This window comes from Amphiura filiformis, chromosome 20, assembly GCF_039555335.1.
Source record: "Amphiura filiformis chromosome 20, Afil_fr2py, whole genome shotgun sequence".
Taxonomy (NCBI): Eukaryota; Metazoa; Echinodermata; class Ophiuroidea; order Amphilepidida; family Amphiuridae; genus Amphiura; species Amphiura filiformis.
The window spans coordinates 17629410-17701498 of record NC_092647.1 but is presented as its reverse complement, the minus strand read 5'-3'; the positions used below and the strand labels follow the sequence as shown (position 1 = coordinate 17701498).

Here is a 72089-nt window from a genome sequence, read left to right as displayed (position 1 = left end):
AGCTAATTTATCGCGTGCACACTTCAAACAAATGAAATATACCATTTTAATAATTAAAATATTTAATGAATATAATTTCAGACCTTAACAATCGGGCGCACTGTTGCGGGTCATGCTTAAGCGTGTGTTCAATGGGAACCGCCGCTCTACTATTTTGTAGCATTAATTCCACCTATTGGCAGTATCCTTTAACTTAGACTCTTTGAAAAAAATAAAAACACCGTTCATTCATACCGTGAAATCAAACCTTGTCACCTGTTATTTGTAAAGTTTTATAAATTGCTTTTACCATGTTTACAAGACATGTAACTCATTTTAATTATTAAAAAAAAACCCACAATAAATCAATCAAAACTTAACATTAAGATGCTCCAAGGTACTAAGTTGAAAGTCCCTTGTAGGGCGGTACATTCAATACGATATATTACGTGTGCGCTGTAATTGTGTCACTGTTGTTACTGCAACATGTTAGTAAACCAGCGTAGTACGTTTATTGTGTCCACGAGTCCGTAACGAAATTTTCGCAAGGCATGGAAAACACGCAGGCTAGACATCGCACAGAAAGCCACATGCGACACATAAAAATAACATTACAATCTTGAGCGTCATTTGCCCCCAAAAAACAAGTTTCTTGATTTTTTTTTCACTAAATCCTTATTTTGATACTTTGTTGCTAAAACGCATATGGGAGATAAAAACAGTTTAGACAAAGTATTGCTAAAAAAGCTATGTATATTAATCTTATGAATCACAAGTCTCCACATAGATAAATGACAGGCAGCAAAAGAATTTACTCACCATCCGGGTCATCGGACAGATGCTCTACCAACTGAGCTAATGATGGAGGAGAGCAGTAATGTTATTATGTATAGGGCTTCAGTTCAATAGCTATATTAATCTTGCATTTGGCTAGAAACGTGAATGAAAGTTGGTCAATTCTCGCTATTCGCAATAAGGGCGCCGCCAGCGGTTTGCGATGTAATCGTGAAGTATCATGGGAAAAGGTCGACATCCAAGTCCGCGCAATACGAATATTACCATGCTATTACATAGGAACACGTGACAATATTTTTTAGTTTGTCAAAATAAAGGTGTTACACGCGAATCGATGCTCAATAATACTTAATAATGTGATTTGAAATGTGCACAATTAATTTTTCCTCTATCGATTTGCGTGTAATACCGTTATATTGACAAACTAAAAAATATTGTCACGTGTTCCTATGTAATAGCATGATAATTTTCGTATTGCGCGGACTTGGATGTCGACCTTTTCCCATGATACATCACGATTACATCGCAAACCGCTGGCGGCGCCCTTATTGCGAATAGCGAGAATTAAACAAAAAAGTCAAAAATTTGGATAATTTATTCAAAATAATGGGATTAAGTATAATCATAATGGCAATCTCATTATAATTTTTAGTAGATATATTGTTTTGGTACTGTGATGTGTCCTGAGTAATCTAATTTGATTATTTATCTTTGCTTACAATAATAGAGTTACTTCCATGTGAGATGGGAAACACCTTTTGCAGGAGTTGGTGCCTTTGTGATGTAATCACTGTAAACAAAGTCAGGACTAGTTATGGATTGGGTATTCCCCTAAAAAGTGAAGTGAATATGACATCATATTGGAATTCCCCCAGGAAGTGATGTAATGAGAAAGGTTAATGTTTATAAATTAATCTTGGAAATTCCCAGATTGCTCATCTAAGTGCATTACCTAATGCTAAAAAAATTGTTTAATAATAAGTAAATGTGACAGAATGGTCTATTATTAGATTGTGTTTTTGTGAGTATAAAAGTGGAAAGCAATTGAGTTTGCTCTTTACAGAATATGAAGAGAGTTTGTAGGCTCTCTATGTGTTGGTCGTCGTGCTTAAAAAAGAGGCACATTTGAACCAGTTTACACAGCCAATAATGTGCTATTTTAATACAGCAACATAGATTTTGAGTACATTAAGGTGCTCCTCCTCCCCAAGGGATTAAGATTCTCCTGTCGACTTGCTGGAGTCTGGTTTATTAAACAAATACAGTGGGGCAGTGCAGAAAGAAACCTGTTTCCTGGAGAAAGAGAGTGATTTGGCGAAAGAAGCATCGTTTTTGGAGATCGTCATCTGTGCAAGGAGTTAAAAGTGTTTGGAGAAAGCAGTACCGTTACTGTGCGAGGATTTTATACGCAAAGGATATATATAAATGCAAGTGTACAGTGGACTTTGCTGAACAATGATTTTTGCAGGACAATTGAACAAGGATATATACATCAGCTTTCCAGAACATTGCAACAGAACTATATGATCACCAAGAAGAAGACTGCCGGCTAAGTAAAGTAGAAGAAGACTGCCGGCTAAGTAAAGTAGTGATAATTGAAAAGTGTGATTATATTGTATGTGCATTTATTGTTCATGTAGCAAGCACATTTTACTTTACTTTTAATTAAAGACCAGATATTGTTAACTTAATAAAACAGTGTATTGTTGTTGTGCATTGGAGTGAATTTTGGTAAAAGGTGACTTTGGCCTTGAGTCATTACGGCTCGTAACAGTACAAATTACAACTAAAACTACACTTATGTGGGAATGTACATTAACGTTATGCGCTGTTGAATTAAAGTACAGACTTGACACTTAGTATTGAATATTTTTTTCACGAAGTGCCAAGTCTCGTCTAAAAGGGGTTCTGCATAAACCGCACGGCCTAAAAATTAGTTGGGGTGTATCGGGAGATGGGGTCAAAGATTTGTTTGATAGAAAATGTGCTTTCCATGAGTTTACATTATGGTGCTCATATGTTGTGAATTTGTCTAAGATGGCGGATTCAATGAGGCTGAATTTCAGATTTTTTGGGGGGAAAATGTCTGAATTTGGGCAATATTGTTTTGTTTTTTATCCAATTTATTGGAGTTTGGGTTGATATTTCCTTAACTCAAACACCAATAAGGTTCGTCAGAACTAAAATGCACTTGTAATGTACCAGTTTTGAAAATGAAAGAGGAGCCTTAAAACATGGCTCTTAAAAGTGGTACGCCCTCAGAATGTTTGATTGCTCCCCTGGGATCAAAATGTTATATTAACTTACTGTGCACAATCAAACAGCGTGAGTTCATTCACAAACGCTGACGATGTTAGGAAATAACACCTAAAGCCTCAATAAATTTAAGACTAACAGACCAATCTTGCATAAATTTTGACATTTTTGGGCCTACAAAGCTTTAATTCAGCCTCCTTAAATCCGCCATTTTAGGTAAATTCACTAAATTAGGAACGCCATAATGTAATCCCATAGAAAGCACAATTTTTTTCAAAAAACATCCCAATTAATACTTAGCCCGTGTGATTTATGTAGACCCCTTTCAGACTAGTATTGTCACTTCGTGAATAAATATTCCATACTTAAGGGAACTGGAATGAGCGTTTTGAGCGTTTCGACAGTATTTTTTGTGGGACATGAGAGCACATCAGACATATCGAGTTGCATTCTGAATACGAAGAATGTCTTTCTGATATCAAATAATTTTCATTTTATGAAATTTACGATATAATACAAATTTTATGACAAATTAATAAAATTTGATATTTTTCACATTTTGAGATATAACAGTCCTCGAAGTAAATTTTATAAATTTAATGATATATTCTTAAAGTGTATGTAGCTGGGAGGAAAAGCCGACGATCAATTGAAAATTTTGACCTTTCATATTGAAGATATGGATTTTTTTCCCAAAAAGACCTATTTTTTGTTGGTGTTTTGGGAAAAAATCCATATCTTCAATACAAACGGTCAAAATTTTCAATTGATCGTCTGCTTTTCATCCCACCTACATACACTTTAAATATAAATCATCAGATTTATAAAGTTTACTTCGAGTACTGATAAATATCAAAAATATAAATTTTTAATGATTTGCCATAAAATGTGTATTACATTGCGAATTTCAATAAGGACATTCTTCGTATTCAGAATGCGATTCGATATGTCTGATGTGCTCTAATGTCCCACAATAAATACTGCCCAAACGTTCATAACCCAGCCCTTAATGCCAAGTCTGTATATTATCAAGTACACAAATGTACACATTGTATGTCAATGATGTCATATCTCTTGCTCCATTCATGTAAAGACAATAATAATTTAAAATAGAACATCATATACAGACTTGATATATAATATGGAATATTTCGTCGCATTTACAGCATAGTGACCTATGAGCATTTTTTCACAAAATGAGTTACGTTGAAATTCATAATCTATGAATCATTCGCTTTTATTGTACACATGATGAGATCAACAAGCAATTGTTTAATTCATATTATTCCACAATTTAAATACTGTGAAAATAATAACCTACAAAATATTGGTCAATACCACACATTTCAGGACATAGTGACTTATGATATGCCATAGGACCTGAGATATGCCACTATCTCGTGGACGTTTTATTGCAAAACTCAACTTAGCACACAATGTAACAAATAGAAAATGCGGTCTATGTCAAAGGTGACCTATGTCATAACTGTCAAAATAAGTCTAGGACATACCGGCATATAACTTTAACCGTTAAATTTAAATAATTAATATGTTTGAATTAATTCAATTTTATAATTGATATAATCTTTAAACATCAGTCAACTATATGATTGATGTTATTAATCAAAAGCATTAACTGACTGAGTAGGAACAATTTTTACACATGGTTAATATTTAAACACTGAATTTCAAGAAACACTGTTTTTTGACATAGGTCACTATGCTGTAAATGCGACGATTTGTTTGCAAAATTCCAAGACTGGTCTGGAAGTGGTCTGCATAAACCGCACGGGCTAAATATTGTTTGGGGTGTGTCGGGAGTTGGTGTAAAATAATTGTTTGACAGAAAATGTGCTTTCCATTAGTTTACATTATGGCGCTCGTAATGTAGTGAATTAGCCTATAAAAATTCCCTTTAAAAGGGAAAGCCAGCCTCAATGTAGAAGAGGTCTTGTAATTAGTTTTGGTCAATGTGAAAGGCATTTTTAGGATCACGGCTTACTACATCAATATCCATGTTACATGACAGTCCACCAAACCATCAACGGTGAGAAGATGTACACTGAAACTGCAGAAAACATTAACTCCTAATCTCCTGTCAACTCTTTAATTCATTATTGTTCATTATTATTAATTCATTATTGTTCTCTAAATTGTTCTGTTCTGGTTTTATTTGTCTTTTCAGCTTTTTACCCACGATATTTCAATTTCCAAATTTTTTAATACCATAACTTACGAACTCAATATCTTCGCTTAGGAATGTCCGATTTTATTGGGGAAAACGGCGTTGTGGAGCAAAATAGCTCTTTATGTATAAGCTGTCCAAAAGATGTCTGTTTTTGACATGATACGCCACATTTCTTAAAGACCCATTCAGTGATCCCAGCGCAAGAGTAAAAAATTAAAATTGTTTATAAATTGCTTAAAAGAGAAGGATAGGCCTAAGTCATTCAAATTGTCATTTGGTATTTTTGAAATGCCAAATTTGGCAAAAAATTAAGAAAACAGCAGTACTGACGAAGTTCAAGCCCCGCCATTCAAATACTTGTAGCTAATTTTAGATACTGTCAGTATCTAAAAATACAGATTCGTGTAAAATGTCTTATTTTGTCTTAAATAGGCCTACACGGCTTTCGGCTTAGCACATCTATGTAATAACAACGGTACCAAAATTTTGATGATTTTTACGATCGTCCGGATGAGCAAATCACTGAATGGGCCTTTAATATTAATAATAGATAAGCTGCCTTTAAAAATATTATTGACAATGTTGAGAGTAGGAATTACCTTGTAAAATGTCTCAAAAATGCCAGATGCCAAAAGATGCCAGTTATATTCCTGTCTGAAACGATCAGACAATATTTTAAACATTAATAACATCATAAACCCAAATCGTGAAAAAATCACCCCGGGTAGATTTTTGGCTATTTCTCCATTTACGATCCTGCCCAAAAGTGTCTGCTTTCGATATACCACGTCACAAATACTACACTGCACTGACTGCAGGTTTTAGTTAAAAGGGCATTTCGTGATCCACAGCATCATCCCCAACTTTTCTCAAAAAAAGTTGAGATTTTTATATCACTGGAAACCTCTGGCTACATTATATTTCTTGCAGATTAATTCGTTTAGCAAAGTAATCGTGAAATTTGAATTTCGTTCTGGTATACCAAAACACATTGTCTACACATAACCATGCATAACTCGTAAAGGCAAAATCGGAATCAACTGAAATTTTTAGAATAAGCTTTTTTGTGGATATCTACTGAAAAATGTCATAAAAAGAGGATGCTAGGATCACGAAATACTCCTTTAATTCGCCATATAACATAATATAAACTCACCTTACATGTACATTTTTTATTTTAAAATAATTTGAAAGCTCAAAATCAGCCTCCCTAAATCCGCCACTTTAGGCAAATATGCTATATTATGAGCACCATCTCCCGACACACCCCAATTAATATTTAGCCCGTGGGAGGAAGAGAGTGGAGGGAAGATGAAGAGTAAGAGGGGAGCCTGGAGGGAGAGAGAAAGAGAAACAAATAAACAGAGAGAAATAAAGAGAAATAAATATCAGGACAGAAGTAAAGCAGTTTAAACCACATGGATTAAGTTTGATCAGAGATTTGTTTATTCTTTTGTTACAAGTAATAAGACACATATTATTTGCAAAATGTTCTAAGTGTTTTGCAGATCATCCGTTACGAAGATCGTGTTCCAAAGATTAAATAACGTAAAGTAAAGAATAAAATAAACAGGTCGCCCTGGAGGAAGTCTTTGGAATTGGAACGCTTTAGATGACCACTGCTCTGTGGTAACACGACCATTAAGCTCAGCAAACTTTTTGGGTCTAAATCTCAGACTGAAAGTGGTTTTAAAGTTGAAGCGCAAGATTGATCAGATCGTGAGAGACTGACCCATAGTCTGCTTATAATTCATGACTGGGTTTACCTTTTGCTGGCTCTATTCACGGCAACATGGTTGGCTCCATGGCTCTGATTTGTATGACCATCATGGCATCATGCATGAAGTGAAAGACATCCCTCAAGCATTTTTGACTATTTACAATCAAGATGAACCAAGAAAACCCCCCACAAAAAAGCCTTTAAAAGGGGATGCTTGGTTTCATGAGTAAGTCTACCTATGACCTTGCCTACTTTACAATTGATCTGGATATATTAACATTTTGTATCAACCTTTAAATGTCTCCTGTTTCATTCAGAAACATCTAAAAGATTGAAATACAAAGAATGAGGCCCTGCCAGATTATCATATATAAATGTTGCTATCTTCAGTAGATAGCATGTGGTTAGCAATGCACATGCTGCATTGATTTGAGTCAGCTGTAAATCAAGTACACAGATGTGCACATTGTTTATCAATGAAGTCATATCTCTTGATCCATTCATGTAAAGACTTTAAGAAACATATGGGATACCTCAGATACAATAATTTAAGATAAAAACAGCCTACATCTACCTCAATTTCGACTTTTTACGTATGATCTGTAGCCCTATCTGGATAGTGATAATCGCCACGTGTACCTTTAAATTTAAGACATATGAGAGATTTGTCTTCAATTTCACGAATTTCCATTTTATTTTAAGAAGGAGATTGGTATATTCATTTAAGCAAGCAAGCCATAAAGAAGCAAACAATCAAACAAGACAGAAACAAGGGAGGGCGGGAGAGGAGTCTGGAGGAAGAGAGTGGAGGGGAGTCTGGAGGGGAGTCTGGAGGGAGAGAGAAAGAGAAACAAATAAACAGAGAGAAATAAAGAAAAGGAAATAACAGATTTCACACCATACACCATCATATAGTAGGTCCAGAATGGAAGTCCTGTTCTCGGTTGAGTACAAGAAGTTTTGAAGGTGTTTTTTTTTAAAATAGATTTGAGGATGCTGAATACAATGAAAGAGGTCTGAACCATCGAAAAATGTGGGGAACTCTTGCTAGAGGGCGTTTTTCAAAATGACCTCCAAAATCCCTTAAAATCACCATAACTTGGTCAGAGAAATACCCAGCAGAACGATTCTGATGTCTATACCCATGTTGAACAAATGGGCAAGTCTATCACAACACCTTAGGACTTCTTTTGACCACTTGAACAATTCTCGTATAAAAATATATTCAGTGAGTAGACAGCATCTTATTCCAGGAAGATAATAGAGAGATTGCGATTTCCAAACGTAGGTATCAGACGTACGTTGATCTATTCAAAACCTCCTGTATCGAAGCGAGGTCACGTATTTTCCACGTGCGAAATAAACGTAGATACATAGTTGAAAATGCACAAAATGTGTCCATTTTACAATATGTTAAAGACAGTCAATGATGAACATACGAAGGAAAGTCTAATTACTATTATGATCCTTTTTGTTTGTACAAATCATTATAATAAAGGTACAGCGATGTGTTGAAAATCGACTAAATTTATACACGATGTCCATACGCAGAGATTACTCATTGAAATGTGTGTGATACTTTGCGTACAAATAATGACATTGCGATTTCCAATTTTGGATTCCAACGTAGTATAAAACGCAGATGCTACGTTGAAATATGCTGATTTTACCTCATGTCGAAGTTCATGCAACGCGCCCAAGTAAAGTCATGATATATGGATGTAGTGATCTTTAATCTGCCAAAATATATGTTTTTGGGCAACTATAATATTTGGGTAGCACAAAAATACAATTAAGTTTAAGCAGCATGTTAAGTCAAAATTTTAGTCAAAATCAAAAGCGGGCTGTTTGAATTAGGCAGAGACTCAGTAGCCTGCGCTTACTGTTAATTTTTCAATCACTATGCCCTCTATCGACCTAGATTAGATTAGATCAAACATTATAGTCTTTATTCCAGCCGACTTGTTCTCCTTCGTGACGAATGAGCACAATCCAGTTTGGAACCGATACTAGCAATATTTAACACCGTATTAAAGTACGTAAAAACGTATGTGATAACGTCCCAGCAAACACAAAAACGTTTTAAAAACGTTTTAAATAAGTTATATTTTGGCTTTTGGTTTAGGTAAAAACGTTTTAATAACATTAAAATGTCGGGTTATATAAAGGTCATGATAACGTTTTAAAACGTTTTGTATGAAAACACACTACAACAATATTTTTAAATGTTTTCAAAATATGTTATTGTAAACTATTTTTGAAAACATTTTTGCCAAATATTGTGTCAATACTTAAATAACATTATGTTAAAATATTTGAACCCACCAAACACAGAAATGTTCTTAAAATGTTTTTTTTTTCAAAACCTATTAATAACATTTAAATGTCGGGTTATATAAAGGTCATGAAAACGTTTTTAAAACGTTATTGAAAATATTTTGGGCAAAATATTTTTCAACCCCAAAATAACATTCTATTTAAATTGTTTTGTATCAAGTTTTCAAGAATGTTTTTGGAATGTTATTAAAACGTTTTTATACCCTTTATATAACCCGACATTTAAACGTTTTCTGTAAAACATTTTTGTTTGCTGAGCAGTAGATTATCAAAAATGTTTTTTAAGGTTATGAAAAGGTTTTAGAGGGTTTTATACTCTTAATATACCCTTTATATAACCCGACATTTAAACGTTTTCTAACAACCTTTTATAACCTTTTGCGAATGATGTCGAAAACGTTTTGTGTTTGCTGGGGTACGGTCCACGTGCTGCGTTTGGAACATAGCAATCTCTCTAATAAGTTCACATAGACGGGAGCAAGATAATGAGCAAGGAGAAATTATACGTGTGACAAAACCAATGCTAGAATAAGGGCAAACTATACCATATGCAGCTATATGCCATACCATCATTACGAGATCAACGAGACCCCTGATCATGCTGATGTTACCGATGACGGGTAACATAGAGCAGTTCTTTACTATGCTCGAGGGGGTACATCATAATATTTGGTGGGTGTGCTCCCCACGGAACTAAAAAATACTAGGGCTTTAGGACTGAACTGACGGTGTATCGGTAAAGGGGCCCTTGGGAGCAGCACATTGTTAAAAGCAAGAGCCTTTCTTGGATATCTGGTTCAAAATTGACTTAAAAACCAGAAATAAGACGAATGAGCAATTTGGGTTGTCTTTTAGAGCTAAAAAAATCAAAAAGAGCACTCTGTCTAGGTAAAAATTTAAGAGGTTTTTTGAAGTGGGTAGTACTTTTTTGGGGGGGCATACCGGTATGGTCATCTCTGTGTTTATTGCCACCCACCCCTCCCCCGACTATGCCGCTCGTCCAACCCTAAAACTCAGAAATGGCGACATAAGCCTGGCAGATACTCAACCAATTGAAAACCTTTTACAGACTTTACAAGACCATAGGTAATTCTCTGAAACGAGAGAATAATTAGTGAATAATTTTGATCAAAGGATATTATGCTGACTTATTGTGTTTCGTCAGTCTGAGTCTCGGAACGTATCATATTAGTAGAAAACTGTATTTTTTCTGATTTAATAAACGATGACAAATTTCACCAAATATTATTAATCAAATTCTGTGTGAGTCACACTTTGTTCGATGTATTGTGAATGGACCACATTCCGGACAACACACGGTGGTATTAATTAGGATACATTTTTAGGGTGTTGAATCACAACCTTGCTACATTACATTATTACATACTTCATGGAAGTCAACTTTTAGCATCATTTAAACTTCCTTCTGTAGTGTGCGCGTTAACTTTATGTGCGTCCCAATCAAATTGCTCGTCAGATGATATGCGCACATGCACGCGGAGGAGATTTGATATTCATCAATGACCTCCGCGAGCAACGTATCGAGCTGTATCGAGGGATTCATGCATATTAATGATTTCGCAATGCTGTAATTGGTTGTTAGTGGTAAATCTATGGGTTTTTTTGAAGGGCAAAATGCAAGTTATGTTTAAAAGTGCTCATTTATCAATTTTAGAGAATCAAATCATGCAGCTAGTTATAAGTTTAGGCAAGGCAAACCATTAAAGTAAGCTGAAGAGCGAACCAACTGTGGAAGCAGGGCCCAACCTCTCTTGACTTATCCTTTGATCCCTTGACTGATTCATGGAAGCATTGATCAAAATATGTAGTTTGAAGATGATTTCATACTCACTTGCATCATACAAGATAAGAATGGACAAGATTTAAAAATTAATGATAGTCACAACCTGCATAACAAACTTACCAATAAAACCTATAAGACATGAATTTGTCTATTTCACTATTATACCCATTCGTTCATGTTTTAAGACAGTTTACTCCATTGTAATCCACTTAATTGAACTAAAATAAACTGTAAATGTGTGTGTGGTTGGGGTGTAATTTGCCCCAAAATTTACATTTTTACACCAAATCTGTGTATATATACCATAGAAGTAAGTTCCCCCTCTAAGACATTTTGGTATAATCCAAAAACCAATCGATCATTTCCCTTGCTTTAAAGTTTGGAACACATTAGTTATGCATAAAGTGAGTGGGTTTTGTTGCTACCTTTATTTTTAGTCAGCCTCTCAGCCACGCGCAATTGGGAAATGGTGTTCACTTTGTGTTTGAAGTCGATTCTAGACCAAAATTTTCCGAGGAACACGATCCCGGTGGGCCGTTTTTGAACAAATGTGCCCAAAGTGCCCTTTTCCGGGGGTGCTCCCATTTTAGGGGTCCAAATTTGTTTTTAAGTATTCTCTGGCCAAATATGGTATATTTGGTGTCTATTAATATGTTTTCGAGCATGGAAAATCTATTCTGATAGTTTTTCAAATAAAAAATAGCTGCCTTCTGCTCAAAATCCAAAATGGCGCCCAAAATGCCTTTTTTCCGAGAATACACTGCGTGGAAAGTCAGGAGAGGGTCAGCTTCTCTTTGATAGGAGAACAGCTCTGGGATTTCTCGTATTACTGACTCTGGTTCTGACGGAAGGCAAAAATACGCATGACCCTTTGTGACAAAAAAACATCTCTTCCTAGAGTAGATTCATCGGATAAGATGAAATCAGCTAGAAGTTGCGTTAGCTGCAGTTTGTTGTATTCCTTTGTAAGGATGTCATTCCATTCACCAAGCTCTGGTAACTGTTGGTCAATGTGAGTTAATCTTCTTTCTCTTCCTTTGTCTGGACGACCCTTAGACAGATACAGTGTTGAATTATCGGGTCGACGATTGTCGTCGAACGCTATATGAAGAATTCTACCTGGAAGCAACTTGAGGTGGTCGATGACTCTTTTCACCCACGATCTAAAGGTAAATGGCTTGAGACCATTTATTGGCATCATACTGACGATACGCATGGCATCGACGACACAACACTCGATGTCAATTGGTGCTGAGCAATTCGGCGCTGAGGATGCAGGTGACAGGAGTTGTAAGCTATTTCTGAACAATGGCTTTGGATTTGATCTACTTTTCACCTGTCTTTACGGGCTCCTGGTAAGACTATAGTCTTATTTTTGCCCACCCACACTTATCACAAAAACCACACTGCATGGTCCTTAAAAATTTGCCGAGGCCCTATGGCCTTTTAAGATCACAAACACTCTTGGTGCCAAACTTCACTTCACTACAAAGTATCCCTGATTGATTGAATGAAAGATTGATGAAAGTATACTATTTTGTTGGTTGACTACCCACACTCACATCACCGCTATGCCTGTATGTCGTCGACCCGATGATTCAACATTGTACCTGTCTAAGGGTCGTCCAGAAAAAGGAAGAGAAAGAAGATTAACTCACCTTGCCCAACAGTTACCACAGCTTGGTGAATGGAATGACTTCAAATGAATCCAACAAACGCAACATCTAACGCAACTTCTAGCTGATTTCATCTTATCTGATGAATCTACTCTAGGAAGAGATGTTTTTGTCACAAAGGGTCATGTGTGTTTTTGCCTTCCGTCAGAACCAGACTCAGTAATACGAGAAATCCCAGAGCTGTTTTCCTATCAAAGAGAAGCTGACCCTCGCCTGGCTTTCCACGTAGCGTATTCTACTGCAACACATAATACTTGTGTGGAAGCTGATGACACAGATGTATTTATTCTGTTACTATTTGTAGCAGAAAATGCTGCTAAGAACCTGTATTTCAGACAAGAGACCAGGCTGCCAAGAGCAGGCATAACGTACCATGATATCAAGTCTCTTGCAAATCACATTGGAAGAGATATTTGCAAGAGCCTACCTGCTTTTTATGTAGTAACAGGCAGCGACTTCATGCAACCTTTCTATGGCCGGTCTAAAATGAGAGCCTTTACCAAGATACAACAGAATCCAGAAAGCCTAGAACTTCTATCTAACCTTGAAGGAACTGCAGCCAATGTTAATGAAGTTACAGTCTTCATACTTCACATAGTTTACAACAGGCCAAGGAGGGACGAGACGGCAGGGTATAGTCGCTATGCAATGAGAATGTGTGGAAATGGAAAGAAGCGGAAGGTAACCCCGTCTCAGAGGCTTCCCCCTGACGGTAAATAAATGAAATGCCACATCCAACCTGCAAACTTTGTAGTAAACTGTATGATTAATTGCCTGGTTGGTATGTTCAAACAACAGAATCCTCTATACTACGGCCGGGAACTTGATGATGATGATGTTCTTAAGCCCGTTTGGTACCGTGGCTCGGCACTTCCAAATGAAGATGAGGTGACGTGAGATAGATGGTGGAAGAGGAGGAAGGGATGAACCTCCAGAAGCAGTCATGCCGACTTCAGAAATCCCAACATAACTAAGGGGATATGATCTGATCAGCGACTCTGAAGATTAAGAGGACGAAGAAGTCTCGTTGAGTGAAGAGAGTTCAGAAGAGGACTCGTAAAAATGACAATTAATAACTATATGAAATAGGAAAATACGAAATAAACTTTATCGGCCATCTTGAATGTAACGGTAATTAAGGTAATTGGTGTTCAAAATGGCGATCAAAATGACCTGCGAACAGCAAGTCACTATTAGGTGGTGTTTTAGTTCTTGCAGCTATTTTGGATTTTGAAGGGAGCTGTAATATAAGTTTAAATCAAGAAAATGCAAATTGAACCAAAGATCATTATCATATACTAGTACAAACAGTCATTATGAGCTATGTGACGGACATTACTAGTATGATTTCAAACCAATAGCAACCATTTTGAGCTTTCATAAACTGCTACCAACACATTACTACATAATTATATTTAAACTAATACTTAATTTTCAACACTAAAGTTGTGGAACATTGTTTTCTTTTGGCCACATTACTATATACATCGTTTTGGAGGCCATTTTGAGTTTTGGGTATGCAGCAACCATTTTGAATTTTAAAAATAGATTGATTGTGATCTTTGTACCCCACACAATGCAAATAGGTACTAAAATCATTTTAAAAATGTTCATACATGGGGAAATATTTCGATTTGGACAAATATTGCATTTTAGGCGCCATTTTGGATTTTTGAGCATAAGGCAGCTATTTTTTATTTTAAAAACGATCAGAATAGATGTATCATGCTCGAAAACATATAAAGAGACACCAAATATACCATTTGTGGCCAGAGAATGCTTAAAACAAATTTTGACCCACAAAATGGGAGCACCCCGAAAAAAGGCATTTTGGGCGCCATTTTGGATTTTTGAGCATAAGGCAGCTATTTTTAAAACTACCAGAATAGATTTTCCATGCTTGAAAACATATAAATAGACACCAAATATACCATATTTGGCCAGAGTATGCTTAAAAACAAATTTTGACGGCCAAAATGGGAGCACTCCTGGAAAAAGGCAGTTTGGGCGCCATTTTGGATTTTTTTGAGCAGAAGGCAGCTATTTTTGATTTTAAAAACTATCAGAATAGATTTTCCATGCTCGAAAACATATAAAAAGACACCAAATATACCATATTTGGCCAGAAAATACTTAAAAAACAAATTTGGACCCCTAAAATGGGAGCACCCCCGGAAAAGGACACTTTGGGCACATTTTTTCAAAAAAGGCCCACCGGGATCGTGTTCCTCGGAAAATGTTGGTCTAGAATCGACTTCAAACACAAAGTGAACACCATTTCCCAATTGCGCGTGGCTGAGAGGCTGACTATATCATCTTCACTGAGAAATAGAGCCTTTTATGAAATGTTTGGCCAAAACATGTTACATTTTTCTTTTTATGCATCACTTTTTTAGACCTTTTTCAATTTAAATTAAAAACATTTTCAGCACAACAGCGAAATTACTTTATATTTCGTCATTAAAATAATCGGACTTCATCAGACAGAGAGTAGTAGACCCTATGTTTAGCGACAAAGTTGTTAGTCAGGGGACTCACGGGATGAAGGGGGTCAATAACACGTGATAAGCGGTGGCATGGTATCCGGTGGGGAGCACATCAACAAATTTTGATGGGTATGTTCCCCCGGAATTTTGAGATGGTGGGTCTTTGGGAGCTGACGGTGTACCGGTAAAAGGGGGTATTTTGGAACTGCGAACCGGGGTGCGAACAAGTAAAATGAGGACTTTTGGAGCTGCGAACAGTCAAAATCAAGGGTCTTTCTTGTTTTTTTGTTGTTGAAAATCGCCTGAAAAAAAATCAGAAATATGAGGAATGAGCAATTTTTGGGTCTTTAAGAGCTGAAATTATCAATATCAAGTGTCTTTCGGAGCTTTGGTCAAATATAGGGGGTCTTTCGGAGCTGCGAAATCCAAAAAGGGGGGCCTTTCCGGGAGAACATACCCGTATGGTCATTTGTGTTAAGTGCCCCCGGATGGTCTGATTTCTCTTCTGTACACACACTTGAAATTAAAGACATTTACAAACTACAACTTCATGTAACTTCATGTATCAATATCACAATAACCTGCTCCAACCAGATACATGACAACCTCTTTAATACCGGTAAGCCATCCGACATTCACATGATACATATAAGTTATTATTAGGCTCTAAAAATAGTTGACTGTCCCTTATAGGTGCCAACACCTGGGTAGGTCGGTCAATTAAAGTTTTTTTTCTTTTTTAATTTCTGCAAAAAACAACATGATACGTAATGCTGCAACTCTTTATAAAGTCGTGGTGTTATTTTTCATTCAATGCCTTAGATACTCAGATCATCATTTACAGAAATGTGTTGTGATTACTAATCTTTCAACAAATAAAATAGAGCATGTTTTCAACTTAGTCACAGGGTTTATATGAAACACAAACGCAGAAATCGAGGCAGAATGTGTTTATATACCCAGTTAAACATAAATAAAACAAATATTTTGAAAGTATAAACCAAAATCTGACATTAAAAAAAAGAAAAAAAATGGCGACCCTGTTTTTCTAGTTTTTTGGGTCGGTCGAAAGGGCAAGTCAACTTCTTTTTTTTTTTAAAAGCCTTACGCCCATCAGAACCACTTTTGCTAATAATACCACAAAATCCAAGGGGCCTAAATTGTGGCATGAACTTAATCCTTCTATAAAAAAAAATCGCCATCCTGCACATATCCTTCAAATTAAATCTCAACAAAACCATAATCAGTAGCTAAACTTCTACTTCTTCCTCTTTCTCTACCTCTTTTCTAAAATTGTAATAATTAAAGAGGTCTCTCCAGCCCACTCTCCGCGTTTAGCAAGGACCTCGTCAGTCTTCATCTTAATCCTCATGCTTGATTAAAGTTATAGGCACATTTGAATTGTAAATAATTGTAAAATGTTATGTATGCCAATACATTCCTATTTATTGGAATAAATGTTTATTTTATAATCTATCTCAGTTTATCACACTATATTTATTTTATATTATAATTATTATAATTTATTCGATTTGAATATTCTCTACGATTTTCTTTCAGATTGATTGTACTTTTCTTTATGCATGCGAAATTATATTAAATGTATTTTGCAATTGTATAATATCTTGATCTACATTATAAGCAAAGATCCTATAGTTTTGTTTTTAGGATCTTTGATTATAAAGAACAATGTATCGTTCATTTAATCTTGTAAATGTTATAGAAAATTACTATTAGTATTATTTATTATAAATTGATAGTATTATGATAAATGTATTTTTTGATGATTGATGAATAAAACATGAATGAATAAATGAATATATAGATGAATGAATGAATAAATAAATAAATAAATTTGTATTAAAAAAGGCGATGGTATTTGTAGAAAGTCTCATTGTATTGATATCACATCGCAACCATCTGGTGTCCATATCCGAAAAGATTCCTTATTAATTTTAATCGATGTTAATGCTTTGTATTTGTTTTTATTTCTTCTATATTCTTTTTATTTCTTTACTTATCTGGTTTGGGGCCCCCAGATGTTGGGGGTCCTGTGCCCGGGTCCATCTGGCCCAATGGTAAATCCGGCCCTGCATCTGGTGTCCATATCCAAAAAGATTACTATTTATTTTTAATCGATGTTAATGCTAATTTCTATTTGTTTATATTTCTTCTATATTCTTTTTACTTCTTTACTTATCTATATCTTTATTGATGCAGGGATGGACTCCACTTCACTATTCGTGTAGTACATACGGCAACAATGATGATGTGAAATACTACAATATCATACTAATGTTGATCCGGCGTGGCGCGGATCCAACATTAAAAGACAAGGTTAGACTCTATTTACTATTATTATACATTTAAAAATATAAAATCGTACGATATCTAGACGATATGACTTTATCATTATACTACTATATCTATATAGACGATATGACTTTATCACTATACTACTATAGTGTTGTATATCACAAATGTCGGCATTATACATATATTTTCTAGTCATTTCAGTCAAGCTATTATAAACAACACGGTTTCTATCACATATTAATATATACATATTCCATTTTAATTGTCATGCGGATCTGATTGTCATATATGATATTTTGAATCTCATCAAGGTTTCATTACGTATTACAATGTTATTCCGCATGTTTTGGTGGTTTTTTTTTAATTTAGTTGGGCCAACTACCATTTGACTTGCTTACTGGACTTCAAAAGAGCAAAGTACAGAAACAGTATAAGGTAAAATGATACGTCTGTAAAGGTTGTCAAAAATGATCCAAGAATATTGGTTATTCATGGTTAATAGGTGCCCAAATTAAGATTTCTAGCACAGAGTAATTAAGGGGGTATTACACCCCTGCCCAATTTTGTGCGTATTTTTGCATTTTTCTCAAAATTATAGCGCATTGGGGACAAGTAATTAGATATGTATATTATAGGGGCAAGAACTACAACTACTGCACTGGAAATTTTATTTCAGCATAGACAACATTTGTGGAGTTACAGTCAAAAATGAGGGAAAACCAATATTTGATCAATAAATCAATAACTACTTGCTTTGAGTTGCTGAATTTTCAGTACAGTAGTTGTAGTCCTTGCCCCTATACATATACATATACATATACATATACATATACATATACATACATCTGTGGATTAAATACCCATAAAATAAATACGGTTTGTTCACATACATATATACCATATACATATACATATACATATGGTCGAATCCAACGAAAAGTGTACACGGCATGTTCATGGCCATACCTTAAAAGTATTAATCAATTGGCATTCGTTTTTGTATTGTGTTTATTCGCCTTGATCATATACGCTTCGCGCCATATATAATAAGACCCCTTCTGTGAAAAACTTAGACACAGAGACCCCAAAACATGCTTTTTTTACCCATTTTTTCAAAATATTTCTTAAAGTATTTTTAAAAACATATAAATCAGTTATGAAAAGAAGTCATTGGATTGAATCTAAATTGATTTCCTGAAAGGTGTGTATTCAAAGATTGCCTGTTCAATTTTTCACATATTTGTACATAATTATGAATTTTTTACATAGCACATAGCACTATATATATCTTTAAAAAATGGAAATCACTAATAAATGCGCAATTGATACAAGCTTTGATATGTCCAATACTGAAATGCATTGCATTCGAACATCTTTATTATTGTGTTTAGCTGCCAGAAATTCTAAATGGCACAAAGGTAGGTTTGGTAAAAAATATGCATTACCTCCGAATACATGTTAAAAGCTGTGCCATTTCCACAAAGTGAGAGAATAGTAAACAATAGTTAAGCAATAGGTGCAGGGTAATACACTCTTTATTTCTACCAAGTTTCAATAGCCTGCGTTTAAATATTTCTGAGATGTCAACAATAAAAGCAAGTATTCGTAGGTAAATTTCGGTAACCGAATGTTACCTACGAATACAATTTGACATCATGGCAGTATTGTGAAACACCGCCATTCATGCCAATGCCCATATTGGTACATAACAAAGGCCTGTATGTTTGCTATCAAATCATATGTCGATGAAAGTTGCGAATTCACATACATGCCCACCATGCAAAACTGAATACGGCTTAATTGGTGAAAAATATGTACTGAAATAGACGACGGTCTGCTCATTTGAAAGAAAAATCAGATTCAAAGAAGATTAGTAGGGGATAAATACTTGGATTTGTCAACTGTCATGTGTGCTTCATTTTAAATGTTTACCGACCTTCTGGTTTCTGAGTAATTTGTGTCCTGTTACGAGTTGCTCTTGACTCAAGGCCAAAATCACCTTTTACCCAAACTCACACGAATGCACAACACAAATACACTGTTTATTTAAGCTAACAAAATCTAAGTCTTTAATTGAAAACAGAGTATGATTGGTACATATAATAACAATATCGCATATACAATAAAATCACACAATGACAGTTTTACTCTATGACTACTTAACCAGCTGTCTTCTTGTTGGTGATCCTAGAGTTCTTGCAATGTTCTGGACGACTGATGTAATATATCCTTATTCACTTGTCCTGCGAAAATCAGCGAAGTCCATAGTACACTTGCATTTATAAATCCTTGCGTATAAAATCCTCATACGAAAATGATGATGCTTCCTCCAATCTCCTTTGCGCTGCTATCTCCACAAATATATCTCCTTGCGCTGCTTTCTCCAAAAATATATCTCCTTGCGCTGCTTTCTCCAAAAATGGTGTTTCTTTCACCAATCACTCTTTTTCCAGGGAACCGGTTTCTTTAACACAGCTCCACTGTTTCTTGACAGATGCGTGGCCTTCACAAACCCAGCAAACTCCAGCAATTTGACAGAAGAACTTTTAATCCTTTGATGAGGAAGAGCACTTTTGTGTGCTCGCTGTCTTCTTCGTTGCTGTATTAAAATTAGCTCAATTATTGGCTATATAAACTGGTTAAAATGTACTTCTTTTTTGAAGCACGAAGACCATCACACACATGTGGAGTTTTCAATCTCCCATGGCATTCTGTAAAGTCCCAACAAAAACCTCCAGCTTTTTATATCAGTACTCATGCAAAAAACCCATCATCTATAAATAAAACCATTACTTCAATCACATTTTCACAACATTGCTGCAATCTTGGGATTTCCCAAGATTAATTATACACATTCACCTTTCACATTACATCACTTCCTGGGGGGTTTTCCTGACGGTGCAATAATGAACTGGGGCTTTCCAAGTTCCAAACATAGCTCTGACTTTGTTTACAATAATTTGGGGGAATACCAAAATGACTTTCCACACCATTGTCTTGCACGTACAAGGGGTTTCCCATCTCATGAAATACTTTCAGCTTGTAAACAAAGTTAAATAATCAAATTAAATTAAATTACTCAGGGCACATCACACCTCCCCTTAAAAGAAGAAAGTTCGAATGTAATGAAAACTTTCTTAAGTGTTTTTTTTTTTTTTTTTCAACTTCAACATATTATTAACTTTGAGTATTTAACTCATCATACACAGTGACTACTTGTCACACACAACTTCCCTTTAAAAGGAAATGTTTTTTTGTCAGTTTTTATGCAATTCTGGACAGGGCATCAGCCATTACCTTGTCTTTTCCCTTATTATTTTTGATGTCCAGATTGTACTCTTGCAAGGTCAAACTCCACCTCACCAGTCTTTGGTTTTTGTTCTTCATCCTGTTGATGAAGGTGAGGGATTGTGATCTGTGAAAACAAGCACAGGGTATACTGTGGTACCCAAATACACATCAAAATGTAGCAATGCTAATAGCAATGCTAGACACTCCTTCTCAATTGTGGAGTAATTTCTCTGGTGCTTGTTGAACTTCCTTGAAAAGTAACAAATGGGGTGATCTATTTGATCTTCACCCTCTTGCATCACAACACCTCCACAGCCTATGTCACTGGCATCAACAGTCAACTTGAACTGCTTCTGAAAATCAGGTGCAGTAAGCACTGGTGAACTCATGAGTATCGATTTGACTTTGTGAAAAGCATTTTCACACTGTTCTGACCAAATGAATTTTGCATCTTTCTTCAACAAATCAGTCAAAGGACTTGCTATCTCTGAAAAGTTTGGGCAGAACTTTCTATAATAGCCAACCATTCCTAGAAATCTCATGAGTGCCTTCTTGTTTACAGGTGTGGGTATTGCTCAATTGCTTCAACTTTGGCTTTGATAGGTTTCACCTGACCTTGACCTACAACATATCCCAAGTATGTGACTGTGGCATGGCAAAACTCACTTTTTACCAGATTGACTGTCAACTGTACTTCAGACAGCTTCTTAAACAATTGATGGAGTTGTTCCATGTGTTGTTCCCAAGTTTGACTGTAAACAATCAAATCATCTACATATGCTTCACATCCCTCTATGTCTGCCACAATTTGGTTCACCATTCTCTGAAATGTTGCTGGGGCGTTTTTCAACCCGAATGGCATAACTTTGTATTGGTAAAGACCAAATGGTGTACAAAAAGCAGAAATCTCTTTGGCACGGTCTGTGAGTGGAACCTGCCAGTACCCTTTCAAAAGATCAAATTTGCTAACAAATTTTGCATTCCCAATTTTGTCTATGCAATCATCAATTCTTGGAATTGGGTACGAGTCTGTCTTTGAATGAACATTTGCAGCTCTCATGTCTGCGACCAATCGGTATGAACCATCAGGCTTGGGAACAAGAATACATGGTGAACTCCACTCACTACTACTTGGTTCTATGATATCATTGTCTAGCATATAATTAATCTCATTTTTGAGATGTTCCATTTTCAATGGATTGACTCTGTAAGGATGCTGCTTGATTGGTTTTGTATCACCAACATCTACATCATGAAATGCAGCATTTGTTCTACTTGGCGTATCAGGAAATATATTGTCAAATTTGTGAATCAAATTTGCAATTTGACTTTGTTGATCTTGAGAAAGATGACCTAACTTTGAGTCCAAATTAGTGAGCACATCAGAATTGTTCAATTTTACATTATACTCTTTGTGCTCCAGCTCTTTATCCTGGTCAAATGTGACATCAGAATTGTCATCTTTACTCTTGTCTACATTGGCGATTTTGTCTACATCGGCATGTTTGTCTACATTATCAGCATGTTTTACTGTACACACAGGTTTTGGAATGCCACTGTCACTTCTTTCAACATACTCTTTGAGCATATTTATGTGGCATAGCTGCCTGCTCTTGCGTCTACCAGGAGTCTTGATAATATAATCTACTTCACCCACTTTTGACTCTACTTCACATGGGCCATGATATCTGGCTTGCAATGGGTGTCCTGGAATTGGAAACAGTACTAGAACTTTGTCACCTGGTTTGAACACTCTCTCTTTGGCATGTTTATCGTACCATTGTTTCATTTTGGCCTGACCCTGTTTCAAGTTTTCCTTGGCGATATCAGTTGCTCTGTTAAGCCTATGCTTAAAATTGGAGACATAGTCCAATAAATTGATATCTGATTTCTCATTGAGCCACTTTTCTTTCAACAACTTTAAGGGCCCGCGCACTGTGTGTCCAAACACTAACTCAAAAGGACTAAATCCTAAAGTTTCCTGAACAGCTTCCCTAGCAGCAAACAACAACAAGTGTACTCCCTCATCCCAGTCCCTCTGAAATTCCAAACAGTATGTTCTGATCATGTTTTTCAATGTTTGGTGGAACCTTTCTAGTGCACCTTGTGATTCTGGATGGTAAGCACTTGAGGTATACTGTTCTATACCTAATTGATACATGACCTGCTGAAATACTCCAGAAGTAAAGTTTGATCCTTGGTCTGACTGTATGGACTTGGGGAGCCCCACAAATGTGAAGAACTTGGTTAAAGCTTTCACTATAGTCACTGCTTTAATATTTCTCAAGGGTATGGCTTCAGGAAAGCGTGTTGACGCGCACATAATTGTCAGAAGGTATTGATTACCTGACTTAGTCTTTGGTAGGAAGCCTACACGATCAATAATAACCCTACTAAATGGTTCATCAAAGGCTGGAATTGGCTTTAATGGAGCAGGAGGTATTTTCTGATTTGGCTTCCCTACTACTTGGCATATGTGACATGTTTTGCAATATTCAGAAACATCTTTTCTGAGAGTGGGCCACCAGAAATGTCTCAGAATTCTTTCATGAGTTTTCTTAACACCCAAATGCCCTGCCATGGGACTATCATGCGCTATGTTAATAACTTCAGTGTGGTAGACTTTTGGTACCACAATTTGGTGCACTACCTTCCTCTCTTCATCGGCAGGTAAATCAGGGGCGCCATTTTCTCATTAGCACACCATCTTGTTTGTAAAAACAGACAGAATTTTGTTCTGCTTCTTCTAGGGTCAATGCCCTTTGATTGATCTCTTTGAGTTCTGGGTCATTTTGTTGCTCAAGAATCAGCTTGTCATGACTTAATGGGTCTTTCATGGTTTCCCCAATTTGTTCATGCTCAGAGGCTGTGTCACTTTTAGGGGTATTTTTATCCCCAGGAGAAGGAAGTTTATCTTCTTTCTCATTCAACTTTGACACAAATGTGTCTTCCAAATTGTAGCCTAAGTCATCAATTTGGTTGTCCTCAATTGTTTCTAATGAGGCCTTCTTACTCATTGCCCGTGTCACTGCACATGCAGGAAATATCTCCTCTTCCTCACTATTATCAGCCTGTATACAGGGCTTATCTGTGACTATTGGGTCAGGAAAAACCTTCCCCCCTGCCAGATCATTTCCTAGCAACATGGACACTCCCTTGACTGGCAATTCATGTCTAACTCCTATGGTTACATGACCAGAAACTAAGTCAGATGTCAAGTTAATTTTGTGGAGAGGTACACTAATTATTTCCATCCCAATACCCTGGATCAAAGCATTACCTGCTGAACTATCCTCATTAAAGGGTAAAGTCCCTTCCAGAATCATAGACCGTGCACAACACGTATCTCGCACAATCTTGATGGGCTTTGGACTACCATTCTCACCAAGTGATACCACTCCCTCTAACACAAATGGTTCAAATTCTTCACACACCTTGTCGGTCTCACCTCCCTTTTGTGGGAATTCTTGTTTCTTGATTTGACTGACTTTTTCCTTTGACTCAAGCGACACTGCACATCCCACAGTATTACTAGCAGTTTGCTGCTGTTTTTGTGCGTCTTGTCTGTCTTTTAAGAAATAACACTGGGTCATCGTATGCCCTGGTCTCTTACAATGAGTACAAGTTACTTTGGCTTTAAATTCAGTCCCAAATTTTGCTCTGTTACCTGAACTCCCTGGGGTCCCTCTACCACCAGCACTATGCTGTGAATTAGACTGAGATCTCCCTTCTTGTGTACCACCCTGATTTGCTCTAGGTTGGTTATGGCTGAACCTGTTTGAATAACTTCTGTTATGACTAAATTTACTCCCATTCAATTTGTGAGTTAAGCCATAGTCGTCCGCCATTGTCGCCGCTTCATTTAGCGTCTTAATTTTGCTAGCGCTTTCATCCAAATGAGTTTTTATGTCAACGTGGACACATTTCTTGAACTCTTCTATAAGAACTAATTGCTTTAGTTGGCCGAAATCATCTTTGACTTCTTTTGACCCAAGCCATCTGTCAAACATTTGTTCTTTTACTCTAGCAAATTCTACATGGGTTTGATCTGCTTGCTTTCTTGAATCTCTGAACTTTTGTCTGTATGCTTCAGGCACCAGTTCATAGGCCTTAAGGACTGCCTGTTTGACTTCTTCATAATTATTACACTTCTCTATTGGTAGAGCTGAGTAAGTCTCCTGGCCTTCCCCACAAAACTACTTTGTAACAGTAGGGTCCAATGCTCTGGAGGCCATTTCAAATTTGTAGCTACCTTTTCAAAATGTTGAAAGTACTCGTCAACTTCTTTCTCTTTGAATTTAGGCACAAGCTTTACATACTTTGTAACATCAAAGCCTGACTTTGACTTTGAGGAGAAACTTGATGAGTATTTGTCACCTAGCTTAGCCAACTTCTCTTGTTCAAACTCAATTTCTTTTTCTTTCAAATGTGCTTCCATTTGAATTTTTGCTAGTTTTTCCTTTTCTTCCATTTCTAATTTGTGGTGCTCAAGCGCCATCTTTTCTTAGCGTGCTTTTTCTTCCATTGCTAGTTTTTGTTTTTCAATGTCTAGCCGTTCTTGTTTTTCTTTATTTTCATTCTCTAACTTGATCATTTCCAGTTTTTCTTTTTGGTCCATTTCCATTTTCCTCAGTTCTAATTGAATTTCCAACTCTTTCAATTTAAATGCTGAGTCCCCACCAATTTCAGTTTCTACGTACGTTTCTCTTCCAAATAGGAATCATCAAAAATATCTTCCCCGACCAAAACATCAATCAAGGCATTTTTGATTATTTGCTTTCTTGTAGCTTGCTTTACTTTCAAGTCATAATGTTTAGCAAATGCTAATAAATCAGGCTTCTTCAACTCATCAAACTTCTCCCAATTTATAGTTTCAAGAAACTCTTCTGCTTTAAACTCTGTCATACTGTACTTTCACGTTCAAGACTTTAGTAAATTAATGTTAACTTTTTTACAGTGTATCTCCCGGACGACGAGCCCCCAATTTTGTTACGAGTTGCTCTTGACTCAAGGCCAAAATCACCTTTTACCCAAACTCACACGAATGCACAACACAAATACACTGTTTATTTAAGCTAACAAAATCTAAGTCTTTAATTGAAAACAGAGTATGATTGGTACATATAATAACAATATCGCATATACAATAAAATCACACAATGACAGTTTTACTCTATGACTACTTAACCAGCTGTCTTCTTGTTGGTGATCCTAGAGTTCTTGCAATGTTCTGGACGACTGATGTAATATATCCTTATTCACTTGTCCTGCGAAAATCAGCGGAGTCCATAGTACACTTGCATTTATAAATCCTTGCGTATAAAATCCTCATACGAAAATGATGATGCTTCCTCCAATCTCCTTTGCGCTGCTATCTCCACAAATATATCTCCTTGCGCTGCTTTCTCCAAAAATATATCTCCTTGCGCTGCTTTCTCCAAAAATGGTGTTTCTTTCACCAATCACTCTTTTTCCAGGGAACCGGTTTCTTTAACACAGCTCCACTGTTTCTTGACAGATGCGTGGCCTTCACAAACCCAGCAAACTCCAGCAATTTGACAGAAGAACTTTTAATCCTTTGATGAGGAAGAGCACTTTTGTGTGCTCGCTGTCTTCTTCGTTGCTGTATTAAAATTAGCTCAATTATTGGCTATATAAACTGGTTAAAATGTACTTCTTTTTTGAAGCACGAAGACCATCACACACATGTGGAGTTTTCAATCTCCCATGGCATTCTGTAAAGTCCCAACAAAACCTCCAGCTTTTTATATCAGTACTCATGCAAAAACCCATCATCTATAAATAAAACCATTACTTCAATCACATTTTCACAACATTGCTGCAATCTTGGGATTTCCCAAGATTAATTATACACATTCACCTTTCACATTACATCACTTCCTGGGGGGTTTTCCTGACGGTGCAATAATGAACTGGGGCTTTCCAAGTTCCAAACATAGCTCTGACTTTGTTTACAATAATTTGGGGAATACCAAAATGACTTTCCACACCATTGTCTTGCACGTACAAGGGGGTTTCCCATCTCATGAAATACTCTCAGCTTGTAAACAAAGTTAAATAATCAAATTAAATTAAATTACTCAGGGCACATCACAGTCCAAATTGATTTATTCGAAGGTAACTTTTGACGTTTTCGCTAAGGTTACCTACGAATACTATGGAAAACACGACTGTTCTCATTGTCTCATGATCTAGACAACACATTGATGGACCCTGGTATAAAGCTAATTGTAGTTGTCCTCAAACGAAAGGCCACAAGACGTAACTGACTCCAAGATGGACTTCACAAGTCTGCAATAACGGTTTTAAGCGATTTGTGTGCAATTAAGCAAATTAAAGTCACTTTAGTGCCTTTGTTTCTTACTTCAATCCTCTTTCAACCGCTGTGAACCGACATTATTAATACATGATAGGGTCTCAAGTATCAATAAACGCACATAAAAAAATAAGACATTCAAAGTGCTTAATAAAGGCATCAAAATTTTGATCTAAGGTAATAGCATTTATTCATTTGGACGTACCATCTGAAAGAGATCTAAAACTACCATTTTATTAATTCATTACCATAATAGCAAAATTTAAACCTCTAAACTCAATATAGATATTGTTAAATCGCCCATGTTACCTACGAATACCCGGGTTTCTTCACATTTTCATTGTATAAAGCGTTAGGTGTATGCGTATAATTCCTAATATTCTTGAAAACATATATCCTACTCGTTCTAATACAATGTGTAAATTGATTCATACTCATTTGATAAATAAAATACAGAAACTGACCTAAACTTCATTTTCAAAAATAAATTAGCATACATTGACTAAGATCATATTGATCGCGTTATAAAAATAAAAACAAATATTTTCTGGTTGAGCTAGCATTTTCCTGACACCCTGTGGTCTACATTACACGAAAAAAAGCGTTAATGGGAATATTCCATTTGTTTTAGGTTGATTAGTATTGCGATAGTGAAAGCATCCTAGTGGTATTCGTAAGTAACATTGGGTTTTGATATCACATTTACTATCACACGTCCTGGATTTATTTTTCAAGATTAGTAATGGCACGTTTGGTTCCTATAAGGCCAATATGTCATCAATCAATGGGCGAAAGGAAAAAATTGTGGAGACATTTTTATTTCGGACTTACATTTTTGGCCCGTGGACACTTTTGGTTGGATTCGACCATATACATATCTTACTTGTCACCAATGTGCTATAATTTTTGAGAAAAATGTAAAAATAGGCAAAAAATTGGCCAGGGTGTAGTACCCCTTAATGCCCTTACATAATTCCACACACTGAATATTTGACATGTATGGATCGATTGCTATTATTTTATAGTGAAACATACGTAATTATTTGAAAATCAATGAAGTTTGATTTTTGATTAAACATAGAGACAGGATTCATGAGGATTTGTACAAGATTTGAGTTAAATGAGGTTAAAGTATACTTTAAAGTGTCCAGAAGCCTTGCAAGTTTAATGCTGTCCTTTATAAGTGTGAGTGTTTAATGAATTGTTAAAAAATATAAAACATTGGTTTTATATTTCTAGTAGCTGGATCCCCCGAGAATATAAATTAATTAATTAATTTATTTATTTATTTATTTATTTATTTATTTATTTATTTATTTATTTATTTATTTATTTATTTATTTATTTATTTATTTATTTATTTATTTATTTATCAATGTTTTAAATGATTTTTATATGTCTTTTATTTGACTTAACTGGCACGTTGTTGCCATTTGTAGCATGATCCAGCTATTTGAAACGTGTAAATATTTAATCAAATATAAAATTACGACCCCCAAATAGCCTTGGTTTATAAACCTTCTTACTATAACAGGAGTTGACACTGCATCGCAAGTTGATGGCACAAGGAAGTCGCCCTGTCAGTGTAATCAAGGTAATCATCTGTGGTAATCCTGCTGCCGGAAAGTCAACCATCAAAGATACATTGACTAAGGTTAGAACAATACAAACAGATTTGTGTCCTTTATTACTTTTTAAATTATTCAAATAGCGTTGTTGTCAAGGATAATAAATATTTTGTGAAATAATTAAATCTTACTACATATTATCTTATTTGTTGTTAAGAACGAAATTTAATGCTAAGAACTAAAAGAACAGAAAAAATAAAACCAGGGGAGATTGATCATAATAATGTGTCAGGTCATTCATAACTTGTATGTATGTCATTAACTTAGCATTAATATTCATGATATTAGGATATCGAAAAGGCTCAGTTCGGCAGTCATTTTATAATAGCTGACAAAATATACAATTTACATTTGAACCAAAAATTTTAAATTTGGCCAATGACAACTTTTGGAAAAAGACAAATTCATTTTTATTAGAAAAAAACCGAAGGTTTAGCAACCTGAGTTGTATTGTGGTTTATTGTTTTATGTATTGGCGTTTCCTTTTGCCTTTTTTTGTCCACTTCAACTTTTTTTAATCATCTTTTCTTGTTTATAATACTGAATGAAATAAATTTTAAATTTGAATTACGTTGTAAGTGTTAATATTTACTGCTATTTCTATCAATAGTACGGTATACATTTCCAGTGTAATCCTTTTGAAAAAGTGGCTTGTTTTGAAAAGGGATAAAAAAATATTTGATATTTTCATATTTGAAATTCCTTAAAATCCATACCTTTATTTGACGAACACGTAAACGCACACAATTGGGAATAATTCCCGAGTATTCTCAGAATAAGTATCACTATTGCTCTCAGAAAATATGTTATTTCCGCGAAGCTTATCTCTTGAAGGTGCTTTGTGAAAATTCACGTATATATCTTGGCCACAAAAGTTTTAACTTTTAAAAATACCCGGTTCAAGGGCATTTCATGATTTCATTTCTCAAAAAACCTTTGGTTACATACTGTTTATGTACAAAAACTATCTTTCAGATTAATTCCTTTAGCAAATATAGCGTCAAATGTTTAGAACGAAATTACAACAGAGTGGCCTATGTGGAGCAAAATCGGAATCAACTGAACTTTTGGGAAGAAGCTTTTTTTCGTAGATATTAGAATCACAAAATACTCCTTTGGGAAATACAATTTAAGAAGTAGACACTAGATAGTCATTTTATTTAGGCAGCCAAAACGTAAGGGAGGGCGGGTTAGTGTAGTGGTCTTCTTACTCGCTTCTCACCACTGTGGCACGGGTTCAATTCCCCGCGGCGCCACATGTGAGTTTGGTTGCCGGTTCATGCTCGTCCTCGCAGGTTTTTCTCCGGGTGCTCCGGTTTTCCTCCTGCATCTAAAATCGGACCTCTTCCCATATCCATGTCCCGTCATATCCGGATAGCGTCCCTTAAATTTAGTATATATATATATATATATATATATATATATATATTTCAAACCTGACCTGTTACTGTTTGATTAGGGTAACCCGACCGACCCTAAAAAAAGGCCCGACCCTAGATTTTGTTCATATTTTTTTTTGCAAAAAATTTAAAAATTTAAAAAAAAAGAATAAAATTTCACCCAAATACGGTTTAGTTTTAAATTTAGGATTATTATCCAGGTGTAAGGACACTTTTTGGCGCAGTATAGTAATAAATGGTGAAGTATACTGATTAATATGCTTTTTTATTTTAAGCCAATCGGTTTGAAGTAAATGCGGTTTTCATGATAATTTACATATTGAGGTTGTTCGAGTGTTTTACAGCGGCAGAAAAAAGATCTGGAAGAAGTTAGCACCTACCCGCATGCGCGTATTTGGGGGGGGGGGCTTTGGGGGCGTAAGCCCCCCGGGGTAAAAGCAGGGGGCGGCCAAAACGAAGGGGTGGTGGAAGAAGAAGAAGGGGCGGCAAAAAGAGGGGCGGCGGAAGAAGAAGGGGCGGCAAAAAGAATTAGTAAAGAAAAAAGGGCGGAAAAAATTTGTAAGTATAAAAAAAAGTATTAAAAAATTGTGAAAAATGGTACTTTAGGGCGCTAGCGCCTATAATCCTTTTTTTTTCACTTTTTCAAACCACCGAAAAAAAATGGGTCACCCTTTTTGGGGGGTGGGGGAAGGGGGGAAAAAATTTACCCCCCCCCCCCCCCCCTATTTCTGACTAGGATTAAAACAGATATACCAAGTGATATATCAGATTTTATGAAGCGGGTATATGACATTACTTATTCGCTATATTTTATTTTTATTCCGGATCCTGAACCTGAACACAAAAAAACTCTGCCTTTTAATTACCAATGATTTCTTGCCTTATTAAACAACTTCAGGACTGAGAGGGTCACATGGTATGTTCTCGAATTTTTGTAACATTACAGACTGGTACAACCAAGGAGTCTAACGTTAATTAATCTTTAAGGAGAAATGTGATACGAAAATGTATGGTATAATGCAGTTATTCATTATAATGTATTATGATCAGAACATTTTTGACACATGAGCATGCTGATCGAGTGAATTAAATGATCAGCCTAATGTTGATGTTTTTCAAAGGGCTTATCTAAAACACGATTCAACAAAAGACAAAACTAGCTCGAAATCGGACACAGCTCCTTTAAATATTTTATGATGTACATAATTTACACTGCTTATTAACTTTCAGTAAATAACTTTCTTTCAATACAAACAGCAACTTTCATGGCTTTCGAAACTAAGAAAAGGACCAAGAGGAAAGGCACAGGTATGTTACATCATCTGTATAATTTTCTTACATTTGTTAGTTTGTTTTTGTCAATCAAATATGTAGTTTTCCTTTGTACTTTTAAAAAGCGCGTTTATTTTGCTGATTATTGTTCTTTGGTGGTACTATGTAAGATTCGGATGAGTGTCAATTGTCAGCTTTGGGCAATTAGAGAATTTCAAAGTCAATTTACGTCGGGGCCAACGATTTAAAATTGTATAGTTATATGAATATAATAAGTATTCTTTATAGATTCGACATATATCCACAACATATTATTTTCAAGCAAAACGGTCAAAAGTAATATTTTTGGCTATTCAGGGGTCAAAATAACAGAATGTCCCGATTTTGATGCAATGCCAAAAAGTGGTCTCAAAGTTATTGTCCCATCATACCGTCAAAGAAATAATAGTTTTTACTACCTAGAATGACTCGTTACCTTAGTAACACAGAAAGATAATTATGTTTTTGCCTGTTGAGTCCTGTTGATGTTGAATTTTCGTGCTATGGGCCCGGGATCCTGGGCTATCGCAATTGGCTGTCAGTTCTCTGTGTTGTCCACTAGATCTGCTGTGTTTATTATTATAACAGGTAACAACATTTCATCATAATATTTATTTTTCTCTGTTTTGACCCCTGTCATGCCTGTATAACTTTTGACCTGTTTGCTCATAACTCGGCGGGATGTGTAAAGATCAAACCGGCCTACGACCGGTTTTGGATTTTTACCCATGTGTAAACTTTGACCTTGAAATTCTCGAATTGCCCATGAGTTAAAATTTTACATTCACCCGAATTATTTCTTACCAAACAAAGAGCAGTAATATGTTCTCTAACTGGCTATAATTTTGTAGGCCTATCTTGTGTATATTGATCGTTAATTCACGTTAAATATACAGGCATTAGGTCGAAATCCCAATTTTACTATATCTTTTAATTTCTTTTTAACAAATGATTTTTTCATCATAAAAAGAGCAACAAAAAAACCCCACAAAAGATGCCTCCTAGCCTATTACCCGATCCCTCGCGTTCGCTAAAAAGATTGTGCCCAACAGGTTGAGTTAGTTTTATAAAAAAAGGCTTGGGATGGCATCACCACAATTATTTTTGGCATTTTAAATCAGATCACCTTCATTTGCAGTGTCAAGGAACACGACAATTCCTCATTAGCATGTGTCCAATCGTTATTAGATTAGCGTATTGTTATTAAAAATGATCCCGTGACTTTTTTTCTTTTTTTTTAATATTGTAACTCTGGTGTCATAAACATAGTTATCATGCTATTAACAGAAGTGCCTGCTGTGTAATATATAGGGCCAAGAAAATGGTTCCCTTAAAATTTTCCAGTGAATTGCATACCCTGGTTTTGAAAAAAAGAGAGAAAATATGTGACCGTACAGCACGAATGAGCCGTAAATGTCCTAATTGTATTCTGAGTTGCAGTGTAATGTGCACGGTCGTATTCATCGGTACCTGAAGTTGCTTCGACAAGTATCTCATTTATATAGTCAAACACCTTTTAAACCAATCAATAATCCTATTGTTGAAGAGGATAATAAGCTTCTGCCTTAGATGTCTATTCTTAATAGCGCTGGTCTTTGTTTGCTTTGGCTAAATCCTGTTCAAGTGGTGGGTTCAATCAACGCTCTGCAGGGTCTATTGTTCTATTGTTTCCGATTAGAGCGCTGACATATTGGAAAATGTTGCCAATCAATATTCATGAGAGTGTACATTCAACGTCCAGTTTTCGAAATTGGGTGACTTGTGTTTGGCAGGTGTGAAATACATCTGACTGGGCGTTTTAATTACGTAACGAATAAAGGCATTGACATCATCGAATGGCTGCCCAGTGCTGTTATGTGTTTAGTTATTATAATAGGCCTAATAATTATTATTAAATGAATTCATCATTCCTTTCTTTTCCCTTCTCTGTACTTATTCCTTCCTAGGCCTACACTTTATCACTCCCTCGCTCTCCTTGTCCCCTCTCACCCTCCCTCTCTCATTCCCATAATTTTCCTTATATTTCTATTTATCTACTTGTCTTTATTATATCTTTTCACTTCTCCCTTCCTCCAGCCCTCTCTCATTCTCCATATCCCTCCTCCCCTCTTCCTCTCTCCTCCTCTCCCAAGACTTCTCACAGGGGTGAATCTGCCCCTTCCCAACCCCCTCCCCTCTTTGGATACGCCACTATTTCTATACCAATCTCCTTCTTAAAATAAAATTAAATGGAAATTTCTTAAAAACAACCTTTATAGGCCTATACATAATTACATGTATACGTATAGCGATTACCATTATAGTGTAATATAGATATGTGGAAATGGCAGCCTTCATACATTCTAATGTGTAATCGATCAGCAAGAGCATTTAATTTATTTAAATGAAGCGCCTAAAGTCAGGTGGGTGGTAAAGATGATTGCATCGACAGCTAAAGCCTCCTTTATAGACTTCAGACCCACACAAGCACACATTTGGGATACGTGGGAACAATGGTACCACTTAACACATGACTGCCCTTACACATGACTGTATTGTGGTCACTTATTGATACTCGCCTGTTGTGTAGAGCGTTAATATGATGCCGGATCAGTGACCAATTTAATGACGGAACCCCTTTGTTCAAAACAATGGTACCACTTTTATGAATAGCCTGTCGCAACTTCTAATCGGCATCAAACGAACAAAGCATTATATAATCTATTGCGACTCTATTTCTATTAAAAGCTCTTTGGGTTCAATGACCGCCAATTATGACTGTTTGTATTTATTACCAGCAATGTGGAAAAAGAGACACATGTAAAAACGAAAAAAGGTACCATTTTGTTGAAGGAGCAAAGTTCAACAAACCATAACCCCGCTTCTGGATATCGTTTGAAGTCAAATTATATACCATTTTAAAGCGTACATAGTGCAGTTTTGTCCACGGCAAATTCGCCGTGACCTTTTCAGCCATAGACCGGCTTTAGTGAAGATTAAACCGAAATATGCAGTACTAAACCATTATAGTAATCGATTGTCCAATGCTAATTTCTTACCGCTACGGTCGACTAATCCAATCGATAATGAAGCTATTGACATGTACGGGCGGAGCTCCACTGACTGAGTTTTGGGGTATTTTTCACTGGTTTGCTATCATTTACTTATCAAGGCGGTCCCCCGTTATTATAAGGACTATGCTAATAATTTAAAGATTGACATGTAGAGAATAAACCATACTTGATTGACAGAAAGTACTAAATTTGTACCTATTACGGTTTCGTGGCACCCATCTTCCAAATGCAACCAAGTCAAGGCGGCCCGGTGAAGCAAAACGTGCATTGGATTAACACGGGAGTTTTGATAAGATGTAGATTTGCTTTCTCATAGAAATGTATGTTCCCCGGTATTAAAGCTTGTACCGGGTTAAAAATTTAGATATTTGAACAGAATAAGTAATTGAAACATAGAGCAAGTACTAAAATCATACCTTTTATACTTTTTGATATATGACGCTAACTAGTTCATCTCCTATATCTACAACACAGCGCTACCAGTACGGGTCAATTGCCTATTGTGAGTGCCCCTGTGTTGTGTGCATACATGTAGTTAACAATAACTGCATGATGAGGATACATATTTTCTATACACGAAATAAAACAGTCACATAGAGGGGGAGAGCGGGGAGTGTTCGCCCTATGTTTTTCTGACCAGCCTAGCGATGTCAATTTTGCGGTTAGGGATGACCTGATTAACCCATGTGAAAGCCCTATGTCTTGGCTATATACAACCACAATCTCAGAACTATCGGCCTTACACAATAGCAACAGGATAGAGCAAGCAAAAATTTTTTTGCAAAGTGGCGAACTAGCCCCATGTTGGGGCAGTTTCGCCCATATGGTGGAGTAAGCTCACCCTAAATATAAAAAAAAGGTTAAAACATTGCATAACGATAATATATTCAATACAAACATTTAGCAAGAGTATACAGGGCATTCCTTCTGGGGAGTTACTAAATTTATTGCAGGGGTCGTGGTCAGGGTAAAATGTAGTTGTCCAAAGTGAGCTTAAACGTAATTTTTTACAACTTCGGGGGGATTATGCATTAGGACATAAAAGGTGGTATGAGTAATACTGATACCACATAACTTTAAAAAATATGCTTTTCAGTAGTTTTAACTTTATTTTATCAGTATGATCCATGACTGAAAATAAGCTCTGCAAAAATAAACATTTAAAATAAACCCGTGTCTTGCATATATGCCCAAGCACTTGTCAGAATGCAATTCTTTTGTATTGCATTTCAATATAAAACATGATTACCAAACATGATTCGCCACTTGTACGCGCCTCATTGGGAGATAGTTGACTATTTCAGACGCTCGTTTCATCGCCAATATGAAAGGCATTTGCTTATAACTTGGCAACATGGTTAGTATATATTTCAATGCTAAACTATTTTTACAAGCCACTCACGCCTAGGCGTAAGTGCATATACACCAAACACAAGTCAATTGAAGCCGTACAACTTACCGCGAATTTAGGACCGTATGGTAAAATTTAGACTCTTTTTTGTATAGATTAGCACCAATCCTCTCTCATCTCAGGTTTTCAAAAAGTCCGACCGACCGACCCTACTTGAAAGGTCCGTCCGCCCGTAGAACAGGGTTTCTTTTTTTCGTCGCCTAAGTGACAAAATGCTAGAATAAAAGATTGGTCGCACCTGGGAGGCTAACACTTCAGAATAACAATGACATACAAAAACGGATACGGATACGGAAACAGAAACTGAAAAGATAAAAAGACCCACAGTAGATTTTCTTTTAAAAACTAATCACTGATGCCTGCCGGCCCGTATCCGGTGTCCCGTGACTTTCCTAGATCAACGATAGGTGCCTCACTTTGTAGCTGGCAAATCAACGGATTTTATCATAGGTTTGCGTTGCAAATTGGTGTCACCCCTGTCAGTGTCTACTCATGACAGTCAGATATTCAGTGTCGTCGCTCAGGCAGGCCAGTTTGAATGGGTATGCAAAACATCTTGTGTCGGCAGAAATTGGGAGAGGTTGCATGTGTGTTGGCTATAAATAATTAATATACATTCGTCATCAAATTTGTAACTCACAGGAAGAGCAATGCAGCACTGACTACGATATGACACCAGGTATAAATGTTGTGAAGACGAAAGTGCAGGGTGCCGGCGAGTTCCTCATTTGGGACCTTGCCGGGCAAGTGGAATATGCCATAACACATGGCATGTTCCTGGGAGTCGATCAATGTCTGTTTGTCGTGGTATATGATCTTGTGGAATTGTCCAATGGAGACCAGGTATGTTGATATGTGTTCTAATATGGTCTAAATAGAGGCTTAATATAATCTAAAGCCACATTAATTTTGTTCGTTTATAAAGTCCCTTATTTTGGGTACAGGTACATAAAAAAGTTTGTATCCCTCCCCCAGTTCCGCCACTGGGCTCACGTACACACCATGGAAATTATGGCAAGATATTTATAAGCCGACAATAAATGGAAGAAAAGCGGGTGCTTCAAACCATTGAATATATTAACCAATATAATTATCTCATCTAAATATCGTGGTTTGATGCATGCATCTTATCCGTGCACTGCTGCGTCAAAACCTAGCGCAGGTGCATGCATGCAAACAGTGGTTCTGCGAGTTGCCTCTTTGGTTGTCGATCGTTGATTACTACAGACGTATCTCATTTCACGGATTCCTAAACCTCACTGGCAGCCATAACTGGGTCCCCGATGGCTACAATGCACCCAAAATGTGAAATGATTCGGCCTTGGCGGGAATTTTAAATTGCATTCCATCACCCGTTTTATACCTGCGGCTAAAACACACGTAGACAAAAGAAAGATGAAAGTTTACAACACAATAGAATTCCCTTCGGCAAAACACAGCTTCTACATGGTCTATTGCCTTTTACGTGCGGTACAAAGAAAATAAAGTCATACGCCATATCAAACGGTACTTCAAATGGATGTCTAGTACTTGCAAACAAAAGGACTATGTATGAATAGGTGCAACGGGATTACCTACGGAATTATCTCTATTATTAACCCTCCTTTGTCCTTGCATCTTCTCTAGGCGTTAGGCGGCTTTTATTCGCATAATTTGGGGGTCAAAACACCAGTTTGGTCCAAGTGGGACCCAGTAATGCCCGAACAAATCCTGACCATAACATCAAATCTGATGGTCTGAGATCACTTGATTTGTGATACGTTTTCAAACACTCAGTACTTACAACGGTGGTCAACCGATATCTTTTGTTGTGCAAGGCTCACTCAGTCATTTAATAAGGCAATACAAACGATCGAATTTGGTGTTGAAATGAGCAAAATTTTGAGTTACACCTTTTCAATGTAAAATTCATTTTCTTGGCCAAATGTTTGGCACTGTATATATTTTTCGAACCCTGATGTTAATATTAGGTGTGAAATTTAGACTTCTAGTGTAAGATTGACGATTTTCACAGGCTTAAAGTTGCTCCGCGAGCTTTTTTTGGGAGGGGGAGGGGTCAAAATTTTTGCTTTTCAAAGTAACATAATTCGCTAACGAAAGATATTTCCCAACTTTCTAAAGCACATCATATAAAGCTATATGTCATAATTTTGTCAGAATTTCGGTTTTGATTGCTGCACCATTTTACAATTCCGACTACCAAAATGTACCCATGGATGGATGATTTGCAAGCCACAATAGAAATATCGATTATTTCTGCCGGTTGCATTAGAAATGAAGTACTTTTTGGCACTCGCAAGTGAAAAAAGGTAAAATCAATTTAATATAATATAGACCCACACAATGTGCCTTACAGAGGTGGGAAATATCTTTCTCCAGCAAACTATATTAGTTTGAGGCTTTCAAAAATTAATGAATTCCGAAAAAAAACTCGCGGGCGAACATAAGGCCTATAAAAATCAAAAATATTACACTAAAAGACACAATTTTAACATCAGGATTTTTTTTAATGTATATCCAAGCACTATGTTTTTAACTGATATTTCTGAAAGAAAAAAAAAATTGCTTTATATTTGACCGAAGAAATTCATTTCATAGCAAAAAGGTGCATCTCTGAATTGTGCTGATTTTAACATGTATCGATCGAGTTTTTGCGCAACTTTATCATAACAAAAGAACTGGTGACCATCGTCCTGAGCTTCAGAACGGTGGTCAAAGCTCACTTAGTCATTTAATGAGGCAATACAAACGATCGAATTTGGTGCTGAAATGAGCAAAATTTTGAGTTATACCTTTTCAATGTAATATTAATTATCTCGGCCAAATGAAAAGCAATTTTTTTCAGTAAATGTCAGAAGAAAACTATAATACTTGGTACTGTATAATTTTTTTTCAACCCCTGATGTTAAACTTATGTGTGAATTAGGCTTCTAGTGTAAGATTTTCGATTTTCACAGGATTCAAGTTGCCCCGCGAGCTTTTTTGGGGGTCAACGATTTTGCTTTTCAAAGTAACATAATTCGCTAACGAAAGATATTTCCGAACTTTCTATAATTCATTGATTCAGGCAGACCACCGACATCGATTATTTCTGCTGTTATATTATAAATGAAGTACTGGTTAAACATTTTGGCAGTCGCAAGTGAAAAAAAGTGAATAATCAAAACGGAAATTCTGACCAAACTATAATATGTAGACCCACACGATGTGCCTAATTTTATCACCAGGATTTAAAAATAATGTATATCCAAGCACTATGTTTTTACCTGACATTTTTGAAGGGAAAAAAATATTGCTTTATAATTGAACGAGAAATTAATTTCATAGCAAAAAGGTGTATCTCTGAATTGTGCTGATTTTAACATGTATCCATCGACTTTTAGCGCGACTATGCATACCAAAAGAACTGATGACCACCGTTCTGACTGCGAACATGTAGTTCTGGCAAGGGTGAAAAATGCCCAATTCATCAACTCGTGAAGAAAAAAAAGCACTAAGCTCCTTAGGAAAATCGGCTATATGGCATATTTTACACCAGTTTTAGTAGGTTCCACTAGGTTTCAGTACAGATGAACTAATACCGGGTAAATAAATTCAATTGATATGACACTTGTAAATTATACAATTTATTTTTTCCATGTTAGTCAACCACTGAATACTGGTTACCCTTTCTGAAAGCCGCCCGAAAAAGTGAGGATAAAACTCAGGTTGTACTTGTTGGAAGCCATCTTGATCGAATACACAACAAACCAGAAGGTATCCATTTTTCATTGACTTGTGTAGCCCACATTAATCTTTTTATTATGTCTTGTGACACTTTTTTCTTTATAATTATTCTTTTTTTATATATATAAAAGAAAAGAAATACACTTTACACGTATATGGCACTATAGGCTGATTTTTTAGTCAGCATCAAGTTATCCTACGATAGTGGAAACAATGTTTTTTTGGCATCCTTACACCTCAAAGGATAAAACTAAAATTGGTTTGATTTTTTTCTATGCCCCCTATGCTTCCCACGACGGGTCGAAGCCTGGTCATAATTGGGCCCCACATTTCATTGAATACCTAAGTGAAAGAAGAGCCCAACTCCACCAAAATAGCTTTTGAGAAATACACAAAAAACTGAATCCAGGCAGAATCTTTCAATCTTCAGGGGACATTTAACATGTTTAATATGAAACTACATTTATACATCCATATAATATGCAATATTCCGGTACCGTCTTTGTTCGTGCTGGAGTTGGGCCCTTCTTCCACTAAGAATAACTGAAAATGTTTGTTCTTTTAGCCAAAGTGTTATAGATAGCTCAGAAAGTGGCATGGGATTTGTTTACACGCATGTTTTTATATTTAATAACAAAGAAGATAATGAAAACCTCTTTAACACACTCACCCGCATATTCAATATTAGGCATACTTGCATTGCAACTCAATAAAAAAGTACCATTCTATGTTTTATTAAAGTTTATCATCTAACTCCTCTAACCTCTCTAAACAGGGGTTTTATTATTATACCATAGTACTTTCCTTATCATGCATGTAATAACCTTTCCAAACTTGAATTGACAATGTTTCTTGGATCACCATGATCACCATGGAGCTACGTAGTGCATGCACATGCATTAAGTGGACACTGTCTCTGGCTGGCACATTTTTTCCACTGGTACTAATGTATTCTTTATCCTCTGCTTTCTACTTCTTTTTGTTATTCTGCTTCAATTCATCCTCATTTCTACGTTTTTTTCAATTAAATATTGCATAGATCCCATTACTGAGGGTGGAGGTTGCGATGGTGTTAAAACAATATTGTGGAAGAAAGGCCCAACTCCCGGGCCCAACTCCATGTCGTTGGGACCTTCTTCTATGAATATCATGGTTGAAAACTCTTGATAATACTATAATTATAGAGTGTGAACTTGCGCCCTTTCACACATACTGCCTAATAATACAATGCTGGGTATAACTATAACTCAATTTGGCCAAAATGGTGGAGTTGGGCCATTCTTCCACTTAGGTATATAATTAATGTTATTTAATGTTGTAAAATACCTCAAATTGTTCCTCTCATTGCTAGGAATAAAACATAGTCAATTGTCATATTGCACTAGGGTGCTTAGTTCAGAAGCTATAGAGTAAGCAAGGTCAAATGTCAAATATCTCATGCACATGAGCCAAATTATCAAAATGCACCAATTCAATTGAAATTTGCTTTAATAAATTAATCCTCTCGGCAAACCAAATAGGAAAATATTTATTTGAGAAATGTAACCTCAGAATCGGATGGAATCATGGGTCAAAAGTTATGCTTGTACATATTTCTATTCAACTTTGGCTGCACTAACTCTGAAGGGGGACATGACAATACAAAATTACACTAAATTGTGAATTGAGTAAATTGAGATGAAATCGGACCAATTTTTTTAAAATTTTGACCTGTATATGAAATTGATGACATTTGACCTATTCGAATTTATAACTCCAGAATTAAGTAGTAGGAAATTATCACAATTATCTTTTTAAACCATGTGATGAGAGGAACAATTTGAGATACAACATGGTGTGACTATTCTTAAGTTTAGGCCCCACTGTGACCTTCTACTTCTCGTGGGAACCACAGTGGGCATAGAAAAAAATGGAATCAAACAAATGTTGATCATTTTAGGTTTAAGGATGCCAAGAAACATTGGTTCCTGCCACTAATGTAGGAAAATAAAAACCCATAGCGCCATGTACTACAGACACCAACATTTCATGAATAATGAATGCTTAGAAGAAAAGTAAAGACATTTATTACACACGTATAGACACTAAAATTTCTTGAATGAATTAAGGATCGATCAGTATTTCTAAGTCAAACTCGTTAATCAGATATATTTTTATATTAAAAATACTTTTATATTAGGAGAGAAAGCAGCAGAATTTCTTCTTCGGCAATCGAAAAAGATGTTTGATGGGCTTCTAGATATCGAGGACTCTGTGATTGTTGTGGACGCAAGGGATGAACGTTGTAAAGGAGTAGAAACTCTGAAAAAAGTCTTAAAAGAAAGGAGAGAATGTATTGTGGTAAGATTGTTTTATAATCTTTAAGTATGTCACCAAACCATTATTGTAACATCGGTAGCAATTGAGTGTGTAAACAGTTTCATTGCCATTATTGGTCTTGTCAATGATTGCAACATGTGCTTTCTTTTTTCAACACTTAGGGAACCAAAAAGCTTCCCAAAGTGTGTGATAAGATGGAGAAGATAATCAAACCTTGGCGTGAGGAAGATGTTCCAGTGATCTCTTGGCAAGAATATAGTGACAGGGTGAGAAAAAAGTACCCTGGAATGGATGAAAGTGAATTAAGAACTGTCACGTCATATCTCCACTTAATGGGCGAGGTAAGTTGACTGTGGCTTAGATAGCAAAGAAACAATTGATCATGCTGTTAGAACTTTCGATGATTCCCTAGTAGGCAGCAGTGATATTAAGTACATCGTACCGTTGCACGGCACGATCCGCTAACATACATTAAGGCGGCGTGATCATTTCTGCGTAATTATAGAGGGCAAGGGTATTCCTCACCTCACCTCACCAGGCTGTGTTCGACCATTGTTGGACGTAGCCCTCTTCATGATTCTTCCACTGTTTTCTGTCTCTTGCATTTCTTGTCCATGTAGGTCCCATGTAGGCAGTAATGTCATCACGCCACCTCCTCTTCTGTCTTCCTCTTGATCTTTTCCCTGTTCTTGGTTGCCATTCTGTAAGCCGTTTAGTCCATCTGTTATCTTCCCTTCGTGCAAGGTGACCTGCCCATCTCCATTTCGCTTCTTTGAGTTTCACCATAATGTCTTTGACTTGAGTTTGACGTCTTATTTCAGTGTTCTTAATTTTATCCCTTAAGGTAATGTGAAGCATCTTCCTTTCCATTGCTCTTTGGGCTGTTTGTAATTTCTGTTCCAGGTACTTGGTTGTTGTCCATGTTTCTGCCCCATATGTCATTGTTGGCAATACACACTGGTTGAACATTCTACTTCTCAGATACATTGGTAACTTTTTGTCACATAGAATGTCCTTGAATCTTACAAAGCAACTCCAACCTGCCTTTATTCTGATCAAAGCTTCTTCCCTGGTGTTGTCCTCCATCTTCACTGTTTGGCCGAGATATTTGTAACCATCCACCTTTTCGATAACATCGCCTTCAACTTCAATGACATCCTCTGACTGGTAGTTTGTCATATATTTTGTTTTTCCCTTGTGTATGTTCAGTCCAATCTTTTTACTTCCTTTATTCAGATCATTTAACTGGACCTCCATATCCTTTACTGATCTTGTCACCAAAGCTACATCATCTGCGAATCTCAGATCTGTTAGCTTCTCGCCATCTATGTTGATCCCTCTCTCCTGTAGGTTCAGCTTTCTGAATATATCTTCCATTGCTGTAGTGAATATTTTGGGGATATTGTGTCTCCCTGTCTCACACCACGCTGAATTTGGATTGTTTTTGAAACATCGTTTTCAATGTGGATTTTGGCTGTGGCATTTGTGTATATGTCCTCGAGAATTTGGACATAACCTTCGTTGACTCCAACTTTACGTAGTGCTGTAAAGAGGTCTTTATGTTCCACTGAGTCAAAGGCCTTCTCATAGTCTATATATCCAATGCATAGCTTCAAATTATATTCATTTGCCTTCTCAATAAGTTGGTTGATGGCATGCAGATGGTCTACTGTTGAATATCCACTTCTGAAGCCTGCCTGTTCTCTTGGTTGGTTTTCATCAAGCACTCCTTTAATTCTGTTCTGTATTATCCTTGTGAAAATTTTGTAAACATGTGATAACAGGCTGATAGGTCTGTAGTTTTTGATGTCTGTTTTTTCACCTTTCTTGAAAAGGAGGATCACTTTAAGGGTATTCACGCTATTATTATAAAATATTATTTGAAAATATCAAGCCCCTGGAGTAAAAATTGTAGTGTAATGATAGACAGACACAATTTCAATCAATGGCAAAATTTAATTTTCGTAATCGATCAATTTTTGAATTTGAATCCGTAAAGGCTGTTTTTACTATCATATATCGAACTATTGGTTGAAGCTATTTCACATACATGTTAAAAAAAACTCCAGAGAAAGAATAAGGTTTTATATTGTTGAAATATCTTTTGTTGATTTCGAATGATAAAGTCGTGAATTTTAAGGTCAAATTCCAAAAACTAAAACAAAACATTGCGATTCATATATTTCCCGACTTATGTCAGTGTCTATATTATTTGTTTGAGACCTTCTCCAAACGTTGCCCTAGTTATAAAGATGTGCTGAACCATGTGGCTGCTTAAAACTGACATGGTGAAACACAGCTATTTCCAAAACATGATAAAGTTGCAACATGATCTCTCGTAAAGTTTAGTAGTCTGTTTTAACATTACGTTATTATTCTTTTATCTATGCTATCATTAAGGTATACTTGGCCGAGTTCGATGAACACGACGACCAAGTGATCCTCAACACCAATTGGTTCATGACCAATATAATTGGAGCCGCATTTGCTGGTAAAGAGTTCGCAAAGCAGCAGGTACACTTACCAGACCAGCCATATTATACATTGGAAGAGCTGCGTGCTTTCTTTATGAAGAAAATAGACACCCCACGACTACTTGCCATATTAGATCTTATGGGTCTAGTCCACGAGACGGAAGACCAGAAATACTTGCTGCCGGGAAAGTTGCCAAGCGAAGGTTCAGAGGTTGAATGGGATCCGCAACGCGATGACGTAAAGGGTATAAGCATTGAATGTGCTAGTGAAACAGACATATTCAATCCAAATTTATACCCGTCTGTCCAAAAGAAGATCCTTGATGCAAACAGGAGGTCCTCGGCAGTATCACGGTCAACTGTAAAATATGCTAGGGGTTCTGTGACGGTTCTGGTTCGACTTACGAAGCATAAGCGCTCTATCAATATCGCTGCCAAGTGTCCTGACAAGGACTCTGTTGGAGCTTGCTACGAAAGTCTACATGAAGCTAGTGATCTTATCCAATCAGAAATCTTCGACAGATCTCCAGGTACCGACCTAAATGTTAACTACATCAGTCATGAGTCGTTACAGACAAGCACGAATCTTGAAGATGTTTTGACATATTCTAAAGACAGTCTTATGCAAGCAGAAAAGGATGATGATGGATTCGTAGCACGATTGAGAAACCCTGCTGATGTAACAACCAAGATCTTGTTTCCAGGCTACGACAAGATGTTCTTACAAGAATTTGGAGTAGACTGTCGATATGAGTGGCTCCCGATGGATACAATCACAAGATGCTTCAGAATTATGGACGGAGACTACAGAGCAGTAGGCAAGGCCCTACGGATCGAATCAGACGTGATAAATGACATTGCAGAAGATAGCAAAAGACATAAGGAATCTCCAACCGACAACATCATCAAGAGATGGTGCAAAAAGAACAAAAGGAAGATGACAATAGGCATGCTACAAAAGTTGCTAAGTCGGCCCAGTCTTGCAGCCAATGAAGACGCCTTGAGAGCCGTAGAGGAGGTGATACAGGCATTAGAAGCAAAGGTATGAATATACGTAACGTTTACGATATTAGAGACATTGCGAAATAGGCTTAAAAAATAAGTTGACTTACCCTTTGGGTACCAACACCTGGGTCGGTCGGTCGAATTTTTTGTTGTTGATTTTTTGTTGTAATTTCTGCCCAATATGATGTGACGCCTAATACTTTGCATAGAGAATTTTAAAGAAATATTTAGAGACAGTATGGGCTTTAAAAATGTACGCGTCTTCAGGTGCGTATTTATTAGGAAATGTGAATCAAATCATTGCAGGCAGGATACACGACTAAACACAAATTTCCATCCTGTTAAAGTTACAGCATATGTTTAAGCTGCCGAAATTAACGAAACAAATGCAGAAATCGAGTCAGAATTTGTGAGTAATTGACGATTTTATGCGTTTTATACCGCAGTTTAAGATAAATAAAACACATTAATTTGAATATTATAAACCAAAATATGACATTTCCCTATAGTCAAATTTAAAAAAAAAAGTTTTTCAGATTTTTTGGTCGGTCGATAAGGGTAAGTCAGCTTATTTTTTTAAGCCTAAACATCAACGTATAGAGGTTAACAAAAAGTGGCTGCTGGATGTTTGAAAAATAATCAATCATAGTCCCAGCAAAATATTTATGAAAATTCGTGTAATATTTGCTATGCCATTAAAATTATGTGCTTTGACACCAAATATTTTGCTCGGACTATATTATTGAACGTATAGAGGTTTATCTATTCAAATGAATAGAATACGAAATCTGTTGTGGTTCGGGTAAAAGGCACGCCACATGTTGTTGAAAATTAGTGATTGAATTAGGTTAAAATAATTTTCTGTTCCTAACGTCATTGCTGTATATTAGGGTGTGGCGAAATTTGTTTTCCCGGATCACCTTGGAACTCTCGGAGAATTTTACATACTACTATTGTGCTGAAATATCAGAAAGATTGAAGCATGGCAGTAGATTTTCATAAAATCCCTACTTATTTGCTATTTCTTACTGTATAACTCTATATAGAGAAATCAGTAGGAACAGCCTGGTGAAAGTAGCCATCCAGATGACCCCTCAGCCAATATTAAACACTTTGGGTAGTTGGCTGGGACCCTCTAGAACATCACAAAATAGCAAGCAGTCTATGTTAGGTACCATTAGTTTTTGCTAAAGACAGTTATGTAGTTAAATATTGATGATATTTGAGTTGCTAAAGAAAGGGGTAGGGGTAGTATTATGGAGCATATCCCCAGTTCTAATGAGTCAAATTTCACAATTTTGGTCTTGTTACATAGATATGACCTGAAGCATTACCAAAAATAAATGATAAATTATATGCTTTTCGGGTAGCCATGTTTTGACCAGAGATCAAAAGGTCACATGGCCTTGAAAATTACTGCAAATCAGGTGTCCCAACAGACCTTTTAATCCCTAGTCAAGTCAGAGCTACTCAAACATGTTATTTCATTTATTTTTTGTACTGTTGAAGTTCATATATATGCAAAATAAATACCACAACTATGGGAATTGGTGGAGTAAAACTGGGGAAATGCTCCATTATACTACCCCTTAATTTATCTACATACCTGTCTGTAGCGAACAATAATTGTAACAAAGTTGAGATTATTAACTACCTGGTGATGTTTTGGAGGGTCCAAAAAAACTACCCATAGTGTTAAATATTGGCTATGGTGTTATCTGAATGCCTATTTTCCCTGGTTGTTCCTACTGATTCCGTTATATAGAGTTATACAGTAAGAAATAGCAAATAAATAGGGTGTTTTTTTGTTGAAAATCTTATGCCTGGGCGAAACATGCTCCGATCTTACTGATATTTCAGCAAAATAGTAGCATGCACCCCAGTAAAATTCTCCGAGAGTTCCAAGTTGATCTGAGAAGTGTTTTTCGCCACACCCTACTGTATATACTTTTGTTGTGATCATTGTGTAAAAAATATCAGCTTGCAAAATGGCATTTTGTGGTGACTTATCGTGCATATTTATTGGGAGGGTGCGGGACTTTCAAAATGTGGACCCTTTCGGGCGGGTGTTAAGGTACATCACTGTATGGCGCAAATATCTCGCGCCAATATCCTCTGGTTGAGAAGGATATCGATTTACGGTACATAGTCGTTACGTCTAGTGCAGAGGATGTTTAAAGAAATTCCCACAACCCAATGGGGTTTCTGACCTTGTATGTCTGGCTTTTGTACACATGTGGTACAGTTGATCATACCTTGCATTGGGATTGTGTGCAAATATCTGGTGTTTTCATCCTATTATTTAACATTCAAAACATCGAGACTTATGAATAAAATTAATGCAGTGGGATAATATGAATGTTTCCTGTAAGAAAATCAAATATCATTCCTAAGTCTCAACTATTAGCTCGTTGGCTGCAGTTTTAAAATTACCATTTTGTGTGTGTGGCAATGGGTTTAAAATTAGGTTATATTGATCAAATTTCCCAATCATAGTGCATTGTATAAATGCCTTTAAGCCTCCTCTGCGTCTTGTGTTTATAGTGAGCAAGTTACCGGACAATTTCTGACTGGATAGAATTTACACGCCAATGTACCGTACATCTGCTCCCACTTTAAACACGCTGATAGATACACACGTCCCGAGTTTAAGCGTCAAGATGTTGTTGGTGCAGATAACCAATTCACGTTTAAGTAGAACTGGGCAGCAGGGGGCTGGTGGTTTTTATCTTTGTACCAAAGATGTAAGTTTTCGGGAAATATCCTGGGTTTGTTTTGGTTTGGTTCTTTTTCGAGCATTTTCATGCTTTTCACATGAGTTTTTTCATGGCTTACATCTCTGTCGTATGTCTTTTTCACCCACCAGTCCCAAGTACAGGGAATAACTGGGCAAGAAAATCAATCGATATAGTTGACGTAGAAGTAGATTTGTAAACTGCATTTAGCATGCTCTCTTTTATGTTGCATTGCGTATAAAGTCATTGATAAATTATCGTGCTTCATATTTACGGGTATAAATTAAATATTATACGATCATATTTTACAGATTGTGAGACATGACAGACTACAGCTGTTACAAAGTACATGTTATTACTTGCTACATTAATATTAGAATGTAAAATGTATTTGAATTACATTAATTAATGTTGCAGTTGTTCAAATGACTGGGCACCGCCATGTTGTTTCCCATCAGCGCCATTAAATGGAACTTACGAATTATTTTCTTTTTACAGCATTCAGAAGATGGTTCTAGTATTGAAGCATTTGAACCGGGTAAGTGGTTACTTGAATCACAGGTCTGGCGCTGGATTGGTTTAATTCATATGTGACGTGTCATGTCAAATTGTTGTGAGCATTTTATATATATGACCTGAAGAGATACAGGGTGTCCCAATAAAACTGAACCCTCATTGCGCTCTCTTTTTCTCCTGTTTCTAAAAAATTTGGTATGTAAAGAAACTTTAAATCGTTGGCTTTAATAAACCAAAACAATTATTTCAATCGGCTCACAATTTTTTAAGATGTGCCCTCTTTAAGAAATGTACCCGTTTTTCACTCCACGGATGCGGTTTGGCTACATCAAAGATTAAAACGAAACACACGGTTAATGACATGGATAGATAATAGCATTAGGCTTTGGAACGCGTTCACTCTGAGCGAGGATCACCAGCTAGCCTCTAACATCTTCGTAACCGCATAACTGCTGCATTCGCAAGTATACGGCGCACAAGGAAGGACGCAATGCAATTGATGCAATTAGGACCAGGGCTGAAACATGTATTCGTCAAGGAGGCAACCAGGTTGAGGGCAAAGCTGCACAGTAAACTCACTTCAGAAGAACCAAGGACATACCAAACAGCCCTTTTCAGGCTACCCTTTATCCAAAAAGGAGAAAATGACATCCCAGCAAACACAAAACGTTTTCGACATCATTCGCAAAAGGTGATAAAAAGTTGTCAGAAAACGTTTAAATGTCGGGTTGTATAAAGGGTATATTAAGAGTATAAAACGTTTTCATAACCTTAAAAAACATTTTTTGATAATCTACTGCTCAGCAAACAAAATGTTTTACAGAAAACGTTTAAATGTCGGATAGGGTATAAAAACGTTTTAATAACATTCCACAAACATTCCTGAAAACTTGATACAAAACATTCTAAACAGAATGTTATTTGGGGGTTGAAAAAATATTTTGCGAAAAACTTTTGCCCAAAATATTTTCAATAACGTTTTAAAAACGTTTTCATGACCTTTATATAACCCGACATTAAAATGTTCTTAAAAGGTTTTGAAAAACATTTTAGAACATTTCTGTGTTTGCTGGGTTCAAATATTTTAACATAATGTTATTTAAGTATTGACACAATATTTGGCAAAAATGTTTGCAAAAATAGTTTACAATAACATTTTTTGAGAACATTTAAAAATATTGTTGTAGTGTGTTTTCATACAAAACGTTTTAAAACGTTATCATGACCTTTATATAACCCGACATTTTAATGTTATTAAAACGTTTTTACTTAAACCAAAAGCCAAAATATAACTTATTTAAAACGTTTTTAAAACGTTTTGTGTTTGCTGGGATGTTGTAAATAAAAAGAAAGCAAGAAACAACAAAATAAGAAAGTAAGAAACATAATAAAACAAAACAGGGATACATAACCAAGAATATAGCAAGAGAATTTTAATTCTCTTGCTATCCCATAACACATCCATTTTGCCGACAAGTTAATGACACTTAACAACAATCCATAGCCTATAGGCCCACCGGTAAAGCCCATTCCTTTAATAAAGTTCGTTATTAAAGTTATCATTGAGGAATGCATACTCTATTTCAATCTTGAAGTAGCGAAACCTCTTCCGTGGACAGAGTGAAAAACGGGCACATTTCTTTAAAAGAGCATATCTTCACAGGTTGTAAGCCGATTGAAATATTTCTTTCGGTTTGTTAACGCTAACGAAAAAAGTTTTCTTTACATACCAAAATATATTTGATTAACTTTTCAGAAATAGAAGAAAAATAGGGCGCAATGAAGGGTTCTTATTTTTATTGGGACACCCTTTATGTTCACGTTAGTCATGATCAACACTATATCGATACTTGAAGTAATGTTTATCATAATACCAACCGATTCTTCTTTCTGAAACAGTTAAGTTTAGCTCACCTGTAGGTAACTTTTTGTCACCAACCCAATACAATACAATACAATACAATACAGTACAATACAATACAAAGAGCATTTGCGCCATTTCCATAAGGCTCAGAGCGCTTACAAAATACCTTAATACTACAACTTAAAACTACATTTTGAAGGTGCATCTTAAAAATAATACAAATTACAATATCAATAAGAACATGTTATGGGAACAAATAAGTTTTAAGCGCTTTTTTAAAACCCATCTGACCTTTTCAGCCCCAATAAGTAGTGGGGGCGCTCTTGGAGGTTAACGTACTATTGAGAGTGAGAGTCTCAATATTGAATTATAAATTGCTAGTAGGTAGTACCTACTGCCGTCCCTGCCTCTTGGATGCCACTGCCGATCCATGAAGAGTCGGCGTCTAGTATTCGGGCTTTGTGGGTTTATTCATGAATTATAGTCTCTAAAAGTAACGGGAGCGCAGAGGGCCTTTTTATAGCTCCTTTTAAATGTTAATAACACTGCAAGATGTGGTTCTTCCTACTGTTCCCAGGGCTATTGACAGATAGCTGTGATCAGTTTCATGATGATGTGAATGTTGCAGAAAGGGTAGAAAATTGGTTTTTCCCGCAAAAGGACATTTTTATCATTAGAGTCTCCATTACGCACCCTAGGTTAAAATAACGCACATGACACCCCGGGAGCGAGTAATGAATATGAACGTCGTCTTTGGACTGACATTTTCGGTTTCAATTTACACAATTATAAGCATATAAATTTACGATTAGGGTTACTACTTAACTTGCTTAAATATCGATTTGTTTTCTGTATCCTTTAGAAGTTGTACGTGATACATCTGGAAGCAGAAATGACGATACGAATGATGCCCCAGGAAAGGGAGGTAAGATCATGATAGACATTGTACACTGTAAAGAATTACCGTAAAACAACTGCCAGTTATCCCCCCTCCCATTCCCGCTCCCATGCAGCGGCATTGGTAGGGGATGTCACCCAATAAAAGTGAAAATTCATGTTGAATATTGCCGAAAAGCGAGCGGTAGAAGAAGAAGAAGAAGAAGAAGAAGAAGAAGAAGAAGAAGAAGAAGAAGAAGAAGACGACTTCCCGAGGCTACCATCGGGTCCCCAAAATTAAAAATTGTCTGTTTAAGAACTACTGCCTGTTTTTATGGATTTTTGAAGATCGCTCATAAATCAGTAAATATAGGCCTATTGAAATAAAGGGACCTACCACCATTTAGCTGAAATACTAATCTGTCTTAGCGTGTAAATTATTTCCGTCGACAACGAATGAAAGACTTCGAGAAAACTGGTTGGAAAAAAAACCCATTATATCAAAGATATTTCTAGGGAGTAATTTTCCAAACCACAATAGCTCTAAGCCATTGTGTGTGTCCAAGGCCATACTATTTTTGTATACGCGGTACAGTGGGAATGACTTTTCCGTTTACCATTTGTCATCCCATGTTAATCCAGATAACAAAATGTTCATTTAAAGTCTCATTGCAAATGGATTATGATTTTTACTTTTCGGATTTGGCTTTGAGCAATGGTGACACATACCATGTTTACAGAAAAAAATGAAAATTTTATTCCTGACATCGGCAAAATGTCAAACTTTGTATGTTTTGTATTATATTTAAGTAATTAACTGCAGTTTCTTTATTCAACATCATAACAGGTTCATACTTGACATATTTATGGTGAATGAATAGACTTTCATTAAATATTGAAAAAACTCAAAATTACTCATGCCTAATTTACATAAAAATACCATGAATACATAATTACCTGTAATTAGCTAATTTGCATAATTAATTACTTTTTGTGTATTTTTTGTTATCAATTGAAATAACTTTGTATACATATGTGTGCAAAAAAACCGCACCCTGATATCATGTACGGTTTTCTATTGGCATCAATTTTGCATATTAACCCCTTCGGACACGAAGGAAGATGGCTCGATCAAAAAAATATTTTTTATGCTTATTATAACTATTTTGGATAGTAATTTGTGAAAAACTGAAAAAAAAAATTACCTCATCAATTATGCAAATTAGGGCATGTGTACAATTGTACACATTGTGACTAAGTGACGATGTTTACAATGATTTTTTGGATACAATTGTACACATTATGACTAAGTAATGGCAGTAAAACTTGGTAACATATGTGAAGCAACAAACTTGAACCCTTTGTTTCTTTTTTTCTGTTGCCTTCATACGTCCATATCTGTAGGCTCTTAACTCTCATTAATTTGGTATAAAATGCTAATAAACAGTTCTTGTCTTTGGAGAGACCGAAGAAGACATCACACTTAATAAACTTGATTTCTGCGACTAATTTTGTTACTCCACTCTACACGATCCATTTTCGGGCCCATCAACGACCAGTTACTCCTAACTATCCCTGTAATAATAGGCCTACATAGTAGTTTTTCCAAAAAATGCATCCAGAGCAAATTATAAACTGAATGGAAGTATTGACAAAAGAGTTAAAAATAACTTATAATGATGTACAAAGTATACTAAATAACTCCTATATATTGATAAGATTAGTCACACTGTGTACAACTGAACACAATATATTAGTCTTATATTTACAAGGTGAGACACACTGTGTACAATTGTACACACCATTTAAAAAAAATTCTACACCACATATGTTTGAAGCATTTGATCAAAAATAGTGTCCCATGTTTTCTACAGGTCTTACACTAACCCCCTGACTAGAATTTAGCTTGTCCACAATGATATTTCATATAAAATTAAAAAGGGAAAGTACATGTCTTCTGGCAACGTGCTGTAGTGGTTGATGCCCTCTTAGATTATGAAAAGTGACATTCAGTTAGGCGAGGGCGCTCTGCACTGGAGGATAGCATATGAATGCACAATTGTGCACATGGTGTTTGTTTGCAGTAATAAGCTTCTCCTGGTATACAGGGAGCAATAGAAGTCCATGTGTACAATTGTACACAGTATGTACGAAGGGGATAATTAATTAGCTGAACTTAGTCATTTTTTCACCTTTAATTTGTCTGCAGATTGGCTGAATTTGCTAAAATAGTATATTTGGTTAATTTATTATAATTATTCAATGATAGATTTTTTAATTTTGTTTTCTTTAACGAAGTTAGGAAAGATAGGCATTTAACCTGTGGTACTTAAATTAACGCTGCTTTTTCAAGAAAGCGTCCAAATAAACCTTCAAAATCTCGAAATGTGCCAATTTTGTCATTATAGCCATTTGTGGCAGGTTTTAATTCCATTTACGAGCATCTTAAAATTGACACTACATCACAATGCATTGACCGATTTCAATTCCGTTTTTTGATTTTTGATGCTTTAATAAAGCTCATTCATGTAGAAACATTAAATAACGTTTTCCTGCTGCGCTTATTTTTGAGGTGATATACATACCTTTAACCTTGAATATGGCCAGAGTGCCGGGAATTATTTTTTGTTAACATCTTGATTGTGTTATAGGACCATAAAAGGAAGCTAAAAAAATTGGTTTGGCAGAGTCCTGTGGGTTATCATTAACTTCCGGTAGATACCGGACTAGTATGAAAGTGTATATTTTCTCAAACACATTTCAAGCTATAAAAGCAGGGAATCAAAGGTTTTTGGATACAACTGTGTTACACGTACACAGGGATAAACGTAGCAATATGGCAAGTCTGACATAATATTCAGTGGTGGAATAAAGGATGAACAAAGTTAAAAACCGGACGTTTCGAAAAGATTCAACTTGTCTTTTTCTAGGAAAAATTAGAGACCAGCTCTCAGTATACAGCATGTTGAAGCCAGCTCTAATCATAAAGTGAAGGGATGGATTAAAATGGCACTGATACATTTATCAGGCAACAATACAATAACGTACCGACGTACTGACTACCACTTTTCTTGCAAGTGATTAGGTAGATGATGTTGGTAGTTGTACAAGGGAGAGGATGTTTGGTAGAATACCTTTTTCCTGTAGTCACTGTACAATTATCCTTTCACTCATCTATTTTTGTTCAAATTCGGACCACTTCGTCACTTCCGACATGCTGTTATATCATACTTTACCCTCTTTGTACACACATTCATATCATCAGCACTCTATTCTGTATTATATCCTAATAACGTTCACTTGTTCATTTTGTTATTTTACTAGGTCATGTGATGATCTCCTACAACTGGGGTTCGCAGGAGAGGATGAAAAGACTGAAGGATGAATTAGAGCATGACGGCTTTTCCATTTGGATGGACGTAGAGGAGATGAGTAAGTAATAATATAAGAAACATATTCTGGAACTAAATATCCTAGGACGAAATTTCACCTTGGTCTGGGGCGGACATTTTAAAAATGAATTTAGGAGAGCAGCAACGACATCACTTGCATTACATTCCAGATGTTAAATCTACATCATATGCAAAATTTGAGGAAATTCGCACGAGTCCGTTTTATTTTAGGGCCATTTGTCTATAACTGGTCTTTACATGTAGCCCTATGGAGAGAGTGCCCGTTGAGGGCGCTATAACCCATTTTAGGAACAAAAATGTGATTTAAAAAAACGGACTCGTGCGAATTTTCTAAAATTTTCAGTAGTATGAACATGTAGACATATAATCAAGTAGTTGCCCTACCTGCTCTTCTCCGAAAAAATAAAAAGTCCTATACCTAGGTGGAAACCGCATAGTACATCCGAAAGCTGAGAATGTAAGCTATTTAAAGTTCTTTGTCAAGAACAAAGGATAAACTTACGTTTTTCTGCTGACAGTTTCGCTAGAAACCTTCTGGCTTTCTCAAAGCAATTGATGTTGTTATTGATCCATCTGCTTGGAGCGGGAATCCCGGCCGAATGTTACTCTTTTACCAGAAGTATTCCTGTCTCCAATGTTGGCCTTGAGCAGAGGATCCAAGATGTGGCTTAGAAAGAATTTCCACTCTTCTCTGTTCATGCACGTGTTGCAGAAGCAAAACAATTAGGGGTTCAGTAACCTTTTGACGGGAGACGGTAGGGACAAGGAGCAGGAGAAGGAGAAAGAAAATAAAGACGCGGATTCAAACTTCCCATGCTGATGTTGTATGCTTAATTTTCAAAAATGTATTGAGATTTCAAATCACAATAATTGATGATAAATGATTAATGCCGTGTTGCCGTTATAGACAACGTTCATTTTTTATTAAAGTTTAAAACTTTTGATCCAAACACAAGAAATTCCTACCTCTGAATTTTCAGATGCTCTGCATCTTTAATCAGCGAAAGTGATTGAGACCTTTTTGACCTTAGACTTAGTCACAGTCTAGTAGATTCCAGGATATTTGTATATGCCCCCGTCTTTGTTTAGAGATGGCTGGTTAACTTGATCTGAACTGCCTCGTTGACGCCTCGTGGTCTCTGGTCCAGGATCTGGACCTGGTCTAAGTTCACAAAATGTCCAGGTGACTCAACGTAGATGTGGTTGGAAACATTTAGACGAATGTGGTCTTCTATGTTCCGCAAACAGCGTTTTTAAGGAGCTTGTTGTCTTCCTTAAGCTTCCTTACACTGACCGGACGTAGTTTAGCTATGGCAAGGGATGCAATATACAGGACCAGTAATGTCCTTTTTGGAACACAGAAGGCCTAGTTCGTCGAAAACTGAAGTTTCATACAACATCCGCATTGAGTCTTCTGGGCAATTTGTGAGCTTAAACCATGTTAAAATCCTGGACAGAGACATGAGATGGTTTGATCGAGGCGTCAAGGAAGCAGTGCAAATCAAAGTTAACCAGCCACCTCTAAATAAAGACGGATGCTGGTACAAACTTCAAGGAGTCTACGATAATGTGATCAAATCTACGGTCAAAAAGGTCACAATCTAATTATATACATCACAGTATCACTCTCGCTGCTGATAGATGGAGATCCATATGAACATTCCTAGGTAGAAAATTTTTTTGGTCTTTGGATCATTTATTTTAGACTAAAATCTTTATTTGCACTAAACCTGACCAGGAATTTGGCCCAAATAAAGATATATATTTAATGATATTCCTATTGATTATACCAATATAACATATTTAACATATGTTTCAATATAGGGGGTAACATGGATGACAGGATGGCGGAAGGAGTTGAACATGCATCTGCAATTCTGATGTGCTTTTCAAAAAAATATCAAGAAAGTGTCAACTGCAAAAAAGGTATGATAATGACACGTGTCCGGAAGTAATACGTTTTCATATAAGCTATAAAGAGATTTTTCTTAATCTTGTAAAACATATTTTTTATTGCCTATTATTTTTTGTTGATTTTCTATAATTATGCGAGCAGCTTATCTTACATTATTTAAATTTAGCCCTTTTCAAAGAAATATCAAGAAAGTGTCAACTGCAAAAAAGGTATGATAATGACACGTGTCCCAAGTAATACGTTTTCATATAAGCTATAAAGAGATTTTTTTAAATCTTGTAAAACATAATATCAAAACAGACCCGGAGCCCAGAAGATTTGTTCAAGTGAAAAACGCCAGAACAACTGACCCCATAGGTTGAAAGTGTCATACCCCACATCACAAAAATGCATCGCTACCGGGTCAGGGCCGGGGGTTTCCCGCCCAAACCCACCCAATTAAGGACGCCATTACTAAAAACCCTATTTTCGTCAATATCTGGATAAATGTAGTAGAATCACAAATCAGGTATCTACACCTATAGTTTCATAATCATCTCAAAAATGTACAGTTTTCTAGACAGTAGTCAGGGTAGTGTTTTCCCGCCCAAAACCGCCCAATAAAGGACGCCATTACTAAAAACCCTATTTTCGTCAATATCTGGATAACTCTATGTAGTAGAATCACAAATCAGGTATCTACACCTATGTTGTCATGGTAAATCGTCTTTTTTTCTAGTCAGGGTAGTGTCTTTACCGCCCAAATTAAGGAAGCCATTACAGAAAATCACACTTTCGTCATTATCGTGAAAACTATACATAATAATACTACCAATATGGAGTCTCCAGCCATGTTTTTATGGTCAAATATTAGATTTTCATTGGTTTTGTTACCTCCAAACGTGTAGTTCACCCTAACCTGCATCTATTGGGCTCAACCAAGCCGCTGTTTTATGTTATATTCAGCAAATAATAGACCTAGCAATTAATGCCATATTTGTTTTCCTTAGGCCTATCATTCATGACAACTAACACCCCCACACCGGCTATTTGCATTATCTGCAAAGAGGCCATTGAATAGGGCCTGAAGACTCCTTAAAGATAACTAGGAAATGGCAAAAATTGGAGAGTAAGTGACCAATTCTCCAGTATCTCAGAGGAGATCACAGATACTTTTGGCAGAGATGGCAAATACTACCACTCAGTTTGCCTCAGATGTTTTCTTGCAGTTAAGAGAAAAACAGCTCAAAAAATGTTCCCATGTTGGCATCAGTAATCTCCAATTTGTACAAGCAAAGAATTCCTTTCACTTGGAGGGACGCAAGAGGAAATTGACACTGAAATATGTCAAAGATGAAAGATGAACAGAGTGCACACAGGGTGGCACTGTGCACCCCAGCAAACACAAAAACGTTTTAAAAAGTTATATTTTGGCTTTTGGTTTAGGTAAAAACGTTTTAATAACATTAAAATGTCGGGTTTTATGTGATGCGATCAAGCCAAATCAGTCGGAACTCGGAAATATTGATTTTGAGATATAGCCAAACAAAGGAAACTTTTCCTTTTGTTTCCTCTTGTTTTGGAAACTCTTTAATCGCTCATATCTTTGGAACTGGTTGTTCAATTTCAATGGGGTTTTCTGCAAAATCTAGCTTTATAAATGCATTTTACTATCCCATAGGAAACTGAAAATTTATTATTGCCGAGTTCCGACTGAGTTTGCTTGATCGCATCACATATAAAGGTCATGATAACGTTTTTAAAACGTTTTGTATGAAAACACACTACAACAATATCTTTAAATGTTTTCAAAAAATGTTATTATAAACTATTTTTGCTAACATTTTTGCCAAATATTGTGTCAATACTTGAATAACATTATGTTAAAATATTTGAACCCAGGAAACACAGAAATGTTCTTAAAATCTTTTATTCAAAACCTTTTAATAACATTTAAATGTCGGGTTATATAAAGGTCATGAAAACGTTTTTAAAACGTTATTGAAAATATTTTGGGCAAACATGTTTCTGAAAATATTTTTCTGTTTAGAATGTTTTGTATCAAGTTTTCAAGAATGTTTTTGGAATGTTATTAAAACGTTTTTATACCTTTTATATAACCCGACATTTAAACGTTTTCTGTAAAACATTTTTGTTTGCTGAGCAGTAGATTATCAAAAAATGTTTTTTAAGGTTATGAAAACGTTTTATACTCTTAATAATATATCCTTTATATAACCCGACATTTAAACGTTTTCTGACAACCTTTTATAACCTTTTGCGAATGATGTCGAAAACGTTTTGTGTTTGCTGGGACATGCCTGTAGTACACAATCATTTTGCAACTTATGAAACATGGTATAATATATTGTGTTCAACTGCTGCACATAACTTGCGATAGCATCAATTGGTTTATGATTTTTATCACTTAAGATGCATACCAGGTCATTCAACTACTTGGTTTTTAAATTTTGAAAAGTCATTGACAAACAGGTGGACCACAGATGAATGACTTCCAGGCTTTGAACGAGGGTTTACTGCAACTTTTGAGGTCAATTGACCTACATCCTACATAGGTCATCCTAGATAGGTCAAACTATACATTTTCTGATTCCTTGTGACAGTAGGCTTATATTAGTATGGTTTTAATAACAATTTGAGCAAGTTTAAAATTGACCCTTTACACAAAGTTCTGTGACCTTTGACCCCAATACCTAATCCGGGTCAACATTGCTATCATGCATTTTTGTGAAGCCCACGATGTCAACTATCTATGTTAGCAATGCAGCTTCGCACCCACCCCCTCCCCCATGGTACATCCCAACCTACCGAGCTCACCCACTAGCATGACTAGTATAGCTTCTGCGTCGTTTTGCACTCACCATGTACACTTTTTTTCCTATATACAGAAGCGCAATATGCCTCTTTTTGTAAGAAACCCATTGTCCCGTTGAAGTATGACGACCACACCCCTAGAGGTTGGTTGGGAATACTGATTAACCCTCTGCTATATCATGATGTTCGGACTGACTCAGCAATGATGGCAAGTTTACCAAAGATCAAGGAAGACCTTCACAAATTAACAGCAGATACAGGTAGATATACGAATTAACAATAAAATACTTTTATTTTTTGACCACTCTCCTTCTATGATTCAACCTTAAAGAGTTAAATGTACTTGTACTAATGACAGAGTGGCGGAGCGTGATTGACCCGATTGGGAGTGGGGGTAATTCAGAAAAACACTGGGTCTGGCCCAGGGGGCACCGGTATTTTTGTATGGAATTTGAAATTTGACTCTGATTGAGGGGCACGTGGCCCAATGCCCCTATGACGCTATGCCACTTTCATGATATCTTTTTCGCCGATGAATTATTCGTTCATTTATTTATTTATTATTCTATTTTAAGAAAATTATAAACTCCTTAGAACTCAGAAGTGAACTTCCAGCTTAAAACTTGGAAGTGGACCTAGACAGGAAAACACTTATTCCTTATTCTCGATGGTGTTAGGATTATCAAACCCATGTTTTCTGCAATTGCCCCCGACCTAGGTTGGCGGTGAGTTGAGAGCTTTGGTCACGGGAACCCTCCCTCTCCAGCCACATATAGTGTCATGACATCAAATTTCTGCTTCTCATGCTGCACATGCTAGCCAACCAAAGGAATAATAATCGTTTAATTCCCGTTTAATCGGAACTGGGACATAATATCGACCAGCATGAGTAGTGGATGCCGGCGCAGCCAGTATCCACTACGATAAAAATATTGGCCAGCCCATCCATTATGACACGATATTGGATAGGCAAAAGACAAAATCCTATGTTTTATTCTCATTCTTATTCAGTTTTAATGTAATAAAGTTACTTTTGTGAGGACATCCCCGTTGTTTTAAATGAACGAAACCATCACGAACATCTAAGCCGCCGCATCGCGTTCTTAGTTCTCACACGTGTATTACGCGAACGCATAATCGCGCGATCATTGAGGAGCAACAAGCGTGCCGCCGTTGCGTGGCGGCGCGCGCCCTGACTAATATCACTATCAACTATTGTGAGATATTATACACCAGAAAACCAATCAAATTACGTGAATTCTTTACAAGACGCACCCATTGAATAAGAATATGGAATATTTTTTTGAAAAATCAAAGACTGGTCTGGAAGGGATCTGCATAAACCGCACGGGCTTAATATTAATTTGGGTGTGTCGGGAGATGGTGTAAAATAATTGTTTAACAGAAAATGTGCATTCCATTAGTTTACATTGTGGCGCTCATAATGTAGTGAATTGGCCAAAAATTGCGGATCTAGGGAGACTGGGTTTGATTTTTGTGGGGGTAAAATTCTGAATTTGAGCAATATTTCTCTGATATTATCAAATTCATTGACGTTTGAGGCGATATTTACTGAACCTAAATACCAATAAGTGTTCGTCACTTGTAAATACACTTGTAATCTACTAGTTTTGAAAGTGTAGGGACCTTTAAAAAATATGGCACTTAAAAAGTGGTACGCACTCAGAAAGTTTGAATGGTCCCCTGGGGCCAAATGTTATAAACTCACTGTACGCAAAGAAACAGCGTGAGATCATTGCACAACCAATTGATTTTTTTTACCGTAAGTTGATAACATTTGACTCCAGGGGCCATTCAAACCTTCTGAGTACGTACCACTTTTTAGAGCCCTGTTTTAAGCTCCTCCCTTGTTCAAAAAATTGGTACATTACAAGTGTATTTCAGCTGTGATGAATGCCAATAGCTGACGTAGTTTAAGAAATATCACCCCAAACAACTATGAATTTGATAATAACAGCACAATGTTGCAAAAGGTCCGAAATTATGTTCCCACAAAGCTAAATTTCAGCCTCTCTAAATCCGCCATTTTAGGCTGATTCGCTACATTTTTCGAGCACTATAATGTAAACTTATGGAAAGCACATTTTCTCTCAAACAACTATTTTACACCATCTCCCGACAAATTAATATTTAGCCCGTGCGGTTTATGCAGACTCCGTCCAGCCCAGTCTTTGAATTTTGCGAAAAAATGTTCCATATTAAATGTCAAGTCTGTAGTTTAGTTTAGTTTAGTTTAGTTTAGTTTAGTTCAATCTTTATTACAGTCACACTCTTTCTAGAAAGACCGTCCCAAACTTGGATATGAGTGACATACATCACAATTTTAAACTAGTGGCAAATGGTGGTCATAGACCACAAACCTAGCTGGGCGTGTTGGTGTTGTGGAGGTATCTGACCCCTACAAAATGTTCCAAAAATGTTCCCCTGGTCATGAGGTCTGTGCCCTGGTCATGAGGTCTGTTGTCACTGTGTTTGAGTCCCGTACTCCTTACAGATGTCCAGAAAATGCAATTTTACGATTTGATCCCAGATGACCTTTGACCTGACCCCTGCAAAATGTTCCAAATATGTTCCCTGTCATCAACTTTGTTGTCACAGAGTTTGAGCCCTGTACTCTTTATAGATGTCCAGAAAATATGTTTCTGAGATTTGACCTCTGCATGACCTTTGCCATGACCCCTGCAAAATGTTCCTCTGGTCATGAGATTTATTGTCACTGAGTTTGAGCCTCACAGATATTCAGAAAATGAAATTATAAGATTTGACCCCAGATAACCTTTGACCTGACCCTGCAAAGTGTTCCAAAAATGTTGCCCTGGTTATCAAGTTTGTTGTCACCAAGTTTGAGCCCCGTAGCACTTACAGGTGTCGGGAAAATGCACTTCTAAAATTTGACCTCTGCATGACCTTTGACCTGACCCCTGCAAAATGTTCCCCCGGTCATGAGATCTTTTTTCACCGAGTTTGAGCGCCATACCCATTACATATGTCCAGATAATGCAATTGTAAGATTTCACCACCTTAATGACCTTTGACCCCAATTCCGTATACAAGTTATAGCCGTTTGGTATAGCCGATGCATATATGCAAATGACATCATTGTACTATATAATATGTGACAGAAGAAGCATTTTGAAGATATTTGGTTAAATACCAGAAATGCCCCTTTAATGAACTTTGACAGCAATTCTGTTTAGACACTATGGGCATTGGATATAGCGATACATATATGCAAGTTACGTAATTTTAGGGTGGAACATGTAGGAGGAGAGCATTTTAAAGTTTGTTGCCAGAAGAAGAAAGAAAGAAAGAAGAATCGGATAGCAAAACAGTACCTAGCTCGGGGGTTGAAAACCCCCCAGCTAGGTAAATACTAGTATAGCATACACTGAGGTATACAAAAGTTCAGGATATAATTGGCAAATGTGGCAACCCTATGACAGTGGTTGCCATCGGTGTTTACAAAATGAAATCGATCAATAGCTCGACAGTATCGCGTTTCCTCCAAGACGCATCATCAGTCTGACTGGTCAGAAGATGAACCTGTGACACACTTAATGGTATGCCGTCACAGGAGAGTCGCCGGGGTAGCTTTCTGATTGCTGTACCAGTCAGCCTGATGATGCGTCTTGGATCATGAGACGCGATACTGTCGCTATCAAAAATAGTCCAGATAAAAAGATTAAATATTCATTTTATTATGTTTATCTACCTGGATGACTGACAATATTCACAAATTTGTTTCAGGATGTACATATTACAACGTCTGGTATTTCTGATCATAAAATTGACAAAAACTGCACCTCTGTGTTCGTGGTTTTCAGACCACAGCCCCAGCAAACACAAAAACGTTTTTAAAACGTTTTAAATAAGTTATATTTTGGGTTTTGGTTTAGGTAAAAATGTTTTAATAACATTAAAATGTCGGGTTATATAAAGGTCATGAAATCGTTTTAAAACGTTTGGTATGAAAACACACTACAACAATATTTTTAAAATGTTTTCGAAATGTCATTGTAAACTATTTTTGCAAACATTTTTGGCCGAATATTTTGTCAACACTGAAATAACATTATGTTAAAATATTTGCACCCAGCAAACACAGAAATGTTCTTAAAATGTTTTTTTTTACAAAACGTTTTAATAACATTTGAATGTCGGGTTATATAAAGGTCGTTAAAACATTTTAAAAACATTATTGTAAATATTTTGGGCAAACATTAACCCGACATTTAACTGTTTTCTGTAAAACATTTGTGTTTGCTGTGCAGTAAATTACCAACAAATGTTATTTAATGTTATAACAACGTGTTATACCATAAATATACCCTTTATATAACCCGACATTTAAATGTTTTCTGACAACCTTTTATAGCCTTTTGCGAATGATGTCGAAAACGTTTTGTGTTTGCTGGGAGCGTTCCTCAAAACAGCCTATATTGCACTTTTGAGTACCAGTTCTGGCTTTCTCTTTCATATGTTAAATGATTAAAATGTCATTGTTTGACTATTTTTTTGGCAGCAACGAAGCAATCAGAGCAAAGACCAGAGGATTCCACGTCGTTTTCTGCGACTTCTGTCAACATTGAAGCTATTGACTCCAGTGAAGGTACCAACATTCTTGTATTTAGCAATATTTAACTTATTGTTCTTATTGTTACTCATCTCATACCATACCAATCGCACACCAATATCCAAGACATATCAAAATATCTACACTGATGTTTTTGGCCTTAAAAGTGGCAAAAACAATGACACGTGTGTGTTCGTGGTCTTAGACCATTGGCTTCCTAGTTTTACGGTAAGAGATCAGAATTGTTGCACAATCAATTGTTTTATTTGGCAGACTATAAATGTCCCTTTCATATCACAACGTCTGGTATTTCTGATCATAAAAGTGATAAAAATGGCACCTCTGTGTTCGTGGTTATAAGACCACGGCGTTCTTCAATACAGCATAGTTTAACGTCTTTGTTTGATTAATATTTACTAGCAACGAAGCGATCAGAGCACAGATCAGAAGAGTCCTAGTCATTTACTACGACTTTTGTCAACATCCATGTGACATATCACACCTGCACTGGTGGGTTTTTTTTACCACATCGTTTTTAGTTTAACATTGCTATCGCCACTCAATGCAACCTATATTTCATTTTTGTGTACTAGTTCTGGCTTTTCTTTTCATGCATTTTCGTTAAATTATAATATCGTCATTGTTCGTTTAATATATTTGTTAGCAATGAAGCAATCAGAAGACAGACTAACGGAATCTACATCATTTTCTTTGACTACGATCAACAAGGCTCTTGACTCCATCACTGAAGGTATAAAAAATTCTTATATATATTTAGTTTATTAACCTTTCAAACTAACATGAACTTGTTCTTTGTTGTTACTCATCTCATTGAGTACAATGTTAAGGCCCTTCACAATTAATTCTTAGTTTCCTGTTTCATGGTTGAAAACAAGGGATGAGGCGACTTTTAATTATTAATTATTAATTATCTTTTATTTTCTTTATTTTTAAAACAAGTGGTCGCAACCTACATCAACCCGTTTCGACAAGGGACAAGCATTTAATTATTTTACAACTATGTTTGATTTTATACATAAGTAATGGTACAGTTATGTTCTTTGTTTATTCATCATTATTGTTGATATGATCAAAGTCAGAAAGTAGCAAATGGGAGTCATTTAAAGTTATTTTAAAGAGAAAATCCAAAATATAAATAAAATAATTAAATATTTTTCCATTCTTGATTTTGGACGCGCGAGGGAAACAGGAAACTAAGGATCAATTGTAATTGGCCTAATCAACTACATAGACATCAAGGTATAATTACTTAGAATTGCCACTGAAAATAATACAATCGGTAAGAGAGGAACTTTCTAGGAGCATGGAACAATTAATAAGCTTTTATTAATGATAATTAAGGGCAGTACCGTAGTCATGATAATCGCAAGCGACCGTAAATTTATAGCGTTTAGGTCGAGAGCCCTCAGGGATCGAGACCTTAATGCAATAACGCTATGGTCAAGTGCGGTTATCTGGACCTATTTGCACGAGTTTTATTATCCATCATACGCTTATTAGAGTATCAGTAATAAAATAGCAAGTAAAATCGTTGCATTGATTGAATACAATTTAGAGTGAAATATCTTGGTACACTCTATGAATACAAAGTATTCTAGCATACTTTGATGAATCAAAGTGTCTGGCTTGATGCTGTTCATGTCTATAACATTACGGCTACTGTAACGATTCAACCAAAGTACTTTGATTCAACAATACCAATCACTGCATCGAATTTAACTAATGTGTAAATGTATAAGTGTTAGATACTCACATAAAGAAAGTCTATACTTATGTAACCCGTCCTCTACACCAAAACCTGATCTTGTTATGACAATTTGATTGATAAGGTCGTGTGCAGAATCCTCAAACATATATAGCAAATGTCGGAGCTAGGAGCTACATAATTCAGTGATGTGACTCGACTCCACTTACGACTCGACGTCTCGATATATTATTAGGTTAGTCTTAACCCTGGAATTATGGAAACTTGTGGGCCTCGTAACTTCTAAATTGTTAGTATATAAAAGTATACATACGTCATTGATTTAATTTTAATTTTACACAGATCAAGATTTACTGGATGTTGTTGAAAAACTCCGTCCAGGGGAAATCCAACTTCTGTACATTCCTCTGAAAATCAGTCGCGTTGATGTTGAGAAAGCTGAAGAAAGCTGGAACGAGAGATGTTAACGTGAAAGCGATGACTGTTCTAAGGCTGTGGAAGCAGCAGAATGGCAAAATAGCAACTCGTAAAGCTCTACTTGATGCTCTGGAAGATCGTGGACATACCGGTTTGCGGAATGAACTAAAGCAAAAGTGGATAGAAAATTACTGTACACAGGAACCTGAAGTTTAAATCTGGACATGGATTTCAAGGAGGATGGCCCGGTCAACGATCTCATCGCCACGTTATTTCCCTAGATCATTCCCTTATTTTTTCTCCATCTGATGGAGATTTTGGTACCAGTGGCTTTTATAAAAGAGGATGAAAGATAGGCAATAAGGTAGATGGGGGTGTGGTGTCACAATGATTCAATTTAGTTTAAAGTACCATGTGCTGAAATGGGACCATTTCCCTTTAATGATCGAGTGTAGTAACCTCATGCTCATTCCTCATATAAATAAGGAAAATAGTAATGATCTGATGTCGGAGACGTGGTGTGGGGGTCATGGTTATTCATCTGGAAATAGCGTGTCGAGATCGGGATATAGCAATGAGTTGATTGTCATTTTCAATGAAACCTAGAGCTGAATGCAACATGCCATCAGACCTTAGGCCCGGAGCTTTGGCATATTTTTCCTTACATCCATTTTTATAAGAGGCCGTTCACAAACACTTGTAGGGGCCTGATGCAAATGGGGAGGGGCTTAAAAGTTTTGACCATCCTGGGGGGTTGAAAAAAAAAATTGACCACAAATTTTTCCTGGAAAATTGAGTTTATATGCTTTTTTTTTATATTTAATATTGTTTTAATTTTAATTCATGATTTACAAGATCTACCAAAGATTTTATATTCTCATAATAATTTTGTTTCCTACGTCAGCTTTCTCAAATATTGCACGAAATCCATTTAAAACTGACTAGCTGTCCTAGCAAAATCATAACATTCGTTTTTATATATCTTTATAATTCGCTACTACTTGTCTGGTATAGATTGTTTTTCTTTAGACTTCAATCTCCCTCGCGTTCAAGTGAACATACGATGTTAGATCTTTCAGTTAAAATGCTTATCTCCTGTGAATTTGTCACGTCATCTTCATTTTCTTTTAAACATATCCTTTTTTTTTTTTTTTAGATACTTTTACAATTAATATCAATTTGCACAAAGTGTCATATGGTCGGTCAATTTGTTGTTGTTCAGAAACGTCAAAACGTGTGTAATGCATCATGATATGATGATCAGTGCACGGGTTTCAAGAAACGTTTAGACCTACCAGGTTATTCAGATGATGAATATTATTTTGACAAATACGTTAACATAATCCATGTTCACTAACTCTTACTAATATTGTAAATAGGGCATGTACATTGTAAAATATGTATAGCATAACGTAAAAGGTTTGTAAATAATCTCACTGCAATGTTGAACACGCCTGATGTTCCTTGTTGTAAATGGACATGAAGTACGGTACTTGTACTTTCGTAAATGTTGAACACGCCTGATGTGCCTTGTTGTAAATGGGCATGAAGTACGGTACTTGTATTTTCGTACATGTTGAACACGCCTGATGTGCCTTGTTGTAAATGGGCATGAAGTACGGTACTTGTATTTTCGTACATGTTGAACACGCCTGATGTGCCTTGTTGTAAATGGGCATGAAGTACGGTACTTGTATTTTCGTACATGTTGAACACGCCTGATGTGCCTTGTTGTAAATGGGCATGAAGTACGGTACTTGTATTTTCGTACATGTTGAACACGCCTGATGTGCCTTGTTGTAAATGGGCATGAAGTACGGTACTTGTATTTTCGTACATGTTGAACACGCCTGATGTGCCTTGTTGTAAATGGGCATGAAGTACGGTACTTGTATTTTCGTACATGTTGAACACGCCTGATGTGCCTTGTTGTAAATGGGCATGAAGTACGGTACTTGTATTTTCGTACATGTTGAACACGCCTGATGTGCCTTGTTGTAAATGGGCATGAAGTACGGTACTTGTATTTTCGTACATGTTGAACACGCCTGATGTGCCTTGTTGTAAATGGGCATGAAGTACGGTACTTGTATTTTCATACATGTTGAACACGCCTGATGTGCCTTGTTGTAAATGGGCATGAAGTACGGTGCTTGTATTTTCGTACATGTTGAACACGCCTGATGTGCCTGGTTGTAAATGGGCATGAAGTACGGTACTTGTATTTTCGTACATGTTGAACACGCCTGATGTGCCTTGTTGTAAATGGGCATGAAGTACGGTACTTGTATTTTCGTACATGTTGAACACGCCTGATGTTCCTTGTTGTAAATGGGCATGAAGTACGGTACTTGTATTTTCGTACATGTTGAACACGCCTGATGTGCCTTGTTGTAAATGGGCATGAAGTACGTACATGAATGCCTGTCACATTTGTTATTTGTAATGTTAATGAAATATGCATGGTCTACTATTAACAATGCATAACTTCCTTTTACTTTATATATTTAGCCTACATTTGAATTTATATTAATTAGTTTACACTTAGTAACTACTCAGATATTGTGTGGCTGTGTTGTTTTTTTAATCACATAGCACGAGTGTGTCACTAAAGGGATTGTCAAGTTTCTGCAACATAAAAGGAACAGTCCGAATATCATTTCACCAAAAAAAAAATTATTCAAATTTGGAGCATGTATGGGGGGGGGCGTACAAATGGCAAACATAAAACAATTTAATAAAGACGTGAAGGTGCGATAAAGATACTGGCGTATTTTTATTCTCGTTATCTAATATCCAATTAAATAAACATGTTCTACTTTAATTAAAATGACCCATGTATGTGTCTTGACCAATAAGTGGAACAGCTAGGGGGAAACATTTCAAATTATACATGTATTATTGCGTTGGTGACGGAAAGGTTGGTAGAAAAGAGTGAGCATGCAGACATCACGATAATGTTACATGTATTTATGTATATATTATTTCTTACTAACCATACTAACCCTAAGTTTTGCGTGTAAATAATGTATTTTTATCCAATTTTGTATATTTTTTAAAGCCCATCCTAAAAGGTCTTTCTTCTCTTCACAATTTGACTTTGAGTTTCATCATATATAAATATTATATGAATTTATAAATTCACAGGATGAGCCCTTATTGGTGAACTATTGAATGACAAAAAGGTTAATGATCTGAAGAGTCACTAATCATGGCTCCGGTTTTTGTTCATCATGTATATAGTCTTAAGATGCAGTTACGTAAATTCAGGTGTTGTAATCGTAAAATTGTAGCTTATATTAATTATTTAGTGCATAGATCTTATAAGTTTTGCGCTATATAAATCTCAATTGCTTTGTTATGTAAGCGTAACAGGGACATTTCAATATGAAATGGTGTAAGGCTAGGACTCTCTGTAAATATAAGGGGCAGTCGGCATGGTCGGTCGGTAAGAAAAATGTAAGAAGGGTGACTTAGCAAGAGAGTCAAAACAGCCGCACAGGAGCGTAGTACATTGTAGGCCCTATTGGATTGTCAATTTTATAAAGGATAATATTTAAATAACAAAATATTAATACGAAAATGACATGCATAATAGATGTTGATTTGGTCTCGAAGAATTGTATCCAAGTTTAATACTTGGGTCTTCGTTTATGAAGATTATCATTAATACAGGTAGTAAACAATAACAATATTTAAACTATTTTTTAAATGGAAATTTTCACGTCCAATCCTGAAAGAATCATCAGCTCTACTGATCAGCTGGCGGTAAAAGTTCGTATGCCGGAACTCCTCTTCTCACTAGTTTCGTTATGTTGGTGACACTTGGATGAAGATTGGACAAAGACTCTTTCTTCGACTATACGGTATATCAACAGCGTCAACGAACATATCAAGTTCACCCATGAAGAACTGAAAGAAGACAAACTTGCTTTCCTATACTGTCTGGTCGCCGTGCAAAGCGACGACAGCCTAGAAAAATTAGTACATCACAATGTTTGACTCGCACCACCCATTAATCCACAAATTGGGTGTAATACGCATTTATTTCATCATGTTCATAGAGCGAACACTATTCCCTCTAGTGAGGACGCGAAGGAACAGGAACGTGAATACCTACAGAAACCCTAAACTTTTGCGGTTATCGTAATTGGAGCTTTCAAAAAGCACTCTCTCAGACCAACTCTACCGAAACAGACTCTGCTGCACGCAAGACGCAAGATTACGATGATTTAAAACGCGGTAGGAACATCACCATTCCCTACGTCTCCGGACTTTCAAAAAAACTCCGCCGGAGCTATCGAGACCCAAGAAAACGCTACGTCAAGCGCTAGTCCACCCCAAAAGATAAACAACCGAAGGACAAGAAAAGTAACATTGTTTACGCGATTCAGTGTCAAGACAGGGGATGCGAAGAACTTCGACCCATGCCTGTCCAACGACTACGTGAAACGGACCTGACTTTACTGGCAGTGAACATCAGAGGACTACGTTCAAACATAGGTGAGCTGTCCAATCTGTGCCATGAACTAAAGCTATCCATTATTGTCATCGTAGAAACCTTCATGGATGCTACTGTGAATGATGGTGCTGACTGCATAACTATACCAAGATACATCCAACAAAGGAGGGATCGCCATATATTGCCTGGAGGGTATCGCCATATATCATGACAGTACTCTTGATCCATAGGACATGGAGCTGATGTGGTTCTCAGTAACAATCAAGTCACACATATTCTTTGCCGCTGTCTATATACCACCTAGTGCTAACAGTGATATCATCAGCTATCTGAACTCCAACACCTTGTCAAAGCTTTCTGAATTCAATGCACAATCAGTAGTTCTTCTTGGTGACTTCAATGTCCGCCACAAGGAATGGCTTGGCAGCCGTACAACAGATTCTGCTGGACGTCGCGCACTTGAGATGTGTAATACTCTGGGTCTAACACAAATTGTCAAAGACCCCACCAGGGAAGACCAGATTCTTGACTTGGTCATCACTGAACTTGATGCCACATGCACAATACATGCAATGCTAGGTACTTCAGACCACGGTCCAGTTCATTTTAAACTAAACGTACCACTGTACAGAGGTAAACCCTAAAAGCGACAGTACGATAAGGCTGACTACTTGGGAATGACTACTCCAATCTGATGACCCAGAAGAAGCTTGCAGCAATATCACCACTGTAATCAACGATGCTATGGAGATTTTCATACCAACTCGTTGGAGACTGGAGACAAGGTATGGTTTGATGGCCACTGCAAACGAGCAGCAACCAAGAAGCGCCGCTTATTCAAGAAGTTAAAAAAACATCAAGGAAAACAAGGACAATTTTACATACGCTAGAAATATATAAGTATAGTCGTGCTTATGTTTAGTTGTGGCGTTAAAGTACCCACACAGAAGATCGCTGATTATAGTGGTGATGTTGCTACAAGGAGCTATAACAACAAATTGAGTAAAGAACTCAGCCTCAGCAGTAAGAAATGGTGAAACACTGATAACACTCTGTCTGGTAAGTCAACCAGAGTCGATATACCATGTGTTGAAGGATGGGCGTCAAGTCTACACTGCATCAAAAGACAAAGCTGAAAAATGTTGCCAGCCCTTTGCCGCTAAATGTCAGCTTGCCAGCGCAGAAGAATCTGCTCCTAAAGATCAGCATTGAAAGTTCAGCTCAATGAAAAAGATAGCCTTCAAG

General features: G+C 36.4%; 2 protein-coding genes and 1 long non-coding RNA gene across 3 annotated transcripts; all 3 read left to right on the top strand.

The window, feature by feature from the left end:
- The first annotated feature begins 17929 nt into the window (after positions 1-17929).
- LOC140142898 (uncharacterized) lies at positions 17930-31521 on the top strand. Its single transcript, XR_011857603.1, has 3 exons — positions 17930-17992; positions 28720-28839; positions 31471-31521. It is a non-coding gene; the product is annotated as an uncharacterized lncRNA (long non-coding RNA).
- Positions 31522-36638: 5117 nt separating this feature from the next.
- LOC140142169 (death-associated protein kinase dapk-1-like) lies at positions 36639-54943 on the top strand. The gene is made up of 8 exons (XM_072164136.1): positions 36639-36831; positions 39633-39744; positions 41894-42054; positions 42195-42374; positions 44434-45549; positions 48746-48785; positions 51490-51552; positions 54828-54943. Exons 1-8 carry the CDS (start codon positions 36658-36660, stop codon positions 54941-54943), a joined length of 1962 nt encoding a protein of 653 aa, XP_072020237.1. The 5' UTR covers positions 36639-36657.
- Positions 54944-56746: 1803 nt separating this feature from the next.
- On the top strand, positions 56747-67074 carry LOC140142838 (uncharacterized). The gene is made up of 5 exons (XM_072164853.1): positions 56747-56842; positions 59720-59905; positions 64189-64275; positions 64904-64990; positions 66308-67074. The coding sequence occupies exons 1-5, from the start codon at positions 56749-56751 to the stop codon at positions 66430-66432; spliced, it is 579 nt and encodes a 192-aa protein (XP_072020954.1). The 5' UTR covers positions 56747-56748; the 3' UTR covers positions 66433-67074.
- The last annotated feature ends 5015 nt before the right edge of the window (positions 67075-72089 follow it).

Coding starts and splice junctions, on each gene's coding strand:
- LOC140142169 (XM_072164136.1), top strand. CDS start 36,658: ATGACACCAGGTATAAATGTTGTGAAGACGAAAGTGCAGGGTGCCGGC. Junction 39,745..41,893: donor AATACACAACAAACCAGAAG/GTATCCATTTTT, acceptor CTTTTATATTAG/GAGAGAAAGCAGCAGAATTT. Junction 45,550..48,745: donor TACAGGCATTAGAAGCAAAG/GTATGAATATAC, acceptor TTCTTTTTACAG/CATTCAGAAGATGGTTCTAG.
- LOC140142838 (XM_072164853.1), top strand. CDS start 56,749: ATGGATGACAGGATGGCGGAAGGAGTTGAACATGCATCTGCAATTCTG. Junction 64,276..64,903: donor AGCTATTGACTCCAGTGAAG/GTACCAACATTC, acceptor TATATTTGTTAG/CAATGAAGCAATCAGAAGAC. Junction 64,991..66,307: donor TCTTGACTCCATCACTGAAG/GTATAAAAAATT, acceptor AATTTTACACAG/ATCAAGATTTACTGGATGTT.